Source organism: Thermobia domestica, chromosome 4 (assembly GCF_964235325.1).
Source record: "Thermobia domestica chromosome 4, izTheDome1.hap1.1, whole genome shotgun sequence".
Lineage (NCBI taxonomy): Eukaryota > Metazoa > Arthropoda > Insecta > Zygentoma > Lepismatidae > Thermobia > Thermobia domestica.
In genome coordinates, this window is record NC_137457.1 from 53,452,369 (window position 1) to 53,524,457 (window position 72,089).

Sequence of the window (72,089 nt, forward strand, 5' to 3'; positions counted from 1 at the left end):
TTTGCAACCTTATCAATTTACGATTCAACATGTCAAAGGCCGCAATAACGTGACTTCAGATTTTTTGTCAAGGTGTCCGTTAAAGGATGAGTTACTCTCAAAATTTGGTCAAGAAGAAGATTGTGCAGACGTGTGCAACCTAGTGTTATGTCCCAAAATAGATATCAAAACAATGCAAAAAGAGGACGATGAAATAAGAGATCTAATACAAAAGAAGAAAGAACACCCCACTGATCGTGCTCTAAAACCTTATGTCGTAGTTGACGATGTTTTATATCGAGTCATGAATAAAGATAAGAAACTAGTGATACCGGAAAAGGCTATCCCTGACATCTTACAAGAGGCCCTGACATCTTATAGCAAATGTAACTGCATCCCTGATTGTTAGAATTTGAATCTGTTATTACCATAGGCCATTAGGGCATAAACTAACACACTAACCATAGGGTCAGTTTTTCAACCATTCAGTCTCCTCCCTTGCTAACAGAACCACTCATGGAAAAGAACTCTAGAGTTGTTGTATGTAATCCCTAGGTGAGCAGAAATGCGCTAATCAGTTGGTAATTTCTGAATATTGCCAATATACGTAAATGTCAATGTGTCTAGTGTAATGCATACCACACAGGATGTGAGAAACCAAACCGAGGTCTCAATAAGCAAACAAACTGAGTAGAAGATTTAAAAACAAACAGATATACATACTGTGATCACTTGTATAGGACAGAGCTATACGGTACGTTTGTAATATATTATACTTATTGCAACCAATGTAGAGAGCAATAGCTAATAATGTGAGATTTATTCTTCAATAACATTAGAATGAGTTTTAATATAACATGGTTATAGACGCACTTGAAAATACTTATTAAGCATTGTGTATTAATCGTTAGTCGCTCATTATTCAAGTTGCACTATACACGCGATTTAAGCATTTGGTATGCAATCGCTCCTGTATTACAAGAATTACATTACAGGATATGTAACATGGTAACCAAATACTATCCAAGTTATATTTTTCCTTATATGTCATAAATATTCAATATTCACTTGATTCTGGGTTTATAGGAAGGTAGAGTATGCTTAATTAATTATAAATGGTATATTGAAACAACATAAGGAATTTTGTTCACAAACTGTAAGGCACAACCCCGCAATATTTTAAGAATTAAGGCAAACACAATCGAGTGTACTATTCTACATCATTATGAGTTTCCCTTTTAGTTTATACTATAAACAAGGAAAACTGTTACTGTAATTTTATCGTCCATCTCAGTCAAACCTTAAAGCGCTTCACGCTAAATTTTTTGGAGTGTATTTAATGTTGATTTTCTTTAAGTCTTAGCTGAATCATATTAGTAGCCTGAGACAATCACATTTATCATGTATGACTATAATTGTACTCAGTACAGTAAATATTTTTTATGGTCCTTAGCAAATCAGTAAACTCACAAAATCTTCATTTCCTTTATGATACTAGAAGTTGTACTCGTAATTGGTTCAAAGTCATGTTTAATGCTATGGTTAGGAATTGGTTAAAAAAACTACTATTGTGAGTTCACACGAAACCTCTTTACAATTTTAAGCTAGAAGGATACTATGATTGTAAGGTTTCATTCTACAAATTTCAAATCATAAAGCTTCTTAATAAACATGGTAATACTAGACCTGGTTCTTTATCTACTATTTTGTTAGTAGACCTATTGTAGCACTTAAATGTAGTATAGTCAAAACACATGAAATCTTACAATCCCGCTCTCTTGCAATTTATTCGTTCATAATCTCCAAAATTCTCAGCAAAGTTTGTTTTTAGTTCCTTAGCGCCTTACGTAAGGCCCGTTCCATATTAACCCTTTAAATCCCAGCAACTTGCCTTGGACAACCGTTTCTGTATTTGGATATAAATATCAGGAAGATAACTTTCAACATTTTTATTTATTTTTTTCCCCGAGGTCGGCGGATAACTGTTACACAGTTATGCCTCGAAGTCCTGAGCCGGACTCAAATTATGGGGCGAGACGCCCGCGCTTTTCAAATTGTGTGTGCAGCAAGAAACAGAGGAGAAAGGAAGAACGGAGTCAGTTGAGGCCTGATTGTATTAGCAACCTGATGCCTCATTGACACCAACCCACACGCATGTAATAGTGGTATGACCCTGGCTTTGATTTACTCAGATCACAGTGCCGGGTCCCGGATGCAATAGTTAGTTAATACCACGCAAGCGATAAGTACATGGAAAACATTATGTATTTAGAGCTATGCGTAAAATTCAAATATAAAAAAAATGTAAATTAAAAATTTCAACCCCGGCGTGATAGGGAAAAATCATAAAAAACACTGGACGTCTTAGCTACTATTGAGCATGCGCGTAAAAAAGTTTCTCCAAGCTCGACGAGGCTCGTGACGTAGCTTTCAAGCGACGTCAAACTGGCAGAAATGCGTGGGACGAAGCGCCTTTATAAGCGAGGCCTGTTCGCTGACTCGGGTGATTCTGCAGTCTACCGTCTACAAAAATATGTCTCGCCTTGTTACGGCCGCTCTGCATAAAATCAGGTATGTGATTATTTTTTCTAAGTTCCCCCCTCAACTCAAAATGAGCACCTTAAGAATGTTTAAAGACCAATATGAGTTTTACTTTCAAGTCGAAACCAAATTCTTTCTTCGAAATTTAACACTTTTCCCTTTGGGCCAATGCAAGTTGGGATGTTCAAAAATTCAATTTCACTATTTTCAATAAATCGCAACTTAGCATAAAAACATTCTAGCACCCATTGGGTAAGATAGGGGTTGTGCCCGTAAGCGCAATATAGTAATAATTTCAAGTTGTAATTCCAAGTAACCAATTTATAAAATTCATCTATATTCTCATTTTTAATTTTTTTATTCTTATAAAGAAAATGTAAAATAAAATAGTCTCTTTAATTTAGTCAAGCTATCCCTCCCTATCTAAATTCAACTCACAGTCTTCATATGTTACCTAAGTTTCGATTTCCAGTACAAGCTCTACCACTAAAATACAAGTCTCCCCCCCATAATTAAAACTGTCAGTGCACTGTCTCATCATCTTCAAACCAGTGGGCCAAAAACGTTTTCAAAACCAAAACTAAAAGAAAGTTAAACTCCGAACCAACTCTATAATACTAGGTAAAAAATAAACAAGTAATCTCAAATACAATTTCACAAAAAATGTACACAAATATAACGCCAATCTCAAAACACAACAACATAAAACATTATATACACGTGTTTGTAAGTTTCGTATATTTTTTATACTTCTGTAAGAAACTGTACTGTAGCATTTTTGTGTTCCATTAAGAATACTTTTCACAAGATGCGTGTGATCTGTTCCGATTGTTATTGTTCCTCCATATTTTTAAATGAATATTGGCATAGATATAGAATGTGTGTCCGAGGTAATTTAGTTTTCTCCACTTGTACTGCACAGTGCCCCCTGTGGTGTCGCCTTGTAATTTTAAGGGATCCCGGGTACATGACAAAATATTTAGAAAATATTTTCTTTACATGATAGAAAATATTCAGAGAATATAATGTAGACAAATCAAAAACATTTTCAAATTACTTTTCTTGGTGTTTTGTAGCAGTAGCAAATGTTAAGAAAATATTAAACTAGTTTCAGACGAATTTGTGCCAACAAAGAAAATATTTACGATTTATTTTTTAAATAGCAATTGATATGTTTTTCATTTGTTATTGTATGTAGTTTCAGAACGTACTTTAAGTATTTTCTAACATTTTCTGGTTTTCGCAGAGAAATATTTTAAATTCTTTCTGAATATTTTTTTCGTCATTACCACCATAACACCTACAGTTTGATATACATTTCTTTCTCAATCTATAAGATAGAATACTAGAATTTATTTCAACAAATTTATGTGATGATAGAAGTTTCCGTGTGTTCTAAACCGGTTCCAACATACAAAGGCTTCTACCACCCCATCAATTTGTAAAAATGAAATCCAGATATTTTAACTTACAAGAGTTGGAAAACTGTTCAGTATGCATTTCCTTCAGTATTGAAGAAAGAAATGTATTTCAAAATGTAGGTGTTATCGTGGTAATGACGAAAAAATATTCAGAAAGAATTTAAAATATTCTATGTGAAAACCAGAATTCGTTAGAAAATATTTTAAGTACGTTCTGAAACTACATACAATAACAAATCAAAAACATATCAATTGCTATTTCAAAAATGAATCGTAAATATTTTCTTTCTTAGCACAAATTCATATCTGAAACTAGTTTAATATTTTCCAAACATTTTCTACTGTTACAAAACAACAAGGAAAATAATTTGAAAATGTTTTTGATATCTCTACCTTATATTCTCTAAATATTTTCTGTCTTGTACAGAAAATATTCTCTAAATATTTTTTGTCATGCACAAAAGCGTTCATTAAATATTTTCTGTGATGTACGGAAATATTCACTAAATATTTTTTGTCATGTATAGAAAGTATTTTTTTGTTATGAGTGGAAAATATTTTAAAATTGTTATTTTACAGAACATTATTTTTTGTTAAAAATGGATTATTAATTTTCAGAAATATTTCAACTAAGTACCATTGTCAAAATATTTAGAAAAGATTTCTTTATTTTAGACAAATGTTTTTCAGTGTTATTGGCAAATGATTTTAAAATATTCCATTCGAAACATTTTAAAAACCATTCCGTTAACATTGTATAAAACGTTGTAGTAAATGACCAATTTTAACGTAGCATCGACCAATTTTAACGAGAAGAAGAAGAAGAGGAGAGGAGGAGGAAAAGGCATGTTCCATATTGTTTCCACACATAGCAGCCAACTATCCAGCACCCAGAACAAAATTTTTCCACGTGCTCACCAAGTACAAGATTACTCTCACTAGGTGCCAGCATTGTCGTAATCTACTGTGTTTGGGTAGGTTGGAAGTAATCTAATGTGTTTGAGACAAAGCTTCCACTTCGCTTCACAACGTGCTGTCAGGGCCGTATTTCCAATAGGCCCGGGCCTATGGGCGCAAGCTACCAGGGGCGCACGCCCAAGAGAAAAATTGAAAAATATCTAGAAATAAAAATAATTAGCCATAACATATTTTTTGAATTGATTTTAAAAAATCAGGCTAATAAAGCATTTTGATTCTGAAGTTCAATGGAACAAATAATTCTTGGTAAAGTTCTCCAATTTTTTGTTAATACATTTTTTGCAATTTTTTGTCCAGAACCAAGTAAATTCCTCAAAAAACTTGCAATGATAAAATTGCATTGTGGAGTGGTGTTTAAGCAATTAACATATTGGCCTGATATAATTTTTAATAAAGGTTTTTAGGAAAGTAACTTTAACCAGAGTAGGGGGCGGAAAAATTATTGGTCCTAGGGACGCCAAAATGCTAAATCCGGCCCTGCGTGCTGTGTATGTCCATGTACGTTACACGAGAAGAACACTATGGAGCAATAAAGTTTTGTTCTCGCTTGTACCATACAACTTATAAAACATACTAAAAGTTCAAGAAAGCTTGTTCCGTAGTCAACATTCGTGGTGCCCAACGCTTACAAACACGGGACATATGAAGGTGATCATGCATTATTCAAAAACTTCTACCATAGGCTTCACCTAGTTTATATAATGTTATCCTTCGTTACTCGCGAACAATCTCACCAGCAGTATTGGTGTTTCTTTCCGTCACAGCAGAGGCCGAAACACCAGGTCCATATTGCTTAGCGCATGAATATCGCCCTACGTTCAATTCTTAGAACCACCGAAACACTGTACCTCGAGGTAATTGACTTTCACAGTAAGCTTGCTTATTTCAGAATCTGCATGGTCCAAGCGAAAGCAAACCTTTATTGATCCATACTGTTGTTCTCGTGTAACCTCCATTGTATGCATATACACAACACTTTGTGAGGCGAAATGGAAGCAGTGTCTAAAACACAGCGGATTACTCTCAACCTACAGATAGGCCAACGCTGCCACCTAGTAAGAGTATACATGAAGCAAAACTCTTTCAACTATCAAAAGTGCCGTCATTCGGCAACAAAGGAAACTGCGGAACAAATCAGTCTCCGACTTTGCTTATCAGCCCTCGCATTTAAGGAAAGTTAAAAATATTAATAACTATGAAACAGATATTCAGGCAAGCAGATAGATAAAATAGAATCTGTTTTGTCAGGAATGGCGGCTTCACGATTTTCATTTTGAGTAGGCCAACTTTTTTCTTAAATTTCATTTTTATAAAAATATTAATGTGTAGGATTAGTTCCTTTGCCGTAAATGTATATTTATTAGATTTAGATGCTTATGTTTTTTCAAAATTTATGGGTAGGTCAGAGCCTACCTCTTCCAGCTGCATTAGTTCGTTAGTTTGTTTCGGCTTGACGTACTTATGAAACAGAAAGGTTATGAAGGATTGAACGTATTACTTAAAGTAGCATCTGAATCACTACTCGGTTTCCAGCTGGGAGAAATTTTCAGGACCCTTTTATACAAGGCAAAAATTACATTCAACTAAATCAGATGATTCAAATTATGTGGAAACATCACTATGAAATGCACACGATTTGTGACATGTTTCTTTCCTTTTTGGTTTACACCAATTGTTTTTCATAAATACCTGGTTTAGACAGTTGTTTAAACCAGCATTCATGTTGTTCTGCCAGAGCTAGATGTATGCATTTAAAATTCATGCATATTTACTGTAATATTTTTAATTGTTAAACTTGTATTACAATTGTTTTATTAAGTTTTATAAAACTAAAGTTCAAAAGTATCGGCGTTTTAACTTAGCTTTAAGTTAATATTTCTAGAGTATGAGGTAACAAGTATTCCTAGCTGATAACAAGTCTGTATGATATATTTTAGATTCATTACTCTACACTTCATAATTACTTTTACAAGTAATACAAAAGAATATTGCATACTTGTATTAACGAAAACTCGAGAGTTAGTTTTGAATCTTTTAAACAATGAACCCATTACATCCCCATTTCATATTTTGCCTAGTGCTTAATAATAGTACTGAATGAAATGAAATTAAATGAAATTAAAAATTTTAAAATATGTACATTTTAAAAATATTTACTAAATTTTGATTTTGATTTTGAAAAGAAAAGAATTCTGTAAAGACTATATGATGTTGTACAAAACAGGAAAGAGTACGGTGATGCTGAAAGTAACACCTTAACCACCTCTCTACCTCAATTAGAAGAGCTGCAATTCCAATTTCAAAATTCATTGAAGACGTCACTTTGGGGATTTTTTCGAATTTTTCATAGCCTTATCTTCAATACCGATCGATATATAAAGTTGAAATTTATCATTTCTCTTAGTCTATATAGAGGCCATTTATGTACCAAATTTCATTAAAATCTGAGATGGTTAGGTATATTTTGTTTACAAAGTATGTTCATTTGACCTTGAGCGACCTTAGAGTCAATACAGTTAGTGAAGATTGTCACTAAATACACATTTAATCATTTAGTAATCAAGTGATGAATTTAAGGAAGAAATTTAGGTCATCTAAGTTCAAATTAGTTTCAGGATATGTATCCACAGTTTTAAGTGATGTAATAATGGTTATTGAAATGAAATAAAAATGAAATCTTTCAGTTTTACGTCCCACGATTATGTCGGTTAGGCTAAAGGAGAAAGTGATGATAAGAAATGAGTCAAGTGGTGGAATCAATAAAGTGTGAGGAAACGAAAGAACCAAAGAATACCCACGAGAATGGTGTTTGTCCACCAGAAGTCCTCACCGCAGGAGCTGGGGTTGAACCAGGGATCCAAATCACTGGAGGTGAATGCTCTACCACTGAGCTACCGCGCCCGGCAATTATATTGAGTACGAGAATTGTGTATGGTGTGATCTATACTTACTAGTGTAATGATATTTGTTTATTACTAATTATTTTCATCTTTGAATCTACTTGACATCTCATTTCTCGAGCGAATGTGTATTCAGTTGATTTTATATAAAATAAATAGGTATGCGTTTGTTGTGGATTTCTTTGAATTTCAGTTTTTAAATAAGAGTTTTTTCATCAATGTGTAAGCAAGGCAAGACTTCTCCAATATCTCTGTACGAGTCTAGGATAAGAAATTCGTGGTTCGGGATTCATCTTGTTTTGTGCTGGCAGACTTAGGGCTATTAGTTATCTTAACTCACTGTATCTCTCAAAATTTCTCAAGTCTGGAAATTCGTTCAGGGTTTTCAAGTATATGATGGTTAACCCTAGCAACACCAAAATGAGGCCTTGGAGGCCCACAAATTGTTTTGTTAGATTTTGTAACAAATTTTAATGGCATATATATCTGAAAAAAATCGATATTGTCAAGCTTCACCCCATTAAACAAAGTCAAAATAAAATTTTATTTTATTAATTTTTTACATTGCTAATTGCACAAAAATTTTAAAAAAATCGATATTGTCAAGCTTGCTTAAATTTTAGTGCTTTATATTTTCTATTCATAAATGAAGAAGGTGTTGTGGGCCTCAGAGGCCCCTCTCGGTAGTACTAAGTTGCTATTCAGCGCATACACTGATATTCCAGGATTTTGGCTATTTATTTTACATTGAAACAATTTTGGTAGTACACCATTCAGTGGCACTCTGAGCTATTATTGTGCTCAGTATTGTCAACTGCACGTTATAAAAAATAGTATACATATATTTTTCTGATTATTTTTTCGCACCTTAATATTTTGTTTTTTTATTAGTTTATTCCTTCAAATATACTAACACCTAAGTATGCAACTTTGTATTATTATCATACACACACACACACATGTGTGTGTGTTCCCGCATTCCTATCCTTGTTGGTACTTGCATATGGCTTAACACCTTACCAGTTGGGACCGGAAAAATTGTTGGGACATTTTCCGGTGCCAACAATTTTTAAGCCTACAGGGGCTTCCTGGCGACCCCCTGGGCCTCCTGGCCGAATTTCGGGAAGGTCCCAATAATTATAGAAAAATGTGAGAATCTGTGTATACCGTGTGTATGCTCTGCCGAATTAGCTGCCTCCTGGTGGTCTCACACTTTAACTAAGAAACGGTGTGTAAATATAACGCATACCGAATCTATTGGCACTGCCCTGCTTACGGGATGGAGAAACGTAAGGGGAGTGGAAAGAGGAGGTGAGTCGTACGGGGGAATAAACACACAAGCAAATTTACACAGTGCTTGTTGGTACCGACGCAACCTTGAAATTTTCTTTTGCGCAGTCGCGTCTACTCACAGTAGCCTGCCTGTCACATGACAGTTAAAGAGCAGAAGGTGGGTTGAAATCAGGGGAGGCATTGATCACAATTGGAGAAACGTATATGCATATATTTACAACTCGTACTTCCAGAAACGGTGGGAACAGAAACAAAGATTGTGATAAATGAATGGAAGATAGGCTAGCGTAAAACATATACACAGAGCGTGATCTTATCGGGACACAATTATTGTTTCTATCTACACTCGTAGTTTGATTTCCTGTTGCTTTATGTAAGGTCTGGGACCAGTGTATGAAGCGAAAGTTAATTTATTTGAACAAGAGAAAAAACAAATGTATCCTAAGAGGTACACTAGAAAAGTCTAAGATTGAAGACTTAGAAGCACATTTGCAAAGCACAGATTCATACATACCTACATACTATATTTTCCAACTTTTACACTATTTTATTTCCTTCTTTTGTCAAACAGAACTCATTAGTTTAAAAATAATAATAAACTAAATATTTATTTTAACCTTTAACAAATAAAAAAGTACAACCGTAGTTTACAGATATGTCGCATACAGATTTATTAAATTAATTCAAGCAATGGAGTAGGAAACATATAAGATGTCTGGGTTGGCAAAGGATAGGTAGCGACCGCAGCCCTTGATTGTTGGTGGGAGTGATACGGCTAACTACGTATTATGTGAGTCTCAGTAGAATAGTAGTGTGCCTGTATCGAGTAAGCGGTCATAAAGTAAAATAAATTAACTAATTTCCAAAGAGGCCAAATTATTAAAGCTCGGATATATGGTGTTAGCGTGGTGAAAGTGGTAAGTATGCTGAGTGTGTCGCGAGTAACAACATTTAGGTGACGGTCAAAGTGATGAAATTCTACAAAACATCCTCGAAGAGGAACAGTGGTTAAAACAAAATCCTCGGTGACAGGTGCCACGTACAGCTGTGCGATATTAAGATATATCGATTGGTAGATATTTTTAAGTATCGAAAACTTTTAACCCTTTTGGGATCCGATGGTACAATTTGTACCATACGGGTGTTTTATGGTACATTGCGTTATAACTCCTATTTGAGCTTTTTCGTCCGGTTTTTTTTTGTCTTTCAAGTCCAGAGGCATTGTAGAAGACCTTACGTATGGTTTTACACCTTCCTGCGTCGAGACAGGAGGTAATGACGTCATAATTCTAAAATATATATTTTCATTTATTAAGCCCATGTTCATTATTTTTTGGCGGGCTTATTTTTGCACGTAGAAAACTGAAATTTTGCACAAACATTCAGTCTACCGAGTTGTATTTAACAGATTTTTTTCAGATTTCTGCGTTGAAACAAGGGGGATCCAGAGGGGCAAATAGTTGAAAAAAGGGATATTTTAACCCAAAAAATCCCTTTCTTCGGGATTTTTCCGCCTTAGATACATGATGGGGACACGTGAGTCATAGCGTCTGAAAGGCAGTTTTATTCTCAAGAGAATGATGGGCAAAACATGACCCTAGGGTAATTAGGGATGCCTCAGGTAATTTTTACAAAATACCCTTCTGTATACGTGAATTTGATACATTGTCTTTATATATATTTTTGGCGGGCTTACTTTTGCACCTAGAAGATTGAAATTGTGCATAGGGAACGCGGTGGCTCAGCGGTAGAGCGTTCACCTCCGGTCCTTAGGGTCCCTGGTTCGATCCCAGCTCGCGCCGTGTGGACTGCTTAATTTCTACTATTTCTGTTTGAACAGCATATTAGCGGAGTACAAAGGATTCTATCTTGGGACGCTGAAATGATTTAAAAAACTGATTTTCGATATATCTTACCGTTTTTTCCATGGATATCAATATTGAAACCGGAAGTAATAGCAAATTTATAATGCTTTCGGTTTTAATACCATATGGATGAAGATTCTAAAATCTTTCCAAAAATTGAATTGATTCCCGAAAACAACATGTTCTGCAGCTCTTTTCAAGTGAGAAGTTACATGGGTGGTAGCCAATGATACGAGATGTTTCCAGGTAGCTCATCTGGCATTGACAATAATCATAGTAGTGCGAAAAGTCCTTATGTCTATATACCTGCCCCAAAATGATAACGAAGCTTCACTGCGATTGGATGTAGCATAAAGTCCGCTCAAGGCCATGTATCTTGTCATTTGAAAATATTTTTTTTTAATATTACTGTTATTACTGTGTTACTTTTAAGGCGATCAATGTTGAGACTGCATAAGGTTGACTTTTACCAGTTAGGATTTCAATAGTGGATTAACGAAGGATAAGTTGGTGCCTATTCTTGAGACGCTGACTCGATTTTTGAAAACCACTTCTCGATATAACTCACCAGTTTTGCTCTAATCCCCGTCACAAATGGAAGGACGGGTATAGCCGTTTTTTAAGACTTCCGATATTTATGTATAGCATACTTTGGAAGTCTAAAAATTGAAACTCACTAGCTTTTAATTCAAATATCCATCCCATTGCCTCATTGCCTCACCATTTCAACAAACTTTAGTTAAGTCTACAAGCATCATAATGCTTTTATTGTACCCATCAATTATAACATTCAAGAGACGTCCATGCTTATATGGAGTTATTCTGTGCTTATCCGGCAACGTATTGTCTGTTACGCGCTCACACGTTTCCTCATTTTAGTGTTTACATGAATGTTTCCCCTTATCATAAACTGTTAGGCCATTATAAAAAATTGGATAATTCAATGATTTTCAAACACAAGAATACCTAAGAAAAATCTATTTAAAAGTTTTGTTGATCATTTTGGTTTGGATAAAGTTTCAGTTGCCTTTTTATCATTACTTAATCAACTGAGGTATCAACAAATTTAGCTTCGTATTAGTATTCTATATCTCTCTATATATCTCTATATCTCTCTCTATATTCTATATCTCTCTATCAGTATACGAGTATTCCTTAAATATTTATCGTTCTACTCTGTTCTATATTCTTAAGAGGAGACTAAGGCTATACTGGTCATTAATAACATGTAAACGAAAATAATGATAAATGGTATCTATTAAGAATGCCAAATTTTTAAGTGACTTTATTAAAATTTAAGCTTCGTAAATAATCGCTGATTTAGAACACAAAAATCCTCACCACCAGAAACGACATTCTGGGAGGGCATAGAGGGTAATTGTCACTCCTAGTTTTTACAGATACAGACCATTTAATAAATCGTATACTAATATACTATATAAAACGTGAAATTTCTATGTCGATGAACGATCTTGCTCCACCCCTCCCCGCTAAAATCTAACATGATCTGAAATTACGCCCCCGGTCACCACTGAAACATGGTATTCATAAAGTATATTACAACATGAAGCTTTTGACATAGGTTACAGTAACCGTAACACTTGGATTAAAAGCAATTGTAGCATGATTACAAGACATTCTTTAATGTTTTATTTCTGTAAGGTTAAATTTTGCCTCCATATCATTTTGTAAGGGATACTATTTTAACAGTTGTGTTTATCTTTACGTGTAGGTATGTATTTAATGCATGCTTTCATTTTTACTTTAAGTTCGTGTACAACCAACTTTTTAATCCTTTTAGAAAGTATAAGGAAAATAATATACTCGTGCCCCAAACTTAAAGTGACCTAAGACATTCATATACCAGGTTTCATGAATGTCGGTTAGGGTCAGCAATAGAATACATGAGATAACACTATAGTCATTTTATTCATGGAGTGTCTGTACTAAAACAGTGTATCAAATACTGCCAATATTTAAGGAAACCGTATCTTATGTCGAACCTCATGTCCAGAATGCAAAAACGTCTAGGACAGTATAGCATTCATATGCAGGACTCAATATGGAATATGCTCTCCTCGAAGAGAAACGCACTACTGACATCGACGTAGCATACTGGAAACGATTGGCAAGCAGTTATTGTTGCAGAGCCTGTCACTCTTCGTTTGAGAGTTTGTCGAAAGTCTGGAAAAGTACTTCGTGGAGGTATACGTTCGGCAACACGTCTCCCTAGAGCATCCCAAGTATGCTCTCTGGGTTGAACTCCAGGGAATACGCTGGCCATCAGATTTAATGAATATCCTCTTCCTCAAAGAGGGCGGCCACGACAGCTGTACGATGCGGACAAGCATTGACATTCATAAGACGAAACTTTGGACGGATAGCTCCACGAAACAAACATAACGGAGAATGACATCAATGCAGCATCTGGACTCTGTTATAATCCCTCCTTCTACGAACTGCAGTTCACTGAGTCCGTTAAATAACAAAATTGTATCTTTCGTACCCTTGCCTAGCTGAAAACGAACTCGGAGACTGATTGTCGGCTGAGAGAAAAAGTTTGGAATTTTACTATTAGCTGAGTCTAGGTCTATTTTCACCATCTTTTTACAAGTAGCATTATTAACAACGTTTCAGCTATTGTGTGTGATCTATTGCTCATAGCAGTAAGTTCGGATATCTTATAATTAGCTTTCTGTACTTTTTGCGAAACACGTGCCATAGGAGCAGTGACGACACCAGCTTTACTTTCTTGGGGGAGGGTGTGTGTGTGAATAGGTGGATACATTTTTGGAAACCCAGTAATATTTTGTGTACCGAAAAACTGCTGTATGATAATACATCATGCCTGGGGGGGTTGTCACGAGGAGGAAGGCGGACGATGTGATCGGAAGGCGCCCGTTCCCCTGGTCCCTTCTAGTGTCGTCACTGCGTAGCAGTCATACACGTCTTCGTTTTTTGTCCAACAACCGATGAAATTAATATATAGAGAATAAAATACGACAGAGAACAAAATACTGTACAAGGGCATGAAGCATAGTAACTATAATAATAATAGACTCTAATAACAATAATAATAACTCAAAAAATAATTTCTTACGATGTGTAAAACTTTACATCACATTTTTCACCTTGCCATGACACTGGCGCCGCAGTACGCCGGTTGCAGATCACTCGTCTAGTATACTGGGTGCATCAAAGACCGGAACTTTGTTACGATAAAGTTACAACAGCAGAAAAGAAAAGTTGTTGGAAATAGAAGGTTTTCAATCTAATATCTCGGATTTATTCCAATCGCACCAGCCGTTCCGCTCCACACTGTAAGGTGTCCAGTGTTAAACGCTGACAGTGCTTTTCTGTTTAATGTGAAGGATATACGAGTATACCGTATATATCGTATATAATACTCATTGTCAAAGCTGCTTCAAGATAGATTCCCGGCGACGTCACCACCAAACAGGTCATTACTTTGGATATACATTAGTAAGGCGAGAATTGTAACTCACACTATAATGTATGTTCAATAACTCTTTCTATTTTCAGTATAAAGTCGAAATCCCTAAATATATATTTTGGTTATGTCACTGATTTAGATACAATGAAAACAACCAGTAGGATTTTATTGATTATAAATCTCACGACCCCGGCTGAAAATTACAACATGATTGCTTAATTTGATGCTTGATTATAAAAATAATGCTTAATGCTTATGAACTAAACCTTAAGAGAACAACAGAAACGGTAATGAAAATGATAAAATTATCGTCTTGAGTAACTAATAAGGACAAAATTCTGATTTGATAAACAAGGAGTAGGGAGAAGTTATAGCCTTGATTTTCATAAAAGGTACGGGCCACCGCACTACACTTTGTCGCTCCAATTTCCTAAACTGTTAGGCCACACTTCCTATTGAAACTTGTATTTGGGAAATAGGAATAAAATAATTTGTCTTGGAAAACTCAATTGAATGAACTTCACCCTTCCTCCCAAAAAATGTACCATTCCTTCAGATATTTTTATTAGACGTATGTCATACTGTATATTAGAGCAATTAACAAAATAATTGTTTTTACAATATTAACAAAAGCACCTGAGCCAATTTTGAGAAAATCGTTAGAAATCTCACTCCAAGAGTAAACTACATATTGTGGATCATTTTCGATCATGTGAGTTTAGCAATATTTTTTAGCTACTTAATGAAACATATATTTACGAAACTTGAACTAAATAGCCTGAGTCGTTTGAGAAAATGTAGGGAAAAACCATGAGTAAACTACCCCCTTTTTTTAGGAACAATGAGTTAATCCATATTATTAGATTACTAATGAAATACTTATTTATGAAATCACTTGAGTTGTTTTTAAAAACCAAAAGTAGCCAAAATATACAAGAATAAACTACCCCTTGCAGATTTTCACCAGGGAAATGTCTAATACCACAATATAGGGTTCTTAATTAAATATTGATTTATGAAACATAAAAAATTTTTGGAGCCATTTTTGAGAAAATCCTGTTTTTCGATTTTTACTCTTCAGTAAACTACTCTAATTTGAAGAAAACTTAGCAAACGGACGGACGGATATACATCGAAAAATCACATTTTCGATATGTAGGGTTCATGAAAGATGTAAATCCGTTGAGTTCTCGAATTTTGTTTTTTTCATGATCGCTATGCTTTCTTTCCTTCGTCGTTCGAAAGTAAAAAGTGTAAATTGACCATCCGAGATGGTTTTACAGGCGAATCGAAAACTGACGAAAGAAAAGTAATGAAATGGACATAGCGGGAAATGGAAAAGAAAAGGAATTGCAAAGAACTGGGAGATACCAAGGTATAACCGATGATTATAATGAGGATAACGTCATAGAGCAGAACCTAGAAGTGTAGTAGGTAAATTGCGGAGAAACCGGGAGGATGCTCATTAAAAGGAAAACGTCATATTAAAAATGGAAAGTTGACATAAGTTTTCATGTAGAAGAGATTTTCTTTTTCTAAGAAAAGAAGAAGTTAATTTAGGTGTTTGTTTAACGATAAATGTCCTAACATTACAACCCACGAAGATTTACGGCAAGACAGAGGGCTTTTATAATGACATTTCATTAGCACTAGGGTTCCAATTGCAAATTATTTTTGGTTTTCTAATCTGTGAAAATTTCCAATGGCTTACGACGCTCATTGATCGACTGGTTGGAATTAAATCTCCCTTTTTAGCACCTAGGCTATATGACAAGGGACAGACTAATGTAATATGCAAAACACATTGCTCGGGTTTGTATTTGAAGCAACTACCACCACTAAAACTTGAACCAATGATACCAACTCGAGGGATAAATCCATATTGTAGGATTTTTTTTAACATTTGCTATTAGTAAAGGGATAAAGGAAGTTATGAGGGATTTTTATGTGGGACTTTTATACCTTACCGACGACAACAATTACTTTAAGGACCGAAAATAGTCTAGTAAATCTTCAATCTGTAATCAGGTAATTGTAATTTTATGCTACAAGAAGACACATGCTAGAGGGAAATGTCTTTAAAAAAAAACAGCTGTCGGCCGCCAACAAATGTAAATTGTGCTCTGGCGTTGAAAATATATACTGCGAAATGAAGATTTTTTGTATTTTGCCTATTTCCTTTTCTTGTTATTTTCATATTAATCTTTGTTGTTACATCTAGTAAAAGATAATGGCACAAAGGAGTGGCAGAAATAATAAGTTTCGAAAACAAAATATATTTGTTTCTATCAACATACTAAATTGCTTCTTTCAAGAAAAATCATTCTTTAGAAGCTACTTTATAAACGTAGAAAATCGATATTTGCGGATAATTAATTATATATCGCAGAAAATAACATTCAGTACTTCTGTTTTTCTTACTTTGCAAGTTTCGTAAATTTATAATTAGCATAATGTGGGAAACTCAAGAGCAAAATGGGAATTTCTACACTACGAGATGGTATTTTATAACGTTTGAAGTTGGCATAACTGATTTGAACCCATAATCATAATCTCTCACGAAGGACATACAATGGCGGTAACTATGTGGATTTATTGATAATGTGTGCGGGACCACGTATACCAAAAGTGCATTCGCGGTCTCATTGTTAAGTCCCGTACTCCAAGGTCATATATACACGGAATTTTCAAATGAAAAAGTACGAAACATCGTAGAAAACAAACGTCGTGTGTTGAAGTAGGAATAACTATATCGCTTTGAAATTAAGTACTGCGACATCTAAGGAGAGAATGTAGTGTCCGGCCTGGTTGTGCCCATGCGTAGCTGCCTTTCACATGATGCAGGAAAGAATCAGGCAATTATGTGTTCCGTCCAAGTCGAATTGACTCGGCAGTGTGTGTCAGGAAATAATAGTGTTCACAATGAAACATTTGACGATTGAGGAGCAGCGAGGTATTATTCGATTTCTGACTGAGAAAGTGGTTTAATCGGTCGATATTCATCGCCGGATGGTGACTGTATACGGGAGAGACTGTGTGTCCAACAAGTCAGTGAGAAAGTGGAGTGATTCTGCTCCACAATTATGCTTATCCACACGTCCAGCAGGTCACACCAAGTGTACTGAATAATTTGAAGTGGGAGCAGCTTGAGCATCCGCCCTACAGTTTGGACCTATCTCACTCCGACTTCCATCTGTTTGGTCCGCTAAAAAGACATCTCAAAGGCAAGCGCTTGAACTCGGACGAGAACTGAAAGAAACAATGTAAAACTGGCTGCTATCACACCCACTGGATTTCTGGGAACAGGGAATCCTTCGGCTCATAATACAGTGGAATAGTTGTGCTCAGCGTCTGGTAATTACTTTCTAACAAAGACATCGATTATACCAACAGTGTCATCTTTCACCTTTCCATTTGAACACCCCTCCTATATCGGACTTAAATATAATAAAATCAATACATTCTTTGTATCGGGTCTAATTAGAGAGAACGATGAGAAGCAAAACTTGGCTGCCATAATGGTTCTCTGCAGGGGCGGATCCAGGATATGATCAAGGGAGGGGCTAAACCATATTTTGCCGTTTTATCCAGTGTAAAGCAGGATTGAAGTTCATTTTATCCAGTATACCTGAGCGTCAAGGGGGGGGCTATAGCCCCTATAGCCCTCCCCTTGGATCCGCCACTGGTTCTCTGTTTTTGATAAGAACTACTTCTTAACTGTTATATATGATCCAACTTTTTTTAAATCGCCAAATTTTTAATTCGATAAATTTGTGTTATCCAGTGTAAAGCAGGATTGAAGTTCATTTTATCCAGTATACCTGAGCGTCAAGGGGGGGGGGGGCTATAGCCCCTATAGCCCTCCCCTTGGATCCGCCACTGGTTCTCTGTTTTTGATAAAAACTACTTCTTAACTGTTATATATGATCCAACATTTTTTAAATCGCCAAATTTTTAATTCGATAAATTTGTGTTCTTCTATCGCAAGCATGCATACTATTAAGTAAACCAACAGTGCTAATAATATTATCAGGCAAGCAGGTGGTAGCAACGATCCTCTAAACCCCTGGAGGAGGGGTGAACCTCGAAACTGTTTTGCACAGGGCTTGGGTGTTATTCCAATGATGGGAAAACTTATTTAGGAAGGGGCCGAAAGAAAAAAGAAAAACACTTTGGCGGGCTAATATTCAAAGAAAAAGAACAATTAGGTGGCCTATACATTTTCTTTCTTTCTTTCTTTTTTTTTTTAAAAAAAAAGACTTCTTGTAATACTAAGCCCACGATTGAAAGACTATAAAGTGGAAGTGCTAAATGAAATTTGTACAGCATTTCTACAAGTTTCTCACAGTATTGATTAAAGTGGGATTCACGAATTTTAAGAAGTGAAGTTAAATTCTGTAGATCAGGACTCATGTTGCGGACCTTGTGGTGGACAAACACAGTGCTCGTGGGTTTTCTCGGGGTTCTCCCGTTTCCTCCTACTTTCTTCGTTCCACCATTTCACTTATCTCTTATCATTACCGTCTCCTTTAGCTTAACCGGCATAACCGTAGGACGTAAAACTTAACGATTTCATTTTATTTTCCATACTGCGGACCTGATAGAATGTTTCAGCCGGTGGCATCTGGCCCGTGAGCCGTAGTTTGCCCATCACTGTTCTAGTCTACAGATGAATAAGACAAAACCGGTTCCGTCACCATTGTGCCAAGTTGTTGCATAATTAATATCAGCGCCAGACCTTAGTGATGCACTGAAAACTTTTGTTTACTTTTGTAAGGTGTTGGCATGTCTGCACTCCCATTGTTTGCGGCCTTGGATCATAGAATGTTTTCTTTCTTTAACTGCAGTGGCCATAACGACTCGCGAAGCCTGGGCTCTACACCAATTACAGAAATGTTTTGCTTTACCTCTGATACATCGAAAGATTTCGGTATACGATTCGTGGAGCCGTCTTTCGATCGCAAGTTTGAGAAAACGTCAAATACCGAAAGTTCACCAACAATATTGCCAAACTCTGAAGACGTGCTGATTATTTGGTTTCGCAAAAAACACATCCTAAATAAATCTAAAGACACTGTATCCTCGTGAGATATTATCCATACAACGCGGGAGACGACAGAGGCAAAATTTCATGCATAGGAGTTGTCAACCGACACATCTCACGTTCTATAGGGCCGAAAATCGTTATATTTAGGTGAATTAGGCAATGTAGGCAGTGTTCAGTGATATTACGAGGAGTGTTCGATAATTCGATATAGAAGATTTTCCATTTTACCACATAGTTCCATATCACTATAATGCACTTCTCCCAACAATGTTCTAGAGCATGAATACCAGTTTTTTTTTTTAAAAAAAATCCTTGACGGCTGGAAGTCATTTTTCGGCAGCCTGCATAACAACTTTGTTCCTCGCGGGTGCTACTTAATCTTGGGAAACAGGTGAAAGTCACTTGGGGCAAGATCTGGAGAGTGGGGAGGGTGCTCAAGTATTTTATACCCGGCATCGGCAATAGAGGTGGAGGTAAGGTGACTTTTGTGAGTAGAAGAATTGTACTGCAGCAGCAACACTTTCATGTGTAACTGCGTTTTCCCTTGATTGCCTGCCTTACTTTTGGAATTAGTTGTGAATGGTAGTCATTTGTAATTGTCGTTGGACCCTGAAGATAATCAATGAACAGTATGCCCTTACTATACCCCATCCCAGAAAAAAAATGTTACCATAATCCTGCCATCTGATTGCATTATCTTGAATTTCTTGAGGGGTGGACATCATGATGCCGCCACTGTATGCTATGTTGATTGGACTCTGGACCGCAATGATGTACCCAGATTCCACACAGCCATAAGAATACATAGCCAAATCAATTCAACTCTCTCCACTGTTCGGAATTTTGCGCACTCGTGCTATGTGAAAGGAATTTTAAAGTTTACAAGAGAAGAAGAATCTTTGTTTTAATAGAACGTCACTTCAGTTTCCGTATTTCAAGATAACACATTAAGAGCCTGGTTTAAGATAGATTAACAGGGAAAAGAATTGAAATATTTTCATTTTTCTAATGCTTTTCCGTCGTACGTAAGGTGTTAGTCAGGGCTGGATTAACTTATCTGGAGGACCGGGGCTAGAAAAAAAATATGTGGCCCCTGCTGACTTCACCTAATAAATTTCTGTCAAAGTACAGTAGGAATGTTAAGAGAATGTGTTTAATATTTTTGGTCATTTTATTTTATGATGATGATTATATCGTCATGATTCTTTTTAGAAAGCCAGTTGAGATTTTGATCAGATTGGAGGACCTTATTCTCCTGGAGGCCCGGGGCTATAGCCTCCCTAACTCCCTCCCTTAATACGGCCCTGGTGTTAGTGCATGTCTTTTCGTATGAATTGCTAAAGCTGCTATCCCGATACTAATACCTTCTCTGGTTTAAAATTAGAGAGGTTGAAAAATTTCCTATCTGATTCTCTGAAACCTATCGTCTATTTAGTTTCATCCCGAGACTTATCGAAAGTCATGTTAATTATTTATTATCTGCACTCATACTGTGATTTATATATATATATATATATATACATATATATATATATATATATATATATATATATATATATATATATATATTTTAATACTGATGCGGTAGTGGGAAGTCTGTATTTGATGTTTTGATTGGAGTATAGGATATAAATACACTTACCAACTGGTCAATATTTGTTCTCATTTCATTCTTTCTTCTACGATTTTGTAAGATTATCGAACAGTGGACATTCTTCAGAAAATAGCTGACTTTTATTAAAAAGCTGGACCTTTTTACAAGTAAAATTGAAAACATTTTACCTTATAATTGTGTGGATGATGTTGAATCTGCATTGGTTCTTGAATCAGAATTGTAGTTATGAAACTACGTACATTTTAGTACAATGATCGATTCCGTAACTGACTGTATTAACGAGTTTTTTTTTTTTTTTTTTTTTTTTTTTTTTTTACACTAAGCATTGACTAGAGAAAACACTCTTTACTCGCTCCATTCCCGTACTGCTAAAATCGCAAAATAAAGTTGATAAAGTTCACTGGAAATTTCAATGCTATTGTTACTTCTGAAAAATGCCCTATCACTACTCTTCAGCAAGGGTTAAATTTTCATTCTAGGCTAACGTAAGAACTCGTATAAGATAAGGGACACGTAATGAGTTATTAGGCCTAAACTATATGCTATATGCCTATGCTTATATAACTTTCGTCATTTATAGTTTCGTCTTTCATTGATTATTTTCTGAAAGATCACAAGGAGTTATACAGTACAAATTCAACCAAATTCATTGATCTGAATCAAACTTGGCATGGTTGTAAATCTTGACAACGTTGTACTCATATGAAATAAATATGATGTGCAGGGTTTTAGTTCCCGAGTTAGATGAGATCAAATTTGAAGTTTGGACTTCGACACATTTTAGAGAATCAATTTTAATAAAGAGTTGATTAAAAACCAATGAAGGCAGTTTTCTAACGCAATTGAGAAACATACTAATTTTTCAAGCAAAATATTGAACAAATAGAAATATGATTAAATGTCAGACTATTCAAAAATAATTGAAATTACGTCTCGACATTGAAAAATTGCAAAATGTTGGACATCCTCGGCAAACGCCGAAAGGATGGCAACCCTAATTTCACTGAAATTACGTGTGAAGAAATATAAATGTTCTATTTCGGTACGTTACCAATACTTTTCATTTACTAATATTGATATGCTTCAAATGCCGGAAAAAGATGGGTAACTACTTGTTGACTAACACGCTGAATCACAAGAACTATATCTCCAATTTAGATTCAATTCCAGATCTCGGATACAAATTCAAAAAACGATTTAGATTGTGATTCTGATCCAACCACTTCCACCACACAAGTTGGCAATTTTGTTATATAGTAGGCATATGCACGTTCGGCGCAAGGCGCGGAATTGATTCCCGGCGGGAGCTCATGTGGTTTGATTGCCACGTTAATCAGTAAGTCCACGTCTCATATAGCCTCGCTGGTGAAAGGGACGCTCAACTGAAATCAACAACATTCCGGGTGGGAACTGAAGGGGTTAGGACATAACGATAAGGCGGAAGTTTGTGTCAAATGATTCAGTGCTCAAAAGGCATGCTAAAATCCGAACCAACCAAACAACCAAGCTGCAGATTCACACGAGATGTCCATGTACGTTCCGCACGACAAAAGATTACGTTAAACTACTTATTTTTTTGCAGGGCACGGGAGCGATAGTGAATGTTGAGAAAAGCATTATATTATCAAACATTATGTAAAATGCATGTTTCAGATAAATGTTAATCTAAAAAGTTAATTTCAGAGACAGATTAAAGATTTATGGATAGGATGTTTATCTCACAAGGAGACTTACGAAAGTGAAACTCACCGATTTGAATGAAACTTTTTAGACTTGTAAAACATCGAAAAATAATCGACAAGTATTTTTTTTATTTCGGCATTGGTGCGGTTTAAGAGTAGAAACAAACTTTGAACATTAGAGGTGATCTTGAAGCATAGACAGAAAACAATCATTTAATATAGAAGAACCCAGGGAGGTTTCAGAACAGCTGACTCAGAATTTGACGTCAAAATTAGAAAATGCAAACTTGTGGATCTAATATGGTGATTACAACTACAAAAGTCTTCTGGTTTGAAATGGTCTGCAGTTAGCCAAGAACAATTATCCACTATCGCAGGCAGGGGTTACTGCGAGGAGGTTGCAGAACGATTTGAAACACTTTTCTCTACTTATTTTAACGAGATGCTTGATTAAAGTGCATCTCTATACCTCTCATATTCGGGGTGCTTGTTTAGTGAGTCTTCACGCTTGTCAATATGTCCGAGTTTCATATATCCTTAGTTGTTATAATTATGAATTTATTGGGAAAAACGTTTTACAGTAATGATATTCCGTAAAAAGATGTGTGATGCATAAACATAGTTTACACAACGCACACCTTATTACAGCAATAACTGCGCACAAATTGCAAAATGATGCACAATCTTTGAAATAAAATGTTACGGGATTGTCAAACATAGGAGGTTTTTATTGTCACAGATACCTAATAATATTTGCAAATGTGGGAGAAGAAAATCTATTTATGAATCAATGATTGGATCTTAATTATATTATTACGGAGATGTTAATTTATGTTATAGAGAAGGACAATGTCAGAAAAATGTCCCAAGATGTTTTTCCAGGGACTAAAGTAGAGTACATCAAGATGCTAAATCCAGTTTGTTCCTGCAGGAATGGTTTCTATTTTGAGATACTCTTTTGAGGTTCAACTCGGGACTCAAATATAATATAAATCACTTAAATACGCACCCCGACTAGTGAGAGGCAAGGGCATTCACTTTCAATAAGCACTCCGAGTAGTGAGAGGCGAGGGGGTCACTTTCAATAAGCACCTCTAAGGCCCGTTACACAGTCACGCGGAGCTCCACGTGGCCCTATCCGCGCTCCGCGAGGCAGATAGGGCCCTTGAGCAAATGGGTGCTTACATAGTCAAGCGGAACTCCGCGCGCGGAGCAGCCAGTTCTCTTTAAAATATAAAAAGAAATGTGCATGGTAGCAAAAACAAAATGAAAATTGATTCAGATTTCTTTTCTTATTTTTGATAGTGAGTTGCTAAATAATATTTATACTGTTCTAGAATATTATTTTCATATTTTTAGTGTTATTTTTAATTTAGCTATAATGTCTTCGTTTAATTGGAACTTCCAATTAATGTCTTTGCTTAATTGGAACTGTACATGTGGTGCATCTAATGTACCACTGTTAACAGTACGTGACTATTGTAAGCTTTCGACTTTCTTTCAACAAATTTAAAATTTCAGTTTCAGTTTCAATTATCACGGAGGTTAAATTAACACCATGTTAATGGGATCCCTCTTGTGAGGAACACAAAAAGCGTGACATTCGTGAACAGGCATGGAACAAGATATGTAAAAGATTTTTTTTTGTAAAAATGAAGGTATGGACAATGAAAAAAGATAAATTGAGGCAAATAATTTATCTCTATTATTAAATAGTTGATTGGATGAAAAGTGATTGGATGTGAAGTTCTAACCAAATGTACACACATTCGTTATTTTCATTTGTTAGAAAAAAGTATCATGACATTTTTTAAAGGAAAGTGCTGTATTTTAAGTGTTGAATTTTTTAAAGGAAGAGCGTGCATATGGATCCTATTTAAACTACATTTTTTATAATTTGGATGGAATTTTTTCAATTAGGCCATCGAACGACTGAATTGGTTAGGTCATCGAACGACTGAATTGGCGTACGGAAATAATTGAAATACTTCTCGTCTTCTTGCATATCTATACACACAGACATAAAGCTCCCCTCAGAATTCTTTGAGAAACTAAGGGATGAATCTTGAGACATTTATTTTTGTGTATTTTTCGTTTTCTCTTCTTACAGAAATATTAAGATGCCACTATTGTCGCTTCGAACTTTTCATTTTGACTCGCAACACTGACTGAGAAGAATCCTGTATATAATCAAGTGACGCGTAGCGCGTAGCTACGGATGACCGTGTAAGCACACACGCGGAGGGCGGAAGACGGAGCGCGGAGCTCCGCTTGACTGTGTAACGGGCCTAATAGTGAGAAGCGAAGGGACTCACTTTCAATAAGCATCACAAATAGTGAGAGGTGAGGGGACTCATTTTAAATAAGTACCCCGAAGAGTGATAGGTGGAGAAACTCACTTTAATCAAACATGAAGGTTTCAAATCGGTTTGCAACCTTCTGGCAATAACTCCTGACACCTATGATTGTTCTTGGCTAACTGCAAACCATTTCAAACCACCTGCGAGCAGTTAACACCCCCTCATGCTAAATTTAAAATTATTTTTATGTCAATCGTTTGATCATCGTTTGATCAGGTATGATCAACAATTTTTAACGTTTGATCAGCATTACTAACATAAATATAAGCGATATTTAGTAGGGGGGGCTAACTACACGCTAGCCCCCCCTTCACGTCAGATTCGAAATTTTTTGATGTCAATCGCTTGATCATCGCTTGATCAAGTTTGATCAACAATTTTCCACGTTTGATCAAGTATACTAACAGAGATATAAGGGTTACAAAATGGGGGGCCAGCGCCTCCTTCACCTCCGATTTGATCTTTTCTTATGTCAATGGTTTTATCATCGTTTGATCAGGTATGATCAACAATTTTTAACGTTTGATGAGCGTTACTAACATAAATATAAGGTATTCTTAGTAGGGGGCTAACTACACGCTATCCCCCCCCTTCTCCTCCGATTCGAAATATTTCGAAACCAATCGTTTGATCATCGTTTGATCAGGTTTAATCAACAATTGTCAACGTGTGATAAACTTTAGTGACATATATAAGGGTTTCAAAATGGGGTGCCAGCCCCCCTACACCTCCGATTCGATGTTTTCTAATGTCAATCGTTTAATCTTCGGTTGATCAGGTATGATCAACAATTTTTAACATTTGATCAACTTTAGTAACAGAGCTATAAAAGTGAGATAAGTTTGAGAAAGAAACAATGATAAATTGCCACCTACCAGGGAAACATTCTGTTATCTACCCAGCGACGCAAATCCGTATTCAACATAGGGACGGGAGGGGGGGAGTGACGGATAAGACCGTTAGCAATTTTTTTTAAGATGTTTAAAATTATGAAGTTGAAAAACAATGCTGTGGAATATTAGAAAACTAGAATTGTCTTTAGGGATGCGCATGAGACAACATTTGTGGCTGTCTCGTTTCGAAAATGTTCTGTCAAAGTGATGTCTCGGCTCGAAAAACGTATATTTTTGTATTGGAAGAGCCGTGTCTTTACTCGAATTTTGTCAGGAAATTGCTGTCTCGACTCGTCTCGTGCGAATCCCTAATTGTCTTCAACATTGGGAGACCTGCAGGGGCAGATTTGAGGCTATTCTGAGAGGACATAAATTTCTTCTCACTTTCCTTTGTGGTAATCGGACACAAATAATCATATTTTCCCCCAAAACACATTTCAAATCGAATTATTGGGAGGACAGTCCCCCTCAGTTCCAAGATTGGAGGGGACTCATCCCCCGGAGTTTCGCCAGTGTATCTACCTATGCAGAAAATTAAAGTAAATCGGAATTCTGTATGCTAAGAGGATGGACCAATAAAAATCTCTTCTCTGAAGGAAAATAAGTGCAGAAAGTTGGAGAGTATAAATTCTCTTCTTTTCGTTTCAAGTGATTCAGATAGCGCGTTGTTTCATAATAATGAGACAAAGGGAGTCAAGATAGGTATGTAAAACTAACATGAAGAGTTTTTTTTTTTTTTTTAACTCTCTTGGACCATGGAGTAGTGAAGAAACTCCTGAATCAGTAACATCAAATAACAGCTGAAGCATCTTCATGCATCCATTTACGGGAAGTACCGTATTGTGATCTTTCGTGTACAGTCGGAAACAATAATAAGTAAAGGTGGAGGTTTAAGAAACAATAGGTCCAACCTATACTTAATATTGTTTCTGACTGTACATCTACTCTTGCTTACTTCTTACTTGTTTCTGAATAATTTCCTTGTGTGGACTGCTAACAAACTTTAAACGTTTAGGTACTTGTGTGCCCAAGAACGTAGACATTTCGAGACCTTAGGCGACAAATATTTCGGCGTCGCTTGCTCCCCCCTCCCCCTTCGGTGTCTTCACCTAGACGAAACTTACACCTTTCTTAGTATCTCTTAATAATTATGTTTTGCAAGTTTCTACAAACATTGGAAATTATATACAAAAATACATGTTATGTTCTTTGCTATTTTATTTCAGAGCTTAACTTTCATATTGATGTATGTAATTTATATCAGATTGCACTACTGTAATACAAAAGCAATGCCGAAGGCGTTATTCAGAGTTATATATTTTTATACATTTTGCACTTTTAAAGATTTTACATAAACATTATTCTTCTCGTGCTAAACCGAGTACCTCTACCAATATATATAGGTATATAGTGTATTATAATTTATACACTATGTTAAGTGTGGCAAGTGCAAACCATCATATCTTTCACTTACGAGCCGCCACCGCTATCAATTTTACTTTCTTCTCTACCTAGAACCGACGGCATTTTCTTTGATAAGGACACCAGTGACCGCCATGACGTACAAAGCATCCGCAGGTTTCCTTGTAAGCTATTTTTAAAATACCTGTATATATCATTAACATTTTTCGAAGGCAAAAGTAAGGTTACTTTTTTGAAGAGATCAGGGGTGTAGTCAGCAGGTTTAAGTAGGAGGGGCCCTTCGTTTTTGAAGAGGGGCCAGCTACAATGTATAAAACAAACAAACAAAAACAAGAAAGCGTGTTGCAGTTAGTGTTTTTTGAGACCTGAAAAATCGGAAAATTTGTTTCCTTCCGGAAAAGTAAAAGCACTGTTATTTAGCTTATTATTATTATTATTATTATTATTATTATTATTATTATTATTATTATTATTATTATTATTGCTTTTTCTTCATAAATTATGTTCCATCAAGAACTACTGAACCGGACCAAACATTATACCTTTTTGTATAACTATTTCAATTTAAGCCCTTGGAAACACAACCTATCTATAAAGGTTACCTAGAAAGTTATATCGCTTTTTCACCCACCACCTTCGAACATCGATCTATCACCTCTGGCTAAAACTACCTGGAAGATTAAAGGTAGTCCCAATCAGCATCGACGATCTTCTGCCAACGTTGTGGGAGACCATGGATTCCATCGCGGTAGAACCTCGTGGAGCGTGAAGCGAAGAAGATATCAAGAAAATTTTGTATCTCTACTAGGGATTTGAACTGGCATCCTCTAAGGTGACTGTCCAAGGGATGGAACATGTGATAATCGTACGGTGCAATGTCCGGGGAGTATAGCCGATGCAATAGTGTTTCCCACTCAAGGCGTAGATTGGTGTCCCGGACCATCCTTACCACGTGGGGCTTAGCGTTATCCTGTAACAGGAGGACCCGTTTGCGATTCAGAACTGCTGGCTCCATATCTTTGAGTTTTCCTTGGACACGGCCCAACTGCTGACAGTACACAGTTGCATTGATGCTCTGACCAACTGGTAGCAGTTTAAGATGCACGATGCAGCGAGCACTCCACCCAACACACAAGAGAGCTTTCTTCTGGTGCAGTGCTTGTTTCGACTGTTTTGGATTTGGTTCATGGATGCTAACCAATGATGGCGGCACCGTGGATCTTCGTACAGGTCCCACTTATCATCACATGTCAACACCCTGTCCAGAAATGGCTCCTTCCTCAGACGAGACGACAAAGAAACACAGGTGTCTGTTCGCGTTGCCTTCTGGCCCGGAGTTTAATCATGTGGGATCCATCGACCCAACTTATAGTGTTTCCACAGTTGAAGGAGGTGCTGCCGAATGATTTCTTTAATCATATTGAATTGTAGTCCCAGTTCTTCACACGTCTGGCACTGTTAGTCTAAATTGCTGCTTGCAGATCTTCATTTTGTACATGTGTTGGTCTCCCGGCATGTGATGCATCTTCGAGTGTTTCGTCACCGTCCTTAAACTTGTTAAACTACCACTGCACTATCCGCGTAGTTACGACACCCTCACAAAAGGCCTGACATATCTTCTACTTCACTGCAGCGTCATTTGACCCCAGTTTGAACTCGTACAGCATACAAGCCCATATGATTCTGTGGTGGTCCCATATTCACTCTGTCCTTACGCAAGTTCACGGAATAACTGAACTGTCACAACCAGTTAGTACGTTGGATATACCCACACCAACAATTGACCTTCGCCTTATCTCGATTCGCATTCAACTCACGGTGTGAGGGCCAATGGATCACATACCTCCACAAAAGGGACAGAACATTCTTGGCTACCTTTATACATAACACTGATCTTGGAATTGCACTTAATTTCTTTAAGATTTCCTGACAAAAATATTTATTTATTATTCGTCACTAAAAAAATAAATATTTTATTAACAGCTATATATCCTGTTACACATCAAGTAGCATTAAAAAGAGCGAATGAAATCCGAACTGAAAAACTGTAAAAAAAATATTTTTCACTAAATTTTCCATCTGATAAAAAAATTAAAAAACACTAGTTACATATAAAAAATATATAATATCGTTACTAATTAGTTTAGTGCCGTTGTTTAATGGTAGTATTTGAAGTACCTTGTTAAAACATTTGACTTCAAACTATCAAATATGAATCGCAGTAAATTGAGGACTTCGGGGCAAAAACCCGTCAAGTCCAAAAAGTGAGAGTGTAAAGGAGATAGCTTCACAAGGTTTTCTCGCCATCGGATTTTCTTCAAACTTGGCACATACTAGACCGAAAATAGACACTTTTTTTGTTTCTTTCGGGAAATAAGTTAAGGAAGCCAAAGGGCCCCTTTTCAAAAAGGGCCTCCTTGGTTAAATGGGCCACATTAAAGAAATGAAATTCTGCCGATGGAAAGATGACTTAAAAATAGGAAATACGTGTTTTGTCGTTTTTGCGAGAATAGAATTGTAGAGGGCAATGGCCCCCTTCGAAATGATAAAGGACACAACCCTTAGGAAATTGGATTTTCGTGGAATTGCTTAAAACCGTGATATGTTCTAGATGTTATGTTCCTAAGAAAACGTCTCAATAGGCACAACCACAAATCACTGACCGTTTGGCCACTACAGGGCCACTTTTTTGAAAACAGCCGAATATAACCACATTCTTAATTTAGGTAAAGTGACTAAAGCCGTGATGTGTTGCAGATATTGTGATCCTGAGAAAAATCTTAATGGGCATAACCACCAATCATTGATCGTTTGGCCACTCAGGGCCACTTTTTTGAAAGCAGCCGAAGATAGTGATATGGTGGATTTCGATGAAAATGACTGAAACTGTGATATGTTCTAGATGTTGTGATCCTGAGAAAAAGTCTGAACAAGCCAAGAAGCACAACCACCAATAACTGACTGGTTACTACAGGGTCACCTTTTTGGAAAAAGAAGGTAACAGTATTCTGAATTTAGGTGGAATTGCTTGTAACGTGATATGTTGTAGATATTATATTATGACCCTGAGGAAAAGTCTTCACGGGCACGGGTCAAATAACTGAAACTCAGGTATGTTGTAAATGTTGTGATCCAGAGAAAATGTCTCAATAAGCACAGCCAGCAATCACTGATCATTTGGCTGCTACGAGACCACTGTTTTGAAAGCAACCGAAAATAGTGATCTTGTGGATTTCGGTGAAAATAACTGAAACTGTGTTATATTGTAGATATTGTGATCCTGAGAAAAGGTTTTAATGGATACAACCACTAATCACTGACCGTTCGACCATTACGAGGACACGTTTTTGAAAGCAGCCGAGCCGAAGATAGTGATGTTCTGGATTTCGGTCAAAATGACAGAAACGGTGATATGTTGTAGATATTGTCATCCTGAGAAAAAGTCTCAATGGACACAACCACAAATCACTAATCGTTTGGTCACTACAGGGCTACTTTCTTGAAAACAGCTGAGTACAACGATGTTCTGAATTTCAGTAAGATTGAGTAAGACTAAGATATGTTGAAGATCTCATCATGAGAAAAAGTCTTAATGAACACAACTATCGAATTATAACCATTTGGCCACTACAGGCTCAGATTTTTTTTAAGACAGCCGAGTATAATGACATTTTTTATTTCAGTGTAAATGAATGAAACTGTGATACGTTGTAAGTCGTGATCCTGAGAAAAAATGTGTAGGACATTCTAGAGTTTTCCTTTGTCTCGCAAAATGAGCATCTGAATGTTATCTACCGGTATGCTTAAATAATATTGGCCGCTACTCTTCCATCCCTTTTTCGGGTTGTGAGATAATTTAGAACTTTTTAATGATTTTATACAATTCTACCAGAATTCCAGGTATCCTTACCTTCTTTTGTTTTAAAAAATGTGACCCCGTAGTTGCTAAATGGTCACTGATTGGTGTTTGTGTCCATTAAGACTTTTTCTCAGGATCACAATATCTACAACATATCACTATTTCAAGCAATTCCACCGACATCCAGAATACTGTTACCTTCTGTTCTTTTTTTAAGTGGCCCTGTAGTGACCAAACCGTCATTGTTTGGTGGGTGCGCACGTTGAAACTTTTCTCTGGATGACAATATCTACAACATATCAAGGTTTCAAGCAATTCCACCGAAATCCAGAATAACGATACCTTCTGCTGTTTTCAAAAAAGTGGTCCTATGGTGGCCAAACGGTCAGTGATTGCTGGCTGTGCTTATTGAGACATTTTCTCTGGATCACAACATTTACAACATATCAGAGTTTCAGTCATTTTGATCGAAATCCACAATATCAGGATATTCGGCTGCTTTTAAAAACGTGGCCCTGCAGTTGTCAAACGATCAGTGATTTGTGCTTATATCCGTTAAGACTTATTCTCAGGATCACAATATCTACAGCATATCACGGTTTTAGTCATTTTTACCGAAATCCAGAATGTCGTTATCATCGGCTGTTATATAAAAAAGTGGCCCTGTAGTGGACAAACGGTCAGTGATTTGTGGTTGTGTCCATTGAGACTTTTTCTCAGAAACATCATATCTACAACATATCACGGTTTCAAGCAGTTCCACGAAAATCCGATTTCCATAAGGATTGTGCGGGGTCCTTTGTCATTTCGAATTGGGCATTAGCCCTATAATCCTTTTCTCGGAAAAACGACAAAACCGGTATTCCCTATTTTGAAGTCATCTTTGCATGGGCAGAGTTTAGTTTCTTTAAAGTGGCCCTTTTAATCAAGGGGACTCTTTTTTGAAAAGGGGCCCTTTGCCCCCTTCAACCTATTTCCCGAAAGAAACAAAAAATACGTGTCGATTTATTTTCGGTCTTGTATATATGTGCCAAGTTTGAAGAAAATCTGATGAAGAGAAACGGAAAATTATTATTTATATATAAACATTAAAGCTGTCGTTTGGGGGGAAGAAGTCATTTGGGGGAGTGGCCCCGTTGGGAGCCCCCCGTGGCTACACCCCTGGGAGAGATAAAAAATAATGCAAGCCGTTCTCACTGTCATGGCACCCAAGCAGGGGTTTCCTCACACCCTTTTTTATGCTAGTCACTTTGACCCAGGTGGATGAAACAAAGTTCAGCATTGTGTCAGAAATATAAACATCTAGAACCGGTTTTCTTTTATCTTCATTAAAATAATAATAATAAATACAAATTTCCACTTGTAGAATGCAATAATTCCGCGTGAGTCGATGAATGCTTTAACATTGTAATTTAATCTGGAAAACTATCACAAAATCATTGGTGCATCGTTACTGATTCTTAGTGCAACAACCCCTAACGTTAGTGGTTCATTGGTGTAGGTGCTACAAGTAAAATATCATTGGGGTCATGATGAACTTGCCCACACTTCAAGCACTAATGAAAAAAATGTGCCATTCGTTAGTGCATCATTAGTACTTCTAGAAAAAAATAACAATTTGTATGGAATTTGATATTTCTGAAATTGACCCCCCACACCAAAAATCTTGAATAAATCCCAAAATATGGTAACGCTAACATTAGTGCTCAGTGCGTTTAAGAGAACTAACGATGCACTTACGATTGCCGTTAACCCATGTAATCTATCTATGTCAGTTAGTATGAAATTTGATATTTCTGAAGTCGGACCACCGAAAATCTTGAATATGTCCCACAATAGGGTAATACTAACCTTAGTGCTTAGTGTGTTTTAATGCACTAATAATGCACTAACGATGTGACAAGTTTGGTGAAAATCTGTCTGCATAAAGACGGGTGGCGAGCAAACTTCATATGAAGAAAGACCCCACCAAAAATTTTCAAAAACTCGTAAACTCTGATAGCACTAACGTTAGTTCTTAGTGCACTAACGATGCACTTCCGATGGATGACGTTTGGTGTAATTTGAGAGAGGTGAGGGGCCAACATCAGACACGTAAGTTGATGGTTTGTTCATGGTAGATTGCGTAAGTTTAAGGTCAGTTTTCTCGAAATACTGGGAGGCCACAATTTTTTAAAAAAAGTTGTGCAAAAGTGTACAAAATGCATACATTACTTTTGTTTACTTAAGTCATCGGTATGAAGATTCCGCACTCCAAGTTGATGGTTGAGTTCGAAATTTTAGAGCTAATTTTCTGGAAACACAGGGGTGAACAAAATTATTTGAGTTTAGTTGATTTTGAGTTTAACGTCCTTTCAGCATCGAAGCTATATGAGGCGGGACCTACTGAAGGCGCGTACGCTACCGCTTAGCCACGGATGAGCTCACAAAATTATTTGAATGCTGTACAAAATTCTAAGGGACAGGTACAATCTTATTTGCTTAGTATATGTCTGATATTGACAATCGGCACTCCAAGTTGATGGTTTGCTTATGGCAGAAACCACAACTTTAAGGCCAGTTTTTTCGAAATACAGGGATATACAATTTTTTAAAAAGGTGTACAAAAGTGTACAAAATTCGTAGATTATTTTTGTCTACTTAAGTCTTCGATATGAACACTCCGTACTCCAACATGATCGTTGAGTTCGAAACTTTGACGGTAATTTTCTCGAAACACAGAAGTATACAAAATTATTTTAAAGGTGTACAAAATTGTACGAAATTTGCATATTATTTTTAGCTACCTAAATCTCGAATCTGGTGATTCCGCACTCGAACGTCAAGTTGGAGTGCGAAATTTTGATCGCAAATTTCTGGAAACACATGGGTGTACAAATGTATTTAAAAGATGTACAAAATGTGTACAAAATTATGAACACGTTTAATAGCCTATGTGATTTGCCGACTCCGGACTCCAAGTTGACGGACCTTTATTAAATGTTTAATAGTGTTTATATATATAATTCGATTATATACGCATATTACGATTATATCACGCATTTCTTTACTTTTAAAGATTTTGCATAAATATTATTCTTACCATGCGAAGACCAGCATTTCAGCCAAAAGGTATTTATGTAATTGTTTCCTTTCTATTACACATTCTTGTTTCATTGTTTGAAAAGACATTTAAAATACACTTAAATACATTTAAAGGTTGTTTATTTCTAGCAGTGTTACAAGTCTCTGTAATAAAGTTAACCAAACGTTGGCAATTATTGTTCAAACCTGAATAAACGTAGATAAAACAACTGATATAAGAAAACACCAAATCGGAGGTGTAAGGGAAGGGGCTGGCGCCCCATTTTTTAACCCTTCTTTCTCTGTTAGTAAAATTCGTCAACCTTTGAAAATTGTTGATCAAATTAGATCAAACGATGATCAATGGGTAGGAATAAAAAAATTTCAATTCTCACATGAAGTGGGGCTAGCGTGTACTTAGCCCCCCGTACTAACTATAGCTTATATTTATATTAGTAACGATGATGAAACGTTAAAAATTTTTGATCATACCTGATAAAACGATGACGAAACGATTGACATAGGAAAAGATCGAATCGGACGTGAAGGGGGGCTAGTGTGTAGTTAGCCCCCTACTAAACATTGCTTAAATTTATGTTAGTAACGCTGATCAAACGCTAAAAATTGTTGATCATGTCGGATCAAACGATTGACATAAGATCGAATCGGAGGTAAATGGGGGCTAGTCCCCCATTTTATAACCCTTATATCTCTGTTGGTACAGTTGATCAAACGTTAAAAATTTTTGATCATACCTGATCAAAAGATGATCAAACGATTGGCATCGAAATATTTTGAATCGGAGGTGAAGGGGGGGGCTAGCGTGTAGTTAGCTCCGCTACTAAAAATAGCTTATATTTGTGTTAGTAACGCTGATCAAATGTTAAAAAATGTGATCATACCTGATCAAACGATGATCAAACGTTTGACATAAGAAAAGATCGAATCGGAGGTGAAGGGAGGCTGGCCCCCCATTTTGTAACCCTTATATCTGTTACTATAGTTGATCAAACGCTGAAAATTGTTGATCAAACCTGACCAAACGATTGGCATCAAAAAATTTCGAATCGGAGGTAAACGGGGGGGGGGCTAGCGTGTAGTTAGCCTCCCCTACTAAATATCGCTTATATTTTTGTTAGTAAAGCTGATCAAACGTTAAAAATTGTTGATCATACCTGATCAAACGATGATCAAACGATTGACATAAAAATAATTTTAAATTGAGCATGAGGGGGGGGGAACTAAGTGCACGCAGGTTTAAAACCAGAAGACTTTTGTTAATTGTAATCAACATATTGGATCCGCCATTTTGAATTTTCTAATTTTGAATCAGCTGTCCTGAAACCTCCCTGGGTTCTTCTATATTAAATGATTGTTTTCTGTCTATGCTTCAAAACATTCGTTTATGTTCAAAGGGTTATCGAGAGACCCTAAACCCGGACCATTGCCGATTTTTTTTTAAATAATACGTGTCGATTCCTTTCCGATGTTGTGCAAATATGCAAAGTTTCATTCAAATCAGTGAGTTACACTTCCGTAAGTTACCTTGTTAGAGAGGCATTCAGTAATATAATAATGATGGCCAAAAGAATTATCTTACACAGTGACCAAGACAATTACAAGAATATTTTCTAATTCTAGAAATTATATAGAAATGTGGAAACAAAGTTGTCACAGTCATTTTCTAATGTGCAATTTTTGTACTGAGTGCACATGTTTCAATGTAATTAAGTTGTTCCTTAAAGTGTCAAATGTGAAATACATTTAAATTCATATGATCAGTACAAGAGCCCGATCAAAAGTCCTGTTCATCTATCCGAAAAGCAATTACAAATGTCCTTTATTGAACGTCTAAGTACATAGCAAGAAAATGCAAAAAATCGGAGGCTTTAAAATTCTCAGCATATCCTATTTATGTTTCTCTATTAACATTTTTCTTTCGAAACAGTTCAGATCTTATGCTTTTCCTTTCTATCGACGAATGTGATATAAAAAGAGTCTCACTGTCGTGAGAATGTTTCTACGTCATCGTCACGTAGAAGGTAGAGGAACTGTTTGAATGGGGGGAGAGTAAATTGAAAAGGTGGATAGGCTATATCTTTCTGAGCGTTTATTAACAAATGCAGCGAGCAGTTGTGGTCATAGCAAACTTCGAACTGCCTTTCGCCCGTTTACGAACGAGTTGTTTCTTTCCCAGTAGAACTTGTTTTAAATATCCACTTCTACTCTGATAAAGCGAAGTGGAGACCAAACATACAGTGTGTCTCCCGGTTTAACGTGGTTGCCAGATTTAAGGAGTAGTGTAGGCAGTTCACTTGACGAATATCTGATAATTTAAATATAAACAACTATATAGTTTCTTTCCACATATTTTTACATTCTTGTAGACTTATTTCCCCAAAACTGCGTGTACTTTTCTACTTTGTGCTATTATTTTACACTGTAGATAACTGAAATATTGCAACACTGTAGAGGTCCTCATAACGCCTGAAATTCTGTAGAAGAGTGTTAATAGTGTGTGTGTGTGTAACATTAGATCATCCAGATATGTTATTGGTACCGGTGCCATTTATATCTTGCAGGTGACGTTGGCACCAGGATCCAACAAATATAGTACGGCACCATACGCATTTCCCAAGAAACTGCAAGAAATAGCGACATAAGTATTTTCCCACCGCAAATCTGAATAAAATTAATGCATTTTGATCTCACTCTCGTTTTTGTATCTCTTCTAGTTTTTTATGCACATTTGGTTCCAACAAGTCGGTCTCCCAACTCGGAGCTAACAAGTGCGCAAATACGCGTATACGTGTTTGTGTGTGTGTGTGTGTGTGTGTGTGTGTGTGTGTGTATGTATGTGTGATCCCGTATTCCTATCCTAGTTGGTACCTGCATATGGTTTAATACCTTACCAGTTGGGACCGGAAAAATTGTTGGGACATTTTCCGGTGGCGACAATTTTTAAGCCTACAGGGGCTTCGTGGCAACCCTCTGGGCCTCCTGGCCGAATTTCAGGAAAGTCCCAATAATTATAGAAAAATGTGAGAATCTGTGTAAACCGTGTGTATGCTCTGCCGAAATAGCTGCCTCTTGGTGGTCTCACACTTTAACTAAGAAACGGTGTGTAAATATGACGCATACCGCATTTATTGGTACTGCTCTGCTTACGGGATGGAGAAACGTATGTGGAGTGGAAAGAGGAGGTGAGTCATGAGGGGGAATAAACACACAAGCAAATTTACACAGTGCTTTTGGTTCCGACGCAACCTTGAAATTTTCGTTTACGCAGTCGCGTCTACTCACAGTAGTCTGCTTGTCACATGACATAGTTAAAGAGCAGAAGGTGGGTTGAAATCAGGGGAGGCATTGATCACAATTGAAGAAAGGTATATGCATATATTTACAACTCGTACTTCCAGAAACGATGGGAACAGAAACAAAGATTGTGATAAATGAATGGAAGATAGACATTACCACAATCTGCGTAAAATATATACACAGCGCGTGATCTTATCGGGACACAATTATTGTTTCTATCCGAACACGTTGAGCGATTTTCTGTTGCTCCATGTAAGAAGGTCTGGGACGAGTGTTAATTTATTAATTTATTTGAACAAGAGCAAAAACAAATGTGTCCTAAGAGGTACACTAGAATGGTCCTATATTGAAGACTTACAAGCACATTTGCAGAGCACAGATTCATACATACCTACATACTATATGTTCCAACTTTCACACCATTTTATTTCCTTCCTTTGTCAAACAGAACTCATTAGTCTAAAAATAATAATAAGCTAAATATTTATTTTAACCTTTAACAATTAAAACAGCACAACCGTACTTTACAGACACGTCGCATACAGATTTACTAAATTAATTCAAACATATGGTGTAAGAAACACGTAAGATGCCTGGGTTGGCAAAGGATAGGCAGCGACCGCAGCCCTTGATTGCTGGTGGGGGTGATAGGGCTAACTACGTATTCTGTGAGTCTCAGTAGAATAGTAGTGTGCCTGTATCGAGCAAGCGGTCATAAAGTAGAAAAAATTAACTAATTTCCAAAGAGTCCAAATTTTTAAAGCTCGGATATATGGTGTTAGCGTGGTGAAAGTGGTAAGTATGCTGAGTGTGTCGCGAGTAACAACATTTAGGTGACGGTCAAAGTGATGAAATTCTACAAAATGTACGGGGAAACCACATCCTCGAAGAGGAACAGTGGTTAAAAGAAAATCCTCGGTGAAAGGTCCCACGTACAGCTGTGCGATATTACGATATATCGATTGGTAGATACTTTTAAGTATCGAAAACTTTTAAGATCGATGTTTTTAATATTTCAATATTTTTCAATATTTCGGTATTTTTCAGTATTACGATATTACGATTCTTCGATACTTTTAATGCTTTAATATGTTCATGTCTCACAATATTTCGATATTTTCTATTTAACCTCTTCAATCCCAGGTAATTATCTGCAATCATACAAATTTATATATTTGTGTATTTGTATCGTAGGAAAAGCAAATTTTTATATTTTTAAATTTTAGTGTTATAAAACATAGAAATGACGTTTTGTAAGAAGACAGTACCTAGGTATATTTATTTAATAACCCGAACCTGCCTAATTGAAAAAATAAAGAAAACCTGTGAATTTCAGTATATTTGTTATCTAGTGCACTATGTATATTAGAGTTGTTAAACTATCAAAATACGAGCACAATATGTTAAAGGTGTCTACCAAAGACGGCTTGTATGGTAAATTACGAAAGTAAAAATAAAGTGATATTGCGTAAAATAAACAGATGTAATACTTACTCGTGTTCTAACTGTTGATAACAAAAATAGGAACAATAAGTAACGTTTCTTCTCTCAGTCTGATGCGACAAAGCTTTTAAGGTTTACGGACATGACTTACCTCCGGAGCCGAGTCTGGTGTTGAAAGTGTAATATTTAGTATTATTATGTCCCTTCTTTCTTCTGTATTTCATATCTGGTTTACTTTACATGCAAATCATCAGGACATTTTCTATTCTCTCAATACACAAAAACATCTTTCACTTAGCGCACTTGAAACTTTTTGATGTAGAACACCCAACCTTAGTCCATCCTTGGTAGTTTTTGTCTTCAGCTTTCTTTCTTTACATATCAGCATCACATTCATCCGCTCCTACAGATCCTTACGCAAGAGTTGTTTGTGGATTCAGGTCTTAGAATCCTATACAACAGCGAGACTATAGAAACATGAAATGCAACTTAACACGGGATCCTAACCATGTGAGGTCCCACCAGAAATCGAATCCGGGTTTCACGCATTTCAGGCGCGCATGCTAATCATGTAGCGACTGGGGAATATGAAAGTGGAAGTCCAGTAAGTCTTTCTATGACTATCCGAAATTAAAATTGTATTCTCTATAGACTACCAACGAATTTACTAAATACACTTCCACTCAATGCCCATATACCCAACGTACAATATTTGTTCTTCCAGATCTACAGATGCTTAACTTTTAGCAGTCACACCTGAAGTTGGAAACACGTCATATTTCTGGGTCACCAAAGATCACGCAGCAACCACAGATCTAAGACGATGGTAGTGGCGTGTTAGGCCAACTCCATACTATGTGAGGGGTAGTAGAACGTGAATGAACAGTGCGCTGAGCAGTGCTAGTGTAAAATGAGAGTTCTATTTACTTTTCAAGGAAGGAAAATTGTTTCTCCGTCAAATTCTGCAAGCGCGACAAAACTTACAGGCCTGTTTGGTGTGCCGCAAAGGGCATTGTCCAAAGTGATTACAACCTACAAAACTGACTGCAAATCCTCATCCGCGAAGTGAAACAGTGGATGGAACAATACCGCCGTTGACAGATCTCGCCAAGCCTTACGGCGTATTGTCACTCTCAATCATCGTCTGACTGCGGAGCAAGTAATGCAGAAACAAATAGCACCTTCTTCATCCGGCGTCGACAATCAGTCTGCCAAATTACATGACATGAATATGACCTGACATAGATGGCCTTCATAATGAACCATGACGCTTTGGCTCAATGTCAACAGTGAAACATGTCGAAGGCTTTGTGTCGTTGTAGGCTAAAATATCCTGTTTTCAGTAGATTCTGTGCTGACGCATACCGGTTGTGCCAGTGCCCGCATTTATGTCGTCATTTTTGGGAATCAGGTAATTTATGGTCCAATTGTCTCCGTTATGAAACAGATGAACACTGAGAAAACCCATTGAATGCAAAGTTTTTCCGACCTGAGGTATGGGTAGGTAATGCAAAAGCTCAACCCACTTAGCATCCTACAGACAGAGCAAAGACATTAACACGCTGTTACAAATCCTTACAGGAAAAAAAACTGAAGAACGAGTATTTTCGTTGAGAACTTCTACCAAAATTGTAAACCAAGTATTCCAATTCCGACTATCAACGAAGGTCATGATTTTTCGAAACTGTTCACAGCTGAGAAATTTAGAACCGAAGAAAAATGTTATTTTAAAAAAAGAACTCGACTAAAGAAAAATAGCAACCGTCTAATTAACGTTTGAAAAGTCCAGGGGAAAGTGCGGGATGCCCACTTTTGGGCGAAATTTCGATTTTCATGCCATATTGTTGAGCACGCTGTTACTTTCGTTCAATATATCGAAAAGGGGGAAAAGGTTTACGGTTAGCCTAGTATAACAGTTCAAAAATCCTTTTAAAATGGAAGGAGTTACCGTCATCACTTGGAAGGAGTGCAAGAAAGGGGAATTCATTTTACTCTTAACTTTCTGTCTCTTTTGTCGATAATGTTCAACTGTACTTATCTTCCAATGCTGACAGATCATACAGCTAAATGTAGTTTCAACAATCTCTTTAAAAAAATAGTAAGACAAATCAGCTCACAACATCCATAATCTTAAGCTTTTCTGTTACTCTTGCAGTAGTCATTGTAATACACAGGAAAGGCAGTGGTTCATTTTCTTTCAAGTAACATTCCCAGTTCGTGTCATTCCTACCTTGAACGTAATAAGAACATGAGGCTGGTGAATATAAAATCAAGAGATCAAATACCACAGGATTGGAATAATGTAATCAAAGGCAGCAGAGTGAAACATACACCATATATAGTAAGTGAAGTTACAGTTTCATAATTCGAGATTAGATATCATTCTTACATCCACTGTACTTGTGAAAATGCTCATTCCACTCTAGGCCAATCATGACCTTCCAGTAAAGAAAAGTCACCCATGTTTAGTGATATCTAGGGAGACTTATAATGGACTTATGTTTTCTTCTGTGATTCACCTACTATTAACAAATGGCCCACCACAACTAATTTTATTGGAGGGAGAATTCTATAAGCCATAAATGACTAGCGTTGGAAAGCTAATACCATAAATTGTATTAATGTTGAAATATAGTACAATAACACTGCACGGGAGACCCGGGTTCGATTCCCGGTGGAAGCTCATGTGGATCGGATTCCACGCTAATCAGTAGGTCCACGTTTCATATAGCCTCGCTGCTGGAAGGGATGCTAAACAGAAATTCAACTCAACAACTCAATAACACTGCAATAATGCTCCAAGGACCGCATATACATTACTATGAAATAAGAAGAAAAATAGAATTGAAAGAAGGCCAGGATTGTAGAAATCATATTATGCATCCGTGATGTTGATCTCTCACGGGCATGCGTGCAATACAGGTATATCCAATGAATTATTATTAAATGAGTTAAAATATATAACTATTGCTCCAGAACCCAATTTTTAAAATTCTAATGTCGTCAAACTTGCTTAAGCAACTGCAGCTTTCCGTAAGCAATGTAAAATAGTCGTTTATAAGGCGTTCACTCTCAGGTCAACAAAGTCAATGAAACTTTGTACCCCACTTGTTCTCCTTGTTTCACCCTCCCATACTTGATATTGATTAGAGGATAAAAATACATTTCCAAGATTTTCGTTGTACATTAAGGAACTTGGTTAAATCGGTTGAGAACAGTTTAAATAGGATGCTATGATCAACATCATAATTATTGGTGGGATTTACAAGATCGTTTCCTCTTTCTTAAAGAGAAGTTGCCTATCTAGGAAGAAAAATAGTAGGATCTGTATGCTTTGAATATCAAAAGAAGTAATTATCGGAGTAAAGGAGAACAAAGATGTCATAATTTCCATAACATTACTTATAATTTGAAAAACAATTGCCTCTTTTTTCTTTTATTTTGCCTGCAATAGACCCTTTTTTCCAGTATATACCAACCTCATATCAGTTTTCTTGTATTATTTTACTTACAGTAATATACATTGAATATAAGATTTTGTAAGCTAGTTTCCAATATAATAAAGAACTTGTAAACCAAATCTGAAACATTTTCCACTAGTTTCCGAAATAAAATGTTTTCAACTTTTAAAATAGTTTCCTGAAAAAATTGTAAAAATGGACATCCCCATTTCTCCTGGACTCTTTATTTATGACAATTTAAGAAGGGACTACTCGGTAGCTTTGTACATGCTCATGCAAACGATAAGCATACCTTTGACATGCAGGCATTCGACCTATGCTGCCGCCATGTGTGACAGTATTTCTTGTAGAATGGCCCTGCTGTCTGATTGTCTTCGTGTGGCGGTGCTCTAAAGCTATTTGTAGGTTGCGCTTATACGTAATAGTAGTGTTGCTTAATTTAGTTTATTCAGTAATATGAGTGATGTTTTTCGAATCCAGGTTTTCTGCATCGACGACTGTAACGACAGTGATTTAGCTAAAAGGGAACTATAGAAGGAAACTAAAATTATCCAAAATTTTTGTGTTGAAAAAAATGTGACCGTAGCTATGCAAAATGTAAAACGAAAAAGCCCATTGGGAATGCCGGCTAGGCTAAAGGAGACAGTAATGGTTATGAAATGGTGTAATGAAGAAAATGAGGGTAAACTGAGGAACCCCCAGAAAACCCAAGCACACGGTGTTTGTCCGCACACAAAGTTTATTAGGCGTAATGAAACCAGGGATCCCACTCACCGGAGTTCATAGGGAATAATAGAGAAGAAATGAACGTAACTGGAGACAAAAATAGGTGAGGCCATCACTGCTGAACAAATTTTATTGTGGGAGAGGCGGTAGTACATGGGAGAGGAAAAAAGATAAACACTACAATTTATGATAGTATTAAAACTGACAATTCGCATATCAGGACGATAAAATTGCTGAGAATCGCTTCAAGTGGTCTACTTGTGATGGCAAAGAGCTATAATGAATTATATTTGTATTTACTGTAGTAGAGACAACAACTGTATTTCGTGTCGCAGTGTGAACACGGTACACTTTCAAACTTTCAACATTCAATATTAAAACTGGTTGCAGGAGATATATAGCATTCGATTACAATAGGGGAATAAGATTAGAGATAACATGTTCTTCGGACGCTGAATACACAACAAAAAAGTTCTATGCATTATCGTATTTGCCCTATGGAGATCAACAATGGAACCGGAAATAGTATTCGGTTTTACTAGTTTCGCCTTTAGTGCCGAGGTAAGAGTGAAAAAAATATATTCTTGGGACGATGAATCGAATACAAAAAACAGATTTTCGCTATCTACTTCCATTTTTGCTGTATAGAGATTAAAACCAGAAATTGTCTACTTTGACCACTTCTTAATTAAATTGGTCAAAGATTCAATGGATTCTTGGGACCTTGAATCAATCACAGAAAACAGATTCTCATACATAACTTTCAGTTTTGTCTCAATGCAGATCAATACTGACACTAGCAGCAGTAGAAATTTCTTGACCATTTCCGCCTTAATAGAGAGAGAGAGTGAAGGTGGTATATTTTCTTGAGATGCTCAATTAATTCTAGAAAACCGATTGTCCCTATCTGTCACTGTGTTCTTTCTATGATAATCAGTGTTGAAACCGTAAAATGTTTATTTCCACTACTTCCGGTTTTAGAAAAACGTTAACGGAGAAAATTGTAGCTATTCTTTGAATGGCGAATCAATTCCAGAAAACCGCTTCTTGATATACCTTACGGTTTTCTTCCTATACGGAGATTGATATTGAAACATTGACTATAGATATTTCCAAATATCAAGTTAAACACCTCTGAGAAGGTTTCCTGCTCCTTTAATAGCAGTGAAGCGACGTTGTCATCATCGTGGTTCAGATGACAAACGGTATATAGACACACGGAATTTCGTACTACTATGATTTTTGTCAATATCTGTCGCAGTACCTAGAAATATCGCGTATCATTGGCTACCGCTCAAGCGAATTATACTAAAGTAATACACATTCTTTTTTTTCTTTTTGAGAAACTGAGTCGATTTCTGGAAACTATTTGTCAGTATCTAGTACAGCTTTTGTTATGCTTAATTTCTACCATTTCTGTTTGAACAGCATATTACCGAAGTAAAAAGAAACCTATCTTGGGACGCTGAATCGATTAAAAAAAATGGTTATCGATGTATCTTACCGTATTTTCTATGGATATCAATACTTCAACCGGAAGTAACATTAAATTTATAATGCTTTCGGTTTTAATACCATATGGATTCTAAGATTCTAAAATCTATCAAAAATTGAATTGATTCCCGAAAACAACATGTAATGCAGCTCTTTTCAAGTGAGAAGTTACATGAGTGGTAGCTAATGATACGAGATGATTACAGGTAGCTCATCTGGCATTGATAATATTCATAGTATTGCGAAAAGTCTTGAAAATATTTTTGATTATTACTGTTATTACTGTTAATTTTAAGGCGATCAATGTTGAGACTGCATAAGGTTAACTCTTACCACTTAGGACTTCAATAATGGATTAACGGAGGATAAGATGGTGCCTATTTTTGAGACGCTGAATCGATTTTCGAAAACCACTTCTCGATATATCTCACCAGTTTTGGTCTAATCCTCGTCGACAAATGGAAGGACGGGTATAACCGTTTTGTAAAACTTCCGATATTTATGTATAACATAGGTTGGAAGACTTAAAATTGAAACTCATTAGCTTTTAATTTAAATATCCATCCAATTGCCTTACCATTTCAACATAACTTTAGTTAAATCTACAAGTATTATAATGCTAACTTTAGTTAAGTCTACAAACATTATAATGCTTTTATTGTATCCATTAATTATAACGTTCAAGATACGCCCATCCTTATATGGAGTTATTCTGTGCTCATCCGGTAACGTTTTGTCTTTTATGAGGAGCTATTCTTTTACTTTGTATATTTTTATATTTCTCGATTGAGTAGCCTAGAGCTTCAGCAGTACCCATGTCACGACGCGCTCACTCGTTTCCTCATTTTAGTGTTTACAGGAATGGTTCCCTTTATCATAAAATGTTAGGCCATTATGAAGCATTGGATTCAATTATTTTCAAACACAAGAATACCTAAGAAAAATATATTTAAAAGTTTTGTTGATCATTTCAGTTTGGATAAAGTTTCTGTTGGCTATTTATCATCACTTAATCAACTGAGGAAGTATTTATCGTTCTACTCTGTTCTATATTCTTAAGAGAAGAGTAAGGCTACTCTAGTCATTAATAACATGAAACGAAAATAATAATATCTATTAAGAATGCCAAATTTTTAAGTGACTTTATTAAAATTTAAGCTTCGTAAAAAATCGCGGATTTAGAAGAGAAAAATCCTCACAACCAGGAACATTTTGGGAGGGCATAGACGGTAATTGTCACTCCTAGTTTTTTTTACAAATACAGACCATTTAATAAAAAATCGTATTTTGGCCAGCAGTTCTTGTTGCAGGGTCTGTCACTTTTCCGTGAGAGTTTTTTGAAAGTCTGAAACAGTACTTGGTGGAGGTATACGCTCGGCAACACGTCTCCCTAGAGCATCCAAAGCATGCTCTATGGGTTGAACTCCAGGGAATACGCTGGCCATCAGATTTAATGATTATCCTCTTCCTCAAGGAGGGCGGCCACGGCAGCTGTACGATGCGGACAAACATTGACATTCATAAAACGAAACTTTGGACCGATAGCTCCACGCAACAAAAGAACATGACGGAGAATAGCAATAATGCAACAACTGGCCCCTGTTATAGCCCCTCCTTCTAAGAACTGCATTTCACTGAGTCTTAAATAACAAAATTGTATCTTTCGCGCCCTTACCTAGCTGAAAATGAACTCAGAGAATGATTGTTGGCTGAAGAAAAAGTTTGGAATTTCACTAGTAGCTAAGCCTAGGACATTTTCATTATCTATTTACAAGTAGCATTAACAACGTTTCAGCTGTTGTGTGTCATCTATTGGTCTTAACGGTAAGTTCGGATATCTTATAATTAGCTATCTGTACTTTTTGCGAAACACGTACGGTGGGAGCAGTTACGACACCAGCTTCACTTTCTTCGGGAAAGGAGTGTGTGTGAATAGGCAGATACATTTTTGGAAACCCAGTTATATTTTTTTGTGTACCCAAAAATCTCCTGTGTGATAATACAGCTTGCCTGGGAAGCAGGGGTTGTCACGAGGACGGAAGACGGACGATGTGATCGGAAGGCGCCCGTTCCCCTAGTCTCTTCTAGTGTCGGCACTGCGTAGCAGTCATCAACGTCTTCGTTTTTAGTTCCAACAACGGAAGAAATTAATATATAGAGAATAAAATACGACAGAGAACGAAATACTATACAAGCGTATGAAGCATAGTAACTGGAATAATAATAGACTCTAATAACAATAATAATAACTCAAAAAAAATTACTTACGATGTCAAAAAATTGCATCACATTTTTCACCATGCCATGACACTCTGGCGCCGCGGTACGCCGGTAGCAGATTACTCGTGTAGTATACTGGATGTATCAAAAGACCGGAACTTAGTTATGATAAAGATGCAACAACAGAAAGAGAAAAGTTGTTGGAAATAGAAGGTTCTCAATCCAAAATCTCGGATTTATTCCAATCGCTCCAGCCGTTTCCGCTCCACATTGTAAGGCCGCTCCAGCCGTTTCCGCTCCAGTGTTCAACGTTGACAGTGTTTTTCTGTTTAATTACAAGGATATACGAGTATACCGTATATATCCTATATAATACTCATTGTCAAAGCTGCTTCAAGATAGATTCCCTGCGACGTCACCACCAAACAGGTTAGGACTTTGGAAATACATTAGTAAGGCGAAGATTGTAACTCACATGGCACTGTAGGTTCGATAACTCTTTTTATTTTTAGTATAAAGTCGAAATTTCTAAATATATATCTTGGTTATGTCACTGATTTAGATACAATCAAAACCACCAGTAGGATTTTATTGATTATAAATCTCACGACCGCAGCTGAAAATTACAACATGATTGCTTAATTTGATGCATGATTATAAAAATAATGCTGAATGGTTATGAACTAAACCGTAAGAGAACAACAAAAACGGTAATGAAAATGATAAAATTACCGTCTTGTGTAACTAATAAGGACAGAATTCTGCTTTGATAAACACGGAGTAGAAAGAAGCCTTGATTTTTATAAACGGTACGCGCCACCGCACTACATTTTAACGCTCCAATTTCCTAAGCTGTTAGGCGACACTTCCTTTTGAAACTTGTATTTGGGAAATAGGAATAAAATAATTTGTCTTGGAAAACTCAATTCAATAAACTTCACCCTTCCTCCCAAAAAATGTACCACCCCTTCAGATATTTTCATTAGACGTATGTCATACTGCATATTAGAGCAATTAACAAAATAATAGTTTTTGCAATATTAACAAAATCACCTGAGCTATTTTTGAGAAAATCGTTAGAAATCTCACCCCAAGAGTAAACTACATATTGTGGATCATTTTCGATCATGCGAGATGAGCAACATTTTTTAGCTAATTAATGAAACATATATTTACGAAACTTGAAGAAAATAGTCTGAGTCGGTTGAGAAAATTGTCAGGGAAAATCTTGAGTAAACTACCCCTTGTGTTTTTTTATGATCAATGAGTTATTCCATGTTATTAGATTACTAATGAAATACTTCTTTATGAAATCACTTGAGTTGTTTTTTAAACCCAAAAATAACCGAAAAATACAAGAATAAACTACCCCTAGTAGATTTTTCCCAGGGAAATATTTTTTACCATAATATAGAGTTGTTAAAAATATTTATGAATTATCAACAAAATCGCCTGGGACATTTTTGGGAAAATCGTCGATAAACAACTCACCCCAACAATAAACTGTCACACGTATATTCAGGTCAAATAACTTATGACATATTGCCAGGTTATTCATGGAATACTTATTTATGAAATACGAATAAAATAGCCTGAGTCGTTTCTGAGAAAACATCGATGAAAAGCTCAACCCCAAGAATAAAGTACCCCAGGGAAATGTCTTATACTACGATATAGGGTTCTTAATTAAATATTGATTTGTGAAACATTAAAACAATGTTGGAGTAATTTTTGAGAAAATCGTGTTTTTCGGTTTTTACTCTTCAGTAAACTTCTCTAATTTGAAGAAAACTTAGCGAACGGACGGAGGAATATATATCGAAAAATCACCGAACCTAGAAGTTTAATAGGTAAATTACGGAGAAACCGGGAGGATGCTCATTAAAAGGAAAACTTCAAATTAAAAATGGAAAGTTTTGATAAGAATTCATGTAGAAGAGATTTCTTTTTAAGAAAAGAACTTAATTTAGGTGTTTGTATAACGATAAAACATTACAACCCACGAAGATTTGGAGGGTTTTTATAATGACATTTCATTAGCACTATGGTTCCAATCGCAAATTATTTTTGGTTTTCTAATGTGTGAAAATGACCAATGACTTACGACACTCATTGATCGACTGGTTGGAATTAAGTCTCCCTTTTTAGTACCTAGGCTATATCACAAGAGGCACACTAATGTAATAACCAAAACACATTGCTCGGGTTTGTATTTGACGCAACTACCACCACTAAAACTTGAACCAATGGTACGAACTTGTGGGATAAATCCATATTGTAGGATTTGTTAACATTTGCTTTTAGAAAAGGGATAGAGGACGTTTTCGCCGAAATTGGCAGCGTAGGTTTATGTGGGATTTTTACACCTTATCGACGCCAGCAATTATTTTATGGACCGAAAATAGCCTAATAAATCCTCAATCTAAATGCAGGTTAATTGTAATTTTATGCTACAAACACATGGTAGAGGAAAATGTCTTTAAAGAAACTGCTATCGAACGACAATAAACTTAAATTGTGCTCTGGCATTGAAAATATAAACTGCAAAATGATGTTTTTTATTTTTTTATTTCCTTTTCTTGTTATTTTCATATTAATTTTTGTTGTTACATCCAGTACAAGATGATGGCACAAAGGAGTGGCAGAAATAATATGTTTTGAAAACAATATATATATATATATATTTGTTTCTGTCAACATACTGAATTGCTTCTTTCAAGGAAAATCATTCTTTAAAAGATATTTGATAAACGTAGAAAATCTATATTTGCGGATAATTAATTATATATCACAGAAAATAACATAACATTCAGTACTTGTGTTTTTCTTATTTTGCAAGTTTCGTAAATTTATAATTAGCATAACATAGGAAATTCAAGAGCAAAATGGCAATTTCTACACCAGGAGTGGGATTTTATAACGTTTGAAGTTATAATAAGCATAAGATATCACGAGGGACGTACATTGGCGGTAATTATGTGGATTGATTGATAATGTGTGGGGGACTACGTATACTAAAAGTGCACTCGCGGTCTCATTGTTAAGACCCGTAATCCGATGTCATATATTTCAAGGAATTTTCAAATGAAAAGGCACGGAACGTCGTAGAAACCAAACGTCGTTAGTAGTAGAAAATGGATCGATCTGGCTCATATGAGACCAACATTGGCCAACTCAGGAGCCCCTGGGAAATTGAGTACCTTACACCGTGAACCCACGGTTTTTTATGACCTCCATTTTAGGGGTCAATTTGTTCCCTTTTATGAGCACTTTTTAGGGGGTGTACTCGTTCTCTTTTATGAGCATATTTTAGGGGTGAACTCGTTCCCTTTTATGAGCACTTTTCCAACCCCTACGAATACATAGAAGAGCAGATAACACATAAGAGTACGTAACACACAGCAGAGCAGATAACACATAAGAGTACGTAACATAACAAGGGTGTACTCGTTCTCTTTTATGAGCACATTTTAAGGGTGAACTCGTTCCCTTTTATGAGCACTTTTTCAGCCCCTATTTTAACATAGCAGATAACACACAAGATTACGAACACATAGAAGAGCAGATAACACATAAGATTACGTAACACACAGCAGAGCAGATACCACAGAACATAACAAGGGTGTATTTGTTCTCTTTTATGAGCATATTTTTCAACCCCTATTTTAAAATAATAGAAATTACACTGAGACTACGAACACATAGAAGAGCAGAAGACTACGCAAGATAGCAAGGGTGTATTCGTTCTCTTTTATGATCCCTTTTTCAACCCCTATTTTAACATAGCAGATAACACATAAGATTAAGAACACATAGAAGTGCATAAGACTACGTAACATAGCAAGGGTGTATTCGTTCCCTTTTATGATCAATTTTTCAACCCCTATTTTAACATAGCAGAAATTGCAAACACACAGCAGATACATAAGACTCGTTCCACCAACATAGCACAGCTAATAAAAGAGTATGGCTCATTTTCCAACCCTAATTTTATCATAACAGAAATCACACAGAGACTACAAAACATAGCGAAGATTAAACATAGTCCATTTTAGGGGGTGTACTCGTTCTCTTTATCAGTACATTTTAGAGGGTGAACTCGTTTTTTCAACCCCTATTTTAACATAGCAGATAATACATAAGATTACGTACTTTTTCCACCACTTATTTTACCATAGCAGAGAATACATGGAGACTACGAACACATAGCAGTGCAGAGAATACATAAGACTACGTAACATAGCGGGGTGTATACTCGTTCCAACCCCTATTTTAACATAGACAGTGAGCACATTATAGCAAAGATTACTGAACCGTCCACCCACGGTCAACAGATAGTCATTTTAAGGGGTGTATTCATTCTATTTGATGATCACTTTTTCCACCCTTATTTGAACATAGCAAATTCATTTCCACCCCTAATTGAACATAGTCCATTTTTAAGGGTGTATTTATTCTCTTTTATGAGTATCGTTTCCAACCCCTGTTCGAACACAGCAACAAACTAGAGAATAAAGGGGATGTATTTTTCCCTTTTTAAACCCCTATTTCCCACAGAGGCTACGGACATAGGAGATTACATAGCAAATAATTCTTTTTACCTGGGTCCTATAGTTACTGTGGGATACGCCCTTTGTTTGACACTTATAACTCGTAAACGAAGCAACATATTGAGATGGCGTTTCCACATTTAGCAATAGGTCATCAGGTAGTACAAGTTTCAAAAATAATGACCACCGAGGTCAAAAGGTCAAATAACTCGTAACAGAGCAACGGATAAATTTGTGCGATCCATTCAATTTTGTATCAAGCAGAAAAGTGAGTGGCTTGTTTACTTTTGTATTAATGAAAAAGAAATCAAAGAAACACAATTTTAACTAGCTCAATATTTTTGTGTCACTCAAATAAACGAAAGAATAAATTTGAATGACCTATTCAATTTTGTACCAACTAAAAATGCCATTTAATCTAGCTTAGAATTTTATATCATTTTGTACTACTCAAATAAACAAAAAAACCGAAGAAGGTTCATTTTAACTAACTCAGACTTTTACACCATTTTGTACTACTCCAATAAACGAAGGAATAGAATATTTAGAAAAAGAAGTGAAGAATAGGTGGATTAATTTTCTTTTGTACCAACTGGAAAAGAGTAGAAGAGCCACTTCAACTATCTCGTTATGTATTTTCTAAACAAACGAAAAATGACAATTTTAAATAGCTCAGAATCTCTGTAACTTTTGAACTACTGATATGTACTATTTTTATATCAATCAGAAAAAACGAAGAATGATCATTTTAACAAGTTCATAATTTCTGTAACAAAAGAATAATTTCGATGTTCTACTTTTTATACCAACGAGAAAATAATGAACTAGCTGAATATACGAAAGTATAAATTTAAGTGACCTTTTCAATTTTGAACCAATGATAAATGCCACTTTAACTGTTTCAGAGGACATATAATTTGTGTCAACTCTAAAAAGGACTATTTTAGCTAGCTCAGAATTTATGTAACTTTTTAACTACTGAAATGTTTATTATTTAAACAAACCAAGGGATAAATATGAGAAAGCGAACATGGACTCAGAATTTTATATCATTTTGTAATTTTTAAATTTGAATGGTTTATTTCGATTTGGTACCAAGCAGAAAAAAGGAAACAAAGGTATAAATTTGTACTGACCAGAAAAGCGAAGACATTTTTAAAATAATAATAAATTTATTGAGGTGTCCTATTTCCTTTTGTACCAACGAGAACCATTTTTAACTAGTTTAGAATTTTATATCCTTTTTATGAAAATCGTACCAAACCTAAAAAAGCAAGGAAATAGCTCAGCACGTTATAACTTTTTGTGCTTTCGGTCTACCCAATTTCTTGACCATGTTGTACTATTTAAACAAAGGAATAAATTTGTGTGAACTATTCACTTTTGTAAGCAGAAAAAGGAAAGAACTAACATTTTGTACTAATCAAATTTGGGTGGTCTATTTAGTTTTGTCCATTCTTTAACTAACTCAAACAAACGAAAGAATAAATTTGACTGGCTTAAGCAAAGAAGGTCAATGTATACCTTTTTGTGCTATTGGAACTTGTAGTCGTTGATGAGCAATTACTAAATGTGGAAACAGCACCTCAATATGTTTATCCGTTTTCGAGCTATTAGGTTTTAAGTATTTTGACCTTTGACCTCGAGGGTCATTCTTTTTGGAACTTGTAGCAGTTGATGAAATATTACTAAATATGGAACATCATCTCAATATTTGGCTCCGTTTTCGAGTTATTAGGTTTTAAGTATTTTGACCTTTGACCTCGATGGTCATTATTTTTGAAACTTGTACTACCTGATGACCTATTGCTAAATGTTTAAACGCCATCTCAATATGTTGCTTAGTTTACGAGTTATAAGTGTCAAACAAAGGGCGTATCCCACATAAACTATAAGACCCAGGTAGAAAGAAATTTGATATTCGTAATCAGAATGTCCGAAAACCGTCATATACCGAGTTTCATCCAAATCGGTTAAAATTGTCATAGAAAAGGCGTATCCCACATAAACTATAGGACCCAGGTAAAAAGAATTATTTGCTATGTAATCTCCTTTGTCCGTAGCCTCTGTGGGAAATAGGGGTTAAAAAAGGAAACAAGTACATCCCCATTATTCTCTAGTTTGTTGCTGTGTTCGAATAGGGGTTGGAAACGATACTCATAAAAGAGAATAAATACATCCTTAAAAATGGACTATGTTCAATTAGGGGTGGAATGAATTTGCTATGTTCAAATAAGGGTGGAAAAAGTGATTATCAAAGAGAATGAATACACCCCTTAAAATGACTATCTGTATACCGTGGGTGGACGGTTCAGTAATCTTTGCTATAATGTGCTCATTGTCTATGTCAAAATAGGGGTTGGAACGAGTATACACCCCTGCTATGTTACGTAGTGTTATGTATTCTCTGCTCTGCTATGTGTTCGTAGTCTCCATGTATTCTCTGCTATGGTAAAATAAGTGGTGGAAAAAGTACGTAATCTTATGTATTATCTGCTATGTTAAAATAGGGGTTGAAAAAACGAGTTCACCCTCTAAAATGTACTGATAAAGAGAACGAGTACACCCCCTAAAATGGACTATGTTTAATCTTCGCTATGTTTTGTAGTCTCTGTGTGATTTCTGTTATGATAAAATTAGTAGTTGCTCCGGCCAGTATTTTTTGACCGAAGTAATGCATGATGTTGTTGCAACAAGTATTTGTAAAATTCTTGATATTTCATGTTCATGAAACTACATACATTTTATTATAATGTTCGATCCCGTAACTGACTGTATTAACGAGCTATTTTTTACATTGAGCATTGACTAGAGAAAACACGCTTTACTCGCTGCATTACCGTACTGCTAAAATCGCAAAACAAAGTTGATAGCTGGAAATTTCAATGCTATTGTTACTTCCGGAAAATACCTATCACTACTCTTCAGCAACAGTTAAATTTTGATTCTAGACTAAGGACTCATATAAGATAAGAGACGCATAATGAGTTATTAGGCCTAAGCTATATATTATATGCCTATGCTAACATAAATTTCGTCATTTATAGTTTCGTCTTTCATTGATTAATTTCTTAAGGATGAAAGGGGGTTACAGAGTACAAATTCAAGCAAACTCATTGATCTGAATCAAACTTGGCAAGGTGTAAATCTTGACGTTGTACTAATGTGAAATAAATATGATGTGCAGGCTTTTAGTTCCCGATTTAGATGAGATCAAATTTAAAGTTTGGACTTCGACACATTTTAGAGAATCAATTTTAATAAAGAGTTGATTAAAAACCAATGAAGGACAGTTTTCTAACGCAATTGAGAAACATATTAATTTTTCAAGCAAAATATTGAACAAATACAGATATGATTAAATGTCAGACTATTCAAATATAATTGAAATGATGTCTTGACATTGAAAAATCTCAAAATGTCGGACATGCTCGGCAAACGCCGAAAGGATGGCAACCCCAATTTCACTGAAATTATCTGTGAAGAAATATAAATGTTCTATTTCGGTATCTTACCAATACTTTTCACTTACTAATATTGATATGATTGAAATGCCGGAATGAGATGGGGAACTACTTGTTTACTAACACGCTGAATCACAAGAACTATATCTCCCAATTTAGATTCAATTCCAGATCTCGGATACACATTTAAAAAACGATTTAGACTTTGATTCTGATCCGACCACTTACGACTCACAAGTTGGCAATTTTGTTATATAGTAAGCATATGCACGTTCGGCGCAAGACGCGGATTTGATTCCCGGCGGGAGCTCATTTAGTTCGATTGCCACGTTAATTAGGAGGTCCACGTCTCATATTGCCTAGCTGGTGAAAGAGACGCTCAACTGAAATCAACAACATTCCGAGTGGGAACTGAAGGGGTTAGGACATAACGATAAGGCGGAAATTCGTGTCAAATGATTCAGTGCTCAAAAGGCATGCTAAAATCCGAACCAACCAAACAATCTAGCAGCGGAAGCACATGAGATGTCCATGTACGTTCCGTTCCGCACGACAAAGCACGGGAGCGATAGTGAATATTGAGAAAAGCATTATATTATCAAACATTATATAAAATGCATGCTTTATATAAATGTTAACCTAAAAAGTTAATTTCAGAGACAGATTAAACATTTATGGATAGGATGTTTATCTCACAAGGAAACTTACGAAAGTGAAACTCACCGATTTGAATGAAACTTTGTAGACTTGTAAAACATCGAAAAATAATCGACACGTATTTTTCTTCGGCATTGGTGCGGGTTTAAAAGTAGAAACAAACTTTGAACGTTAGAGGTGATCTTGAAGCATGGACAGAAAACAACTACTAAATGTAGAGAGAAAACATACTGCCAGGGGGGTTTCAGGACAACTGATTCAGAATCTCAGGTCAAAATTAGAAAATGCAAAATTGTGGATCCAATACGGAGATTACAATTACAAAAGTTTTCTGGTATGAAATGGTCTGCAGTTAGCCAAGAGCAATTATCCACTATCACAGGCAGGGGTTACTGCGAGGAGGTTGCAGAACGATTTGAAACACCTTTCTCTTCTTACTTTAACGAGATGCTTGATTAAAGTGCATCTCTATACCTCTCATATTCGGGGCGCTTGTTTATAGTGAGTCTCCTCGCTTGTCAATATGTCCGAGTTTCATATATCCTCAGTTGTTATAATTATAAATTTATTGAAACACGTTTTACAGTAATGATATTCCGTAAGACGATGTGTGATGCATAAACATAGTTTACACAACGCACACCTTATTACAGCAATAACTGCGCACAAATTGCAAAATTATGCACAACCTTTGAAATAAAATGTTATGGGATAGTCGAACGTAGGAGGTTATTTTTTTTTACAAGTAACCGCTTTCGTATCACATATACGTAATAATATTTGCAAATGTGGGAGAAAAAACCTATTTATGAATCAAAGATTGATCGTAATTACATTATTACGGAGATGTTAATTTATGTTATAGAGAAGGACAATGCCAAAAAAATGTCCCAAGATATTTTTCCAAGGACTAAAGAAGAGTACATCAAGATGATAAATTCACTTGTTCCTGCAGGAATGGTTTCTACTTTGAGATACTCTTTTGAGGTTTAACTCGGTACTCAAATATGATATAAATCACTCAAATACGCACACCCACTAGTGAGAGGCGACGGGACTCACTTTCAATAAGCACCTCTAATAGTGAGAAGCGAGGGGACTCACTTTCAATAAGCATCACAAACAGTGAGATGTGAGGAGCCTCACTTTAAATAAGCACCCCTAATAGGGATAGGTGCAAAAACTTACTTTAATCAAACATGAAGGTTTCAAATCGGTTTGCAACCTTCTCGCAATAGTTCCTGCCATCTATGATTGTTCTCGGCTAACTGCAAACAAACGAAGACTTTTGCTAATTGTAATCAACATATTGGATCCGCAATTTTGAATTTTCTAATTTTAACGTCAGATTTTGAATCAGCTGTTCTAAAACCTCCTTTGTTTCTTCAATATTAAATTATTGTTTTCTGTCTATGCTTCAAAACCTTCCCTAACGTTCAAAGGGTTATCGAGAGACCTTAAACCCGCACCATTTCCAAAATTAGAAAAAATACGTGTCGATTATTTTTAGATGTTGTACAAATGTGCAAAGATTCATTCAAATCGGTTACACTTCCGTAAGTTTCCTTGTTAGAGACGCAATCAGTAATGTATAAATGATGACCAAAGAATTATCTTACACACTGACCAGGACTATTTAAATAATATTTTTTAATCCTATAAATTACATACAAGCTGTGGAAACAAAGATGTCAGTCATTTTCTAATGTGCATTTTTTGTACTGAGTGCTCTTGTTTCACTGTAATTAGGTTGTTGCTTAAAGTGTGAAATGTGGAATACATTTAAGTTCATATGGTCAATACAAGAGCAACATCAAAAGTCCTGTTCGTCTATCCTAAAAGCAATTCGAAATGTCCCATATTGAACGTCTAAGTACTTAGAAAGAAAATTCAAAAACTAGCTACGCCTTAAAATTCTCAGCATATCCTATTTATGTTTCTGTATTAACATTTTTCTTTCGAAACAGTTCAGATCTTATGCTTTTCCTTTCTCGACGAACGTGATATAAAACGAGTCTCACTTTCGTGAGAATGTTACTACGTCATCGGCACGCAGAAGGTAAAGGAACTGTTTGAATAACGGGAGAGTAAAATGAAAAGGTGGATATATCTTTCTGAGGGTTAATTAACAAATGCAGCAAACAGTTGTGATCATAGCAAACCTCGAATGACCTCTTGCCCGTTTACGAACGAGTTGTTTCTTTCCCGGTAGAACTTGTTTTAAATACCTACTTCTACCCCGATAAAGCGAAGTGGAGACCAAACATACAGAATGTCTCCCGGTTTAACGTGATTGCCAGATTTAAGGAGTAGTGTAGTAAGTTGACTTGACGGATATCTGATAATTTAAATATAAGCAACTATGTACTTTCTTTCCACATATTTTTAAATTCTTGTAGACTTATTTCCCCAAACCTGCGTGTACTTTTCTATTTTGTGCTATTATTTTACACTGTAGATAACTGAAATATTGCAACACTGTAGAGGTCCTCATAACGCCTGCAATTCGTTAGAAGAATGTTAAGTGTGTATGTATGTGTAACAATAGATCATCCAGATATCTTATTGGTACCGGTACCTTTTATATCTTGCAAGTGATGTTGGCACCAGGATCCAATAAATATAGTACGGCACCACACGTGTTTTCAAAGAAACTGTCAAAAATAGCGACATAAGTATTTTCCCACCGTAAATCTGAATAAAATTAATGCATTTTGATCTCACTCTCGTTTTTGAATATCTTCTAGTTTTTTTATGCACATTTGGTTCCAACAAGTCGGTTTCCCAACTCGGAGCTAACAAGTACGCAAATACGCGTATAGGTGTGTGTGTATGTGTATGTATTTATGTGAATGAAATTTTTCATTCATTGGGTATAGCCTCTTAAAATTTTCTTGGGTTCTTCATTGCCCCCCCCTGAAAAATCTAGCTACGCTACAGCTCCCAAAATAAGCAAAATTGGTAAAGAAACAAAAATCCATAAGTGTTACGTAACGAATAATATGAGAGTTCATTATTATACTATAGTAGTTCATTTGCATGGCAACCGTGAATATTTTAGGGGGCAGCGGCGTACGCAGGGGTTGTGCCTGGGGTCGGCCCTCCCGATATCCAGACTTTTAAAAAGAGTAGTCAACTTTTGGGGGCAATTTTAGAAATTTTCATATAATTTAGCCTCAAATTTTATTTGGACCCCTCCAAAACGCTTTAGGCCCCTCCCGAAGTAAATTCCTGCCTACGTCCATGTTAGGGGAACACTAAAACTTTAGAGGGGCTAGGTCTTCTAGTTCCCTTGTGGATACGGGACTGTAGCCAAGCAACTAATCAAACCCAGAACCACCAATTTTCAGTTTTTTTTTGAATGACAAGTTTTCTCAGCACAAATAATTGAATGCTTTCCTTACATGAAAATAAGTTTATTTTCATACTTTTTATTATTTTCGGATAACAAAGAACTTTGTAATAATCTATTGCCAAAAGACCATTAGTCAAAAACCTTTTGCTAATATCTTTTGTCCCCAAAGCTAGTTAAATACATTAAAGCTTAGCACTAGTAAACGGTCCACAATCAACTGACAATGGTAATACGTATTTACATATTTTAATTTCAAAACGAATAATGGGGTTTAATCTGACTGCACGATAGTACTTATGCAGTATAAGAATAACGATATTAGTAAAGAGTTAATACGGATTATGTTAATAGGAAATTAAACTATAAAAATAGTTTACTCTACAAAATCCAATTTAAGAAAGATAATAATAATAATAATAATAAACTAAAATAATGCAATAATAAACACATGGTAATAAAGATTTTTTTTATGATAATCCTGGATTCTCATGTGTTGAACAACATGGTTTCCTCAATGCTGTCTCCAGAAGGGCGATAAATACGTATTATGAAGCACTCCAGTTCACATTCTTGTTTAGCCAACCACATACGAAACAAATGTCTCAAATTTAATTTTCAGACCTGCTCCCTCCTCAATAATTCCTGGATCTGTCCGCGATATCAGTTGTTGCCAATTACCTGATAATAGTCAAAGCATACCTTTTGGAATGCTTTCAAACGCTCTTTGCATAAGGAACACTTTTCCGTATTCTTTCTTTTTCCCTTTCCTTTTCCGTCCTTTTACTGTGCTGGAAAGGGACTTCATGAGCAGTGTTTGGCGCAAGCTATGTGAGAAAGGTGAGCAGCTCTGAAGTTGAATGTTTTCAAGGCCAAGGCCACGGACACATTTTGATAAGTGGAGTTGTACTATTTTTTAGCTACTAAAGTAGTATCTTCATTATTCGATTTAAAAAGAACCTAAAAAGCATTTTACTTTGTGTTTTCAGTTTTTCCAAGTCTAGAAGCATTGTAGAACACGTTACGTATGGTTTCACGCCTTTCTGCGTCGAAGCGTAGGAGGTGATGACGTCAAAACTTTACGCCGATATTTATATTTTTATTTCTCTGGCGGACTTACTTTTGCACCTAGAAGATTGAAATTTTCCACACACATTCAGTCCAGCGAACAGTATATATCAGATTTTTTAGATCTCTTTGCTAACACTGGGGGTCAATAGGAGCAAAAAGGTAAACAAAAATATTTTAAACCAAAAATCTTGTTTTCGCGATTTTCACGCCTTAGATACACGATGGAGACATGTGAATGGTACCGTTTGAAAGGTAGTCCTATTCTCAAGAGAATGATGGCGATCAATGATCCTAGAATAAACTGGAATGTCTCAGGAAATTTTTTACCTGCCATCAGGGTCTTTTGCGGTAGTCTGCGGCACTGTGGGGATTATTGATAAATTAAATACTTCTCCTGCCATTACTATTCAAGATAGAAACTTGAAAATTTGTACACACATATAGTATTTTTCACTTGATTTCAAGATGTCTGCGTTTACACGGGGGTCGAAAGGGACTAAAAAAATTTTTATAAAATCAGAGAAAAATTTTGATTTCTCTCAAAATGTCTCACTTCAGGGACACAATAGGGAAATGTAAATGGTACACTCCGATTCAAAAACATTGCGACAGCTAACGCTGTGTTGTTGGAAACCAAATAGAACCCTTCTTATCTCATAATCATTCGGGTAAAAAGACCTCTCTTTCACCTCGTTTCTTCTCTCCCATACTAAGATTAGCTAACAACATTAGCGCAATTCTTATTTCAAACTATAGATGTATTAGTATAGATAAAATGATATAACAAAACCGAGACGAAACAAAAATCATAGGTTGATGTAGGGAGAAACTGAAACACCCACAATGAAAAATTGAAACCAATGAACGTCTATTGCACAGAGATTCAGAAATGAGGCAGAGAGAGTGAAGAGGAAACGAGAAAAGAAGAAAAAGTAACGGAAGAACAGATAAAACTGTGGAATTCTAATGCAGTAAAAAATAACATAATATTATAAAGTTCCGTTTCCACAAATCAAACAGTAATATAGAAATAACGTTTGCTCTTACATATTTTTCAGAACTATTCTAATATATATAGACGATCCTTTAAAGATTTATTATGTTACTTTCATAATGGATAGCATACTCAATTTCAAGTAGAAATGTAGATCTTCGAGACAGATCTAGCATAATGTCAAAGGTTTAAAACACACGCTTTGTTTTCGCGTGGTTCGATTGCAAATTCTGTAGAGTTCGTTGGACGTAATGATCCAAATTACATTCTAATATGCTCAGTAGATAGCGTTGGTCATATCCTCCATTTCAGACTACTAATGGAAACTTAACGGAAAAAAACGAAAGGAAAAGAAATGAGAAAGAAATCAAAAGAGAAAATTGAAAAGTGCTATTTTATTGCTAAATATCTATCAGATATAACCTATATTAAAAAGCCAAGATGTATCATAATGGAAAGTTACAAATGTTGGAACGGAAAAGTTTATGTTTCTTATAGATGTAGCATCTTTCAAATTTCAACGTGAATAATACCAATTGAATTATAGGATGGGAAAAAATATTGTGTCGAACTAGTATAAATAAAATTTTATTTCCAAATAACCAAAGAGGTACTATTTTCTAGTCTTTCCGAAGAGTAATCTGTTCCGAACATCCAGCATTGATTTAATCTCTTCCGAATATAACGTACTTTGCACCGATAGGATGAACACGCTAAGAGCTCAAACGCATCATCGTGTCAGTCATATGATGTTGGTTAGGTTATAGACCACCACTGGTTCGAGGATTTTAAAAAAGTAGTGACCCGGTAATTCGACTGAGAGTCGGTAACCCAGAGGATAAAAAAGATATTTTATTTATTTCCTGGCGTTTGAACAGTACTTCTGTCAGAGATGTCTAGGTCTATTGATGTTATCCCCAGAGCACGAAAAACATGACGCCAAAGTTAACACTTAATTAGATTCACCGGACCAAATATATCAGGCTTCTGCTCCGTTTTAACTTTGAATATGAAGTGCATGTATTTGTGAGAGGGAGAGAGGAATAGATGTGAAAGATGAACTGCGTGTGTATGTGAAAAAGAGGAGTGAGAAGTGAAAGATGCAAAGACAGGGTAGGAAACGTCAGGAAAGAGAGAGAGAGAGGGACGGGACGAATAAAAATATGAAGCATACTTATCACTGCAGTGTGTGATGTAGAACGCACACACTGTTTACTCGAACTATCGTCAGTGATGCCCTGTAAGTTCTCCACCAGAAGATGAATCTCTGTTTGCTACCATTATTTTATGGGAAAAAAATCATACGAGCTGATGGGGAATCGGACCAAGATATTCCTTTTGGAAGTCTGACATGTCACCACTACACCACCGATCGCTTTAGCCAAACTTTGTTTAACAAATTGTGTTCCCTCTCCCTCTCCCTTTTTGAGAATGATAATACGAAAAGTACATACTGCAGATCAATGATCTCTTTTGAATGTCCCGTAATTCCCTTGCCCTTTCCCAACCAACATTCTTAAATCGTCTGTATCATACAGGTGTCTGCTTTCATATTCTTACGTAATGCTTGTCCAGTATGATAAGTCAATTCTTCACAATCACATTGTAAAAATACTAACTTTGACGTGAATAAGATTTAAACCTATGTTAGATAGCTGTATTATTCATAAGACCACTGCGTTATTTCAACACTATGATGCCACCTGAAATTAAAAGCCAAATATCACTTACTTTAGCTCTGCTCCTTGGAACGAATCAAAGTGCACATGAAAATTGATTTATTCGACGGCCTTGTGAGAAATTAGTGCCCACTAATAAAGGAAATGCATATAATCCAGGAAAAATTACAGAAATAAAACATATTTTTCAGTAATTTTGTCATGCTTATTCAAAAGTACGTGAATAATAATAATAATAATAATAATAATAATAATAATAATAATAATAATAATAACAACAATAAATGTATACATTCATAGTATACTTGTCCATTATTATTATTATTATTATTATTATTATCGTTATTATTTTATTATTAATATTATTATTATTATTATTATTATTATTAACATCAATTACCAGTTTCGTTGGGTTAAATTGGGAAAAAATAGTAATATGGTCCGTTACTCAGTCACTGTTTATATTACTAAAGCCCTCTTTGATATTGGTCATTTGCAAAGAGTTTTATATATCCCCTCCCCACCCTATGTTGCTTGGTGGGGCATCTGCACTGTCATTGTTGATCTCAGTGAGCCTGAAAACTATGAATTCGACACTGATAATGGTTATTTCGATCATTTTTATGTCTCCCCCTCCTCCAAGTAGAGGGACTGAATTTGGGTTTAAACACCATCAGATGTGTCACTGTTAATTTTAGCGACTTCAAAAATTACAGATTCGCCACTTATACCAGTAATATTTTGTTCTATGTTAAATGTCGCTCTCTCTCTCTATCTCTTAAGTTTCAGAGTCCAAGTGATATGACAGAAACCGTCTGAGGTACGAACTTCATCTAGGTTGAAAATTTGATCAAGATTGGTCTAGTGGTTCAAGAGTCATTACGTTTTATTAATTTAATTAATTTATTTATTTTATTTATTAATATATCTTATACTCCCACTCCCTCTCCAAGTTCTCCCGAGAAAGTGAATTGAAGAAAATCATCTCACACCCGAACCTCAACTCTGTTAAAAATTTGATCGTGATGGATCCTTTGTTTCGCGAGGTAGCAACTTTTTTTTATATTTTTAACTTCCCCCTCTCCTCAACCCTAAATTATATCGTCAAAGTGAAAAAATAAATACCATCCTACGGCCAAACTTGATCCGTGTTGAATATTTAATCGTGATCGGTCCGGTTGTTCAAGAGTGATGAAGTGACAAAACAGCCACTTTCATTTTCAGTTTTTTCACATGTATCTCCCTCTCACCGGCTCCTACGTTGCACCGTCAAACTGAAATGACAAACGTCGTCCCAGATCCGAAAGTTACCTATGTTGAAATCTTGATAGAGGTCGGTCTGATTGTTCAAGAATTTTTTTTATGTTTGCACTAAGATTTAACGTTAAAATGAATCACAAAAAAGCTTTCCAGGCCCGAGCCTTTTCAATGTTGAAAATTTGATCGAGATATGTCAACTGGTTCAAGAGATTAGGAGCCACAAACATAGTTACTTTCAATTTTATAATATAGGTTATTATTATTATTATTATTATTATTATTATTATTATTATTAGTAGTAGTAGTAGTAGTAGTAGTAGTAGTAGTAGTAGTAGTAGTAGTAGTAGTAGTAGTAGTAGCATCTGCGTACCTTTGAACTTGCACGGAGAAATTACTTCAAAATATGTTTTTTTTTTACATTTTGTCTTCGATTGTAAGTTTTCTTATCAGTGAGCACTTATTTCTCTTTTGGCCGTCGAACAAATAAATTTCGTTGTGCACTTTGTTGTAAATAACGTTACAGGAAGAAGCAAATTCGTTCCAAAGATCAGGGCTAAAGAAAGTCATATTCTGCTTGTAACTTTAGGTGGCATGATAGTGTAGGGGTAACGCAATGGCCCTTGGAATAATATAGCTATCTAACATAACTTCAAATCCTGTTCACGTCAATGTTATATTTTTACAAAGTGATTGTGAAGAATCGACTTATACTGGACAAGCAATACGTAAAAAAGTGAAAGTAAACACCTGTATCATGATAAACAACATTTACGAATGTTGGTTGGGAAAGGGAAAGGAAATTACCAGGACATTCGAAAGACATCATTGACCTGCAGTATGCACTTTTCGTGTTATCGTTCTCAGAAAGAGACACTGCACCATTTGTTAAACAAAGTTTGGCTAAAGCAATCGGTGGTGTAGTGGTAACGTGTCAGACTTCCAAATAAAAATCTTGGTTCGATTCCCCATCACTTAGTTTTTTTTCACATAAAATAATGGCTGAAACAGAGATTCATCTTCTGATGAAGAACTTACAAGGTATCACTGGCGATAGTTCGAGCAAATAGTGTGTGGGTTCCATATCATACACTCATATTTATATTCGTCCGGTCCTTCTCTCTCTTTCTTGACATTTCTCTATCCTGTCTTTGCATCTTTCACTTCTCTTCCTCTCTCCCTCTCACACATACATGCACTTCATATTCAAAGTTAAAACGGAGCAGAAACCCGATATACCTGGTCCGGAGGATCTAAGTAACTGTTAACTTAGTCGGCAAAGTTTTCGTGCTCTATGAATAACATCAACGGTCCTAGTCATCTCTGACAGGAGTACATTTTAAACATAAGGGAATAAGTAAAATCTCTTTTTTATCATCTGGGTTACCGAGTTTCCGTCGAATTACCGAGTCACTACGGATTTGAATCCTCGATCTAGTGGTGGTCTATAACCTAACCAACATCATATGACCGGCACAATGAACCATTTGAGCTCTTAGCGATTTCATTCTATTTGTGCATATTACGTTATATTCGGAAGAGATGAAATCAATGCTGGTTGTTCGGAACAGATAACTCTTGGGAAAAGACTCGAAAATGGTACGTTTCTCATAGATGTAGCATCTCAAAAATCCCTTTTGGATGATTGAAAACAAAATTTTATTTATACTAGTTCGACACAATATTTGTTCCCATCCTATAAGTCAATGTGTACTATTCACGTTGAAATTTGAAAGATGCTACATCTATGAGAAACGTAAACTTTTACATTTGTAACATTTGTAACTTTTCATTTCGATTCTGTTTGAACTTATAATATAGGGTATATGTGATAGAAATTTAGCAATAAAATAGCACTCTTCAATTTTCTCTTTCTTTCTTTCTTTCTTTCTTTCTTTTTCTTTTCGTTTTGTTTTTTGGTTCAGTTTGCGTTAGTAGTCTCAAATGGAAGATACGACCAACACAATCTACTGGGTATATTAGGATGTATCTTCGATTAGTACGTCCAACGAACATTACAGAATTTGCGTTCGAACCACGAGGAACCAAAGCATTTGTGTTAAACGTTTGACAATATCCTAGAAGTGTCTCGAAGATCTACAGTTCTACTAGTAATTGAGTATGCTATCCATTATGAAAGTAATAAAATAAATGTTTAAAGCATCGTCTAGATATTCGAATAGTTCTGAAAACTATGCAAAAACCAACATTATTTCTATATTATTGATTGATTTCTGGAATCGGAACTTTATAATCTTAGTTTCTTATTTTACTACGTTAGAATTCTACAATTTTATCTGTTCCCCGTTATCTTTTCTTCTTGTTCTCTCCTTTTTTTTTTCTCTCTCTCTCTGCCTCATTTCTGTATCTCTGTGTAATAGACTTTTTCACTCGGGACTATTTTACGCGTGGCACTTTCGAGTCGAACCCTATTGATGCGGGGCCGTGTTGACTACGGCCCTTTCGACCAGGATCCTTTCGACGCTGGCTTACCCGGGCTCTTTGTACCCGAGGCCGTTTTGACTTGAACACTTTTTACTCTGGTTCTTTGGTCGCCGAGCCCTTCTGGTACGGACCCTTCAGACACGGGACCGTTTGTGACTATTTCAGTTTTGTCATGGGGCCCTTTCCACCTGGGTCCTTTTGACTCGGGCATTTCGGTCCTTGCTCTTCTGACATAGAATATATATTCACTAGTGGAAATGCGTTGGGAAGGGGAAAGTTATGAGTAGTTAGATGATCAACGATCAAAAGCACATTATAATTACCTTTCTTTTATAATACCTTTCTTTCTCCTGATTTCTCCTCCTGATCTCAAGCTTTTTAGCCGTGGAATTGTTTTTATCGGGTCTTTTATAGCGGGGCCTTTTGACACGGCCCTTTTTGAAGCGGGGCTTCTCTGACAGGGCCTCTTTTAACGCGGGGCGTGTTTTAAATTGGGGCATTTTGTAGCAGGGCCCTTTCGACTCGGGAACTTTTGACACGGGACCGTCTTGACCCGTGTTCATTTGAGGCGGTGTCCTTTATTACTCTGACCCTTTTTTCGTCGGTCCCTTTTGGCCGGCGTCCTTTCTACTTGGGCATTTCTGTCTTCGCTTTTTTGTCCGTGCCCTTCTGACAGAACTATATATATAACTAGCTAACTCTATGGCTTATGGAATCCGAGGCTTCAATGCCGCGTATATATATATATATATATATATATATATATATATATATATATATATATATCAACCAGCTGAATTGCGTGAGGCAGGCAGGGGGCATGTATGATTAAATAGATTATCAATGATCGGGGCGCAGTAAAATTAGTTACACCACTAGACATATCTCTTTCTCTCTCCTGATTTCCACTCCTGATCTCAGGATTTTTCACTGTGAAATTATATTTGCTGGGCCGTTTGACGCGGATCCTTTTGAGTCGGGCCTTTTGACGCAGGGGTCTTTTGACTCGTCCGCTTTTAACGGGGGCCCTTTTGACTCGGGCTTTCTTTCGCGTTGCACTTTCGACTCTAACCATTTTGACATAGAAATATATATATATATATATATATATATATATATATATATATATATATATATATATATATTCATATATATATATATTCACCAGCTGAAATGGGGGCGGCAGGGGAAAGGTATGTGTAAATAGATTATCAATGATCAGGGCACAATAAAATTCGTTACGCCACTGGTCATATCTTTCTCCTGATTTTCACTCCTGATCTCAGGCTTTTTAGATGTGGAATTGTATTTGCCGACCCCATTGACGCGGGGCTCTTTTGACTTGGCTCCTTTTAACGCGGGGCCTTTTTGACTCTGGGCCTTTTGTCGAGGGGCTTTTTTGACTCAGGTCATTTTGACTCGGCCTCTTTACTGACGAAGATCTTTTGACCCGTGTCCCTTTGACGCGGGATTTATGAGATAGGGCCATTTGACTCGGACTCTCTTCCCGCGATGATCTTTTGACCCGGACCCTTTTGACGAGGGGAAAATTTTGACGCGGTGCATTTTCGACTTGGGCATTTTTGTCGCGGGACCACATTTGACCTTGCTCTTTTGACGGGCCCTTCTGACATGGAACCATTATATATATAATGCAACAGCGGAAATGCGTGGGACAGGGGCGGATTTGAGTAATCGATTATTCAGGGCGCAGTAAAATTAGTTACCCACTTTTCATATCTCCTTCCTTCTCTTCCCTCTACATTATATTTGGAGATGTATGTTCTGACTAATAGTCTACACTGGCGATTTTAAAAAGTAAGAGGACATTCACTATCAATGATAAATGTTAAGACTTTTAATTTATATATATATATATATATATATATAAAATCGAAAAACTCTATTTCGGTCTTTTGATAATCGAAAAAAATCCTGCGGGCGTTATTGATTATCATGTTGGCTAATTACTGTATTGTATTGTGCTATACACGGAATAGATACGTCTGTGTTTTATTTAATAATAAGAACCTTATTTATATTTATTACGGCTCTTGCTTGACGACAGCGAAACATATTTACGTTTAGCATATCCAGTTTCCATTCTGAAATAATGATAGTGAGAACAATGAAATAATTCACGCATACATTTAGGACTTAGAAAAATGTCCTGCGAACATGTAGTGTTAAATTCCTGAAGAGTGCAAAGCGCTAGTAGCAGTTGTTAGCAGTTATTAACGTATAAGAGAATAAATTGAAAAACTGAAAAATAGGAATCTTTTCGGAGATGACAGTGTACTGATGTTTCAAATCTGTGCCTCTACTCCCTATACCTGTGTTATTTCCTTCGTCAAAATAAAAACTCTTCAAAATTAATCAGAATTTCTTATGCAACCATCCCTACCTTGTAGTACTGCGCGGTCACATACCCGTCACGGCGATGTAAAGGCACTTTTGGCGACGAGGATACATATACGGAAACTGTAATTGTCTCACATAGCGGAAACCGTATATGTAGCAAAAAGGTTTATTATATTATGTATGTTCACGAGCAAAAGTGCATTCACACATCCATTTTTCATATCTTGCAACGTCAGACATACAACCATACCCTTGAGGTTCGTTGATTGAGAGCTACATAAGGCCTTCTACAAGTGCAATAGTTTGTTCGAAACGAGTCAGTGCAGCAAACAGCAAAAATCATTAAAACCAAATATATTAGCTCGCATTTCTGGGTAGCTATTACTAGGTCACGATTATCACGACCACATGGCTCGCGGCCAAGGTGGAGTCGCAATAGGACATTCTCCAAAATATCAAATTAGAACATATACACCACAACCTTTTGATAGTATCCCGAAGTACCTTCTTTGTTCCATATACTTCCCATCAATAACCATAAATTTCAGTACAATCTATATTAGACCACTTCAACCTTTACCGTTAGAATATTTCCAATATAAAGCGAATACCTTTTCCAATATCGTTATCATGCGGATATTAACATCTACAGAAGGAGTGCTAGAGAAAAATATGAATTTCAAGAGTATATTACTGACCATCTTCAGCTCTATCTTCATGTTCATGCTAAGCACACTATACCTATAGGCCAAACTACACCAGATGTTATTACATCTCTGAATCTAATCAATAAATGCCAGTTTGAGGTGCTCGACTCTATTGGTATTGACTATCATCGAGTAAAACTAACATTAACACATTTGCATCCAACTCGTTCTGTACTTGCGCCTCGCTCTGTCCTGAGATATGATAAGGCTCATTGGCCTGAATTCCGGCAAGAAATTGAGGATACACATCATAGTGTAAAACCATCTACCAATGACACTGATCTCGCTTCTTGTATCAATACTATCACTACTGCAATACAACGCAGCCCTCAGCATCACATTTTGGAAGATCAAGTACATCCTTATAAACCGAAATTGCTTCCTACGTACCTTGCACTTGCACAAAAAACACGACAACATCTTCGCGACTATTATCGATCAGGCAACCGTCAGTCTCTTCAGCGCAACCGTCAATGGCAACGCACAGTTAAAAACTATCTGAATGCATATAAACATAGGAACTGGATTAAAACATGTAATAACTTATCTGAGGACGCACATCCCTCTAGATATTGGAAGCGTTTCAATCAACTTGCTGGAAAGAACACCGAAACTACCTACCCTCTCCTTTACCATGGCACACCTCTCTTTTTGGATCAAGATAAAGCGAACGCCTTTGCTACTCAGTTACAGACTGTATTTACTCCTCCTGCGGCTTCCACACGTTTGGAACGGATGAACCTATCGAGCGTCCTTGCTCTGCAACCTTCCACAGAGCACGATATTGATCCGGAACATCCTCTTACAGCACCTATCACCACTGCTGAGTTCAAACCGCGCTAAAGAGGAAAAAGAATACAGCACCAGGAATTGATAACGTCTCTTACCGTCATATTCAAGAAGCTCCACAATCGCTGCTGGACCTCCTTGTCGCCATCTACAATTTCATCCTACAAACTGGTCTCTATCCATTGGAATGGAACTTACATCAGTGTTCAGTAAGGTACTAGAGAAAATTCTCGTGTGCCGGCTTCATTCATACCTTGAAGCACGTAACATACTACCTGCTCATCAAGAAGGCTTCAGACCACGTTTCTCTATAAATGACGAATAGCTTCGCCATAGCACTATCATCACAAACCAGTATAACAAAGCATTACCCTCATGTCTTATACTCATGCATTTAGAAAAGGCTTTTGATAAGGTTTGGCATTATGGACTAATTCAAAATCTTCAGTCGTTCAACCTTCCCATGTGTCATTTGAGGCTCATTCACTCTTTTCTTACAAATCGTATTGCTTATGTCACTGGGGCCGCGGTTGCTCAGTGGTAGAGCGTTCACCTCTGGTGCATGGGGTCCCGGGTTCAAACCCTGCTCCCGCCAAGTGAACTTTGTGGTGGACAAACACCGTGTGTGTGGGTTTTCTCGGGATTCTCCCGTTTCCTCCCACTTTCTTCATTCCACCATTTCATTCATTTCTCATAATCACCGTCTCCTTTAGCTTAACCGGCATAAGCGTGGGACGTAAAACTTAAATATTTAATTTTTTATGTCACTGTTGGTTATGTACTCTTTTGGTCTGTATTTCCGTTTACTGGAGTTCCGCAGGGATCAGCACTTAGCCCCTTACTGTATATACTTTATGCTTCCGACATACCTTCAACTCCGCTCAATGTATTCACTTTTCAATATGCAGACTATACGGCTTCCCTCGCTCTTGGCAAAACTGTACATCAACTTAATACTGCTCTTCAAACTACACTCAATAATTTCATCACCTGGTGCAAAAAGTGGCATCTAACTATCAACGAGCAAAATACACAAGCTGTAGTGTTCTTACCACCTAAGAGACGTTCCAGAGTTCACTTCTCCGAGTGAATATCGATGGATATCTTATACATCCTACACGCACTGTCACCTACTTAGGCGTGGTCTTCGATTCTAAGCTCACCTGGAACCCCCACCTGAAGAGGCTAAAAGTCGATTGAATCTCTTACGCCGACTCACTGGAACAACTTGGGGCTTAAAAGCGGATGTCTTGCTTCACAATTATAAGGCATTCCTCCTCCCTATCTTCACTTATGGACATACTGCCTGGTGTAATGCTTCTGCTTCTTATTACGAATAGCTCTGCATACTGGAGAGACATATTATTCGTCTAGCTTATCGTCTTAAGCTACCGTATCCCACATGGCTCATTTATGAATATATCTCGTTTCCGAAAATTACAGAACATCTTGCAGACCTCCGTATTACATATATAAACTCTCGCATACACACATGTCATCTGCTCTTTTTAGACATTGTAACGTATATTAGCGTTTCCGTCGAAGAAAAAAAAAAAGAACATTTCTGATGGAATTATAATTGTATATTTGGATGTAAAGGTAGGAGTTAAGTAATACGGCTTCTACTCACGAGATGCCCTTCCACTTCACTTATAAGTGCTTGTTACGAGGAGTTCCCTCGAATCTCAAGAGATGGCAGCACTAGTGGCTGTAGCTGCTGGGTGGGTTT